The 72,089-nt window shown below is 40.0% G+C and overlaps 1 pseudogene; it reads left to right on the top strand.

Moving 5' to 3' along the window:
* The first annotated feature begins 23,369 nt into the window (after window positions 1–23,369).
* On the top strand, window positions 23,370–69,035 carry LOC121134186 (annotated as a pseudogene).
* The last annotated feature ends 3,054 nt before the right edge of the window (window positions 69,036–72,089 follow it).

The raw sequence follows: 72,089 nt of genomic DNA, 5'->3' as shown, positions 1-72,089 counted from the left end.
ATTGTGAAACTACGTGCTTAACTTCATTAAAACTAAAGACACAACACTATGTGAGAAACTAAGGACATAAATTCATGAATACTAACACTATAACACTGTTTGTGAAACTACATGCTTAACTTGATTAAAACCAACTATACAACACTGTGAAACTACGTGCTTAACTTCAGGAAAACTAACTTAACTTCATGAAAACTATCGATACAAAGCTGTGTGAAAATCGAAATGCCTAACTTCAGAAAAACTCATGATACAACATTGTGTGAGAATCTACGCGCTTAACTTCAGGAAACAAACCATAATACACTGTGTGAGAATCTACGTACTTAACTTCAGGCAAACAAACAATACAAAACTGTGTGAGAATCTTCATGCTTAACTCCATGAAAACTAATGATACAACACTATGTGAGAAACTACGTTCTTAATTTCATGAAAACTAACGATAAAACACTGTTTGAGATACTACCTGCTAAACTTCATGAAAACTAATGAAACAACACTGTGTGAGAATCCACATGTTTAGCTTCATGATAACTAATGATACAACACTCTGTGAGAAACTACCTGCTTAAGTTCATGAAAACTAACGATACAACACTGTTTCTGAAACTTCGTGCATAACTTCATGAAAACTAACGACACAACACTGTTTGTGAAACTACGTGCTTAACTTCATGAAAACTAAAGATACAACACTGTGTGAGAATCTAAATGCGTAGTATATGATAACTAATGATACAACACTCTGTGAGAAATACCTGCTTGATTTCATAAAAACTAACACTGCAACACTGATTGTGAAACTACGTGCTTAACTTCATTAAAACTAAATATACAACACTCTGTGAGAAACTAAGTAATTAAATTCATGAAAACTAACACTATAACATTGTTTGTGAAACTAAATACTTAACCTGACTAAAATCAATGATACAACACTGTGAAACTACGTGCGCAACTTCATGAAAACTCATGATACAAAACTGTGTGAGAATCCACGTGCTCAACTTCATGAAAACTAACGATACAACACTGTCTGAGAATCCCCATGCTTAGCTTCATGAAAACTAATGATACTACACTATGTGAGAATCTACCTTCTTAATTTCATGAAAACTAACGATACAACACTGTTTGTGATACTACATGCTTAACTTCATGAAAACTAACGATACAGCACTGTGAGAGAATCCACATGTTTAGTTTAATGACAACTAATGATACAACACTCTGTGAGAAACTACCTGCTTAAGTTCATGAAAACTAACGATACAACACTGTTTGTGAAACTACGAGCACAACTTCATGAAAACTAACGACACAACACTGTTTGTGAAACTACGTGCTTAAATTCATGCAAACTAAAGATACAACACTGTGTGAGAATCTACATGCTTAACTTCATGAAAAATAAGGATACAATAGTCTTTGAGAAACAACCTGCTTAACTTCATGAAAACTAACACTGCAACGCTGATTGTGAAACCACGTGCTTAACTTCATGAAAATTAACGATACAACATGTGAAACCAAGGGCATATCTTCATGAAAACTAACTATACAACACTCCGTGAGGATCTACGTGCTTAACTTCATCAAAACTAACTTTATAACACTGGTTTTGAAATTACGTGCTAACTTCATGAAAACAAACGATACACCACTGTGAAATCAAGTGCTTAACTTCATGAAAACTAATGATACAACACTGTGTGAGAATCTACGTGCTTAAAGTCATGAAAACTAATGAAACAACACTGTGTGAGAATCTACGTGCTTAACTTCATGAAAACTAAGGATCCAACAGTCTTTGACAGACTACCTGCTTAATGTCATGAAAACTAACAATGCAACACTGATTGTGAAACTACGTGCTTAATTTCATGAAAACTAACACTACATCACTGTTTGTGAATCTACGTGCTTAACTTCATGAAAACTAAAGATACAACACTGTGTGAGTATCAACATGCTTAGCTTCATGATAACTAGTGATACAAACCTCTGTGATAAACTACCTGCTTAACTTCATGAAAACTAACAATGCAACATTGATTGTGAAACTACGTGCTTAACTTCATTAAAACTAAAGATACAACACTGTGTGAGAAACTAAGGACTTAAATTCATGAATACTAACACTATAACACTGTTTGTGAAACTACATGCTTAACTTGATTAAAACCAACTATACAACACTGTGAAACTACGTTCTTAACTTCAGGAAAACTAACTTAACTTCATGAAAACTATCAATACAAAGCTGTGTGAAAATCTACATGCCTAACTTCAGAAAAACTCATGATACAACACTGTGTGAGAATCGACGCGCTTAACTTCAGGAAACAAACCATAATACACTGTGTGAGAATCTACGTACTTAACTTCAGGCAAACAAACAAGACAAAACTGTGTGAGAATCTACATGCTTAACTCCATGAAAACTAATGATACAACACTATGTGAGAAACTACGTTCTTAATTTCATGAAAACTAACGATAAAACACTGTTTGAGATACTACCTGCTAAACTTCATGAAAACTAATGAAACAACACTGTGTGAGAATCCACATGCTTAGCTTCATGATAATTAATGATACAACACTCTGTGCGAAACTACCTGCTTAAGTTCATGAAAACTAACGATACAACACTGTTTGTGAAACTTCGTGCATAACTTCATGAAAACTAAAGATACAACACTGTGTGAGAATCTACATGCTTAGTATATGATAACTAATGATACAACACTCTGTGAGAAACTACCTGCTTGATTTCATAAAAACTAACACTGCAACACTGATTGTGAAACTACGTGCTTAAATTCATTAAAACTAAAGATACAACACTCTGTGAGAAACTAAGTAATTAAAGTCATGAAAACTAACACTATAACACTGTTTGTGAAACTACATACTTAACCTGACTAAAATCAATGATACAACACTGTGAAACTACGTGCTCAACTTCATGAAATCTCATGATACAAAACTGTGTGAGAATCCACGTGCTCAACTTCATGAAAACTAACGATACAACACTGTCTGAGAATCCCCATGCTTAGCTTCATGAAAACTAGTGATACAACACTGTGTGAAAATCTACGTGGTTAACTTCATGAAAACTAACACTGCAGCACTGATTGTGAAACCACGTGCTTAACTTCATGAAAACTAACGATACAACACTGTGAAACCAAGTGCATATCTTCATGAAAACTATCTATACAACACTCTGTGAGAATCTATGTGCTTAACTTCATGAAAACTAACGTTATAACACTGTTTTTGAAATTACGTGCTAACTTCATAAAAACAAACGATACACCACTGTGAAATCAAGTGGTTAACTTCATGAAAACTAATGATACAACACTGTGTGTGAATCTACGTACTAAAAGACATGAAAACTAATGAAACAACACTGTGTGAGAATCTATGTGCTTAACTTCATGAAAACTAAGGATCCAACAGTCTTTGACAAACTACCTGCTTAATCTCATGAAAACTAACAATGCAACACTGATTGTGAAACTACGTGCTTAATTTCATGAAAACTAACACTACATCATTGTTTGTTAATCTACGTGCTTAACTTCATGAAAACTAAAGATACAACACTGTGTGAGAACCTACGTGCTTAACGTCATGAAAAATAAGGATACAGCAGTCTTTGACAAACTACCTGCTTAACTTCATGAAAACTAACAATGCAACACTGATTGCGAAACTACGTGCTTAATTTCATGAAAACTAACACTACATCACTGTTTGTGAATCTACGTGCTTAACTTCATGAAAACTAAAGATACAACACTGTGTGAGTATCAACATGCTTAGCTTCATGATAACTAGTGATACAAACCTCTGTGATAAACTACCTGCTTAACTTCATGAAAACTAGCAATGCAACAGTGATTGTGAAACTACGTGCTTAACTTCATTAAAACTAAAGATACAACACTGTGTGAGAAACTAAGGACTTAAATTCATGAATACTAACACTATAACACTGTTTGTGAAACTACATGCTTAACTTGATTAAAACCAACTATACAACACTGTGAAACTACGTGCTTAACTTCAGGAAAACTAACTTAACTTCATGAAAACTATAGACACAAAGCTGTGTGAAAATCTACATGCCTAACTTCAGAAAAACTCATGATACAACACTGTGTGAGAATCTACGCGCTTAACTTCAGGAAACAAACCATAATACATTGTGTGAGAATCTACGTACTTAACTTCAGGCAAACAAACAAGACAAAACTGTGTTAGAATCTACATGCTTAACTCCATGAAAACTAATGATACAACACTTTGTGATAAACTACGTTCTTAATTTCATGAAAACTAACGATAAAACACTGTTTGAGATACTACCTGCTAAACTTCATGAAAACTAATGAAACAACACTGTGTGAGAATCCACATGCTTAGCTTCATGATAACTAATGATACAACACTCTGTGAGAAACTACCTGCTTAAGTTCATGAAAACTAACGATACAACACTGTTTGTGAAACTTCGTGCATAACTTCATGAAAACTAACGACACAACACTGTTTGTGAAACTACGTGCTTAACTTCATGAAAACTAAAGATACAAAACTGTGTGAGAATCTACATGCTTAGTATATGATAACTAATGATACAACACTCTGTGAGAAACTACCTGCTCGATTTCATAAAAACTAACACTGCAACACTGATTGTGAAACTATGTGCTTAACTTCATTAAAACCAAAGATACAACACTCTGTGAGAAACTAAGTAATTAAATTCATGAAAAATAACACTATAACACGGTTTGTGCAACTACCTTCTTAACCTGATTAAAATCATCGATACAACACTGTGAAACTACGTGCTCAACTTCATGAAAACAAACGATACAACACTGTCTGAGAATCCCCATGCTTAGCTTCATGAAAACTAATGATACTACACTATGTGAGAATCTACGTTCTTAATTTCATGAAAACTAACGATGCAACACTGTTTGTGATACTACATGCTTAACATCATGCAAACTAACGATACAGCACTGTGAGAGAATCCACATGCTTAGTTTCATGATAACTAATGATACAATACTCTGTGAGAAACTACCTGCTTAAGTTCATGAAAACTTATGATACAACACTGTTTGTGAAACTACGTGCATAACTTCATGAAAACTAACGACACTACACTGTTTGTGAACCTACGTGCTTAACTTCATGCAAACTAAAGACACAACACTGTGTGAGAATCCACATGCTTAACCTCATGAAAAATAAGGATACAATAGTCTTGAGAAACTACCTGCTTAACTTCATGAAAACTAACACTGCAACACTGATTGTGAAACTACGTGCTTAACTTCATGAAAATTAAAGTTACAACACTGTTTGTGATAGTACGTGCTTAACTTCATGAAAATTAACGATACAACCCTGTGTGAGAATCAACATGTTTGCTTCATAATAACTAGTGATACAAACTTCTGTGAGAAACTACCTGCTTAACTTCATGAAAACTAATGATACAACACTCTGAAACCAAGTGCATATCTTCATGAAAACTAACTATACAACACTCTGTGAGAATCTACGTGCTTAACTTCATGAAAACTAATGTTATAACACTGTTTTTGAAATTACTTGCTAACTTCATGAAAACTAACGATACACCACTGTGAAATCAACTACTTAACTTCATGAAAACTAATGATACAACACTGTGTGAGAATCTACGTGCTTAAAGTCATGAAAACTAATGAAACAACACTGTGTGAGAATCTATGTGCTTAACTTCATGAAAACTAAGGATCCAACAGTCTTTGACAAACTACCTGCTTAATGTCATGAAAACTAACAATGCAACACTGATTGTGAAACTACGTGCTTAATTTCATGAAAACTAACACCACATCGCTGTTTGTGAAACTACGTGCTTAACTTCATGAAAACTCATGATACAACACTCTGTGAGAAACCATGTACTCAACTTCATGAAAACTAACGATACAACACTTAATGAAAATCTACGTGCTGAACTTCATGAAAACTAAGGATACAACAGTCTTTGAGAAACTACCTGCCTAACTTCTTGAAAATTAACAATACAACACTGATTGTGAAACTACGTGATTAACTTCATTAACACTAAAGATACAACAGTGTTTGTTAAAGTAGGAGTTTAGTTTCATGAAAACTAACGAAAAAACACTCTATGAGAATCTGCATGCTTAACTTCATGAAAACTGACGATACAACACTGATTGTGAAACTACTTGCTTAACTTCAAGAAAACTGATGATACAACACTCTATGAAAAACTAGGTGCTTAACTTCAAGAAAACTCATGATACAACAGTCTGTGAGAAACTACGTAGTTAAATTCATGAAATCTAACACTATAAAACTGTCTGTGAAACTACATGCTTAACTTGATTAAAACCAACGATACAACACTGTGAAACTACGTGCTTAAATTCAGGAAAACTAACGATACAAAACTGTTAGTGAAACTGCGTGCATAACTACATGAAAACAAACGACACAACTTTGTTTGTGAAACTACGTGCTTAACTTCATGAAAACTAAAGATACAACACTGTGTGAGAACCTACGTGCTTAACTTCATGAAAAATAAGGAAACAATAGTCTTTGAGAAACTACCTGCTTAACTTCATGAAAACTAACAATGCAACACTGATTGTGAAACTACGTGCTTAACTTCATGACAATTAAAGATACAACCCTGTTTGTGATACTGCGTGCTTAAATTCAGGAAAACTAATGATACAACACTGTGTGAGAATCAACATGCTAAGCTTCATAACTAGTGATACAACCCTCTGTGAGAAACTACCTGCTAAACTTCATGAAAACTAACGATATAACACTGTTTGTGAAACTACGTGCTTATATTCATGAAAACTAGAGACACAACACTGTGTGAAAATCTAAGTGCTTAACTTCATGAAAACTAACACTGCAACACTGACTGTGAAACTACGTCCTTAACTTCATGAAAATTAAAGATACTACACTGTTTGTGATACTAGGTGCTTAGCTTCAGGATCACTAACGATACAACACTGTGTGAGAAAAACATGCTTAGTTTCATGATAACTAGTGATACAGCCCTCTGTGAGAAACTACCTGCTTAACTTCATGAAAACTAACGACACAACACTGTTTGTGAAACTACGTGCTTAACTTCATGAAAACTTAAGATACAACACTGTGTGAGAACCTACGTGCTTAACTTCATGAAAAATAAGGATACAACAGTCTTTGAGAAACTACCTGCTTAACTTCATGAAAACTAACAATGCAACACTGATTGTGAAACTACGTGCTTAACTTCATGACAATTAAAGATACAACCCTGTTTGTGATACTGCGTGCTTAAATTCAGGAAAACTAACTATACAACACTGTGTGAGAATCAACATGCTAAGCTTCATACCTAGTGATACAACCCTCTTTGAGAAACTAAATGCTTAAACATCATGAAAACTAACGACACAACACAGTTTGTGAAACTGCGTGCTTATCTTCATGAAAACTAGAGACACAACAATGTGTGAAAATCTACGTGCTTAACTTCATGAAAACTAACACTGCAACACTGACGGTGAAACTACTTGCTTAACTTCATGAAAATTAAAGATACTACACTGTTTGTGATACTACGTGCTTAACTTCATGAAAACTAAAGACACAACTCTGTGTGAGAAACTACGTGCTTAACTTCATGAAAAATAAGGATACAGCAGTCTTTGAAAACTACCTGCTTAAGTTCATAAAAACTAACAATACAAAACTGTTTGTGATGCTTCGTGCTAAACATCAGGAAAACTAAAGATACAACACTGTGTGAGAATCCACATGCTTAACTTCATAATAACTAATGATGCACACTCTGGGAGAAACTACCTGCGTAACTTCATGAAAACTAATAATGCAACACTGATTGTGAAACTACGTGCTTAACTTCATTAAAACTAAAGATACAACACTCTGTGAGAAACTAAATAATTAAATTCATGAAAACTAACACTATAACACTGTTTGTGAAACTACATACTTAACCTGATTAAAATCAACGATAGAACACTGTGAAACTATGTGCTCAATTTCATGAAAACTAAAGATACAACACTGTGTGAGAATCTACATGCTTAGTATCATGATAACTAATGATACAACACTCTGTGAGAAACTACATGCTTGATTTCATAGTAACTAACACTGCAACACTGATTGTGAAACTACGTGCTTAACTTCATGAAAACTAAAGATACAACACTCTGTGAGAAACTACCTGCTTGATTTCATAAAAACTAACACTGCAACACTGATTGTGAAACTACGTGCTTAACTTCATTAAAACCAAAGATACAACACTCTGTGAGAAACTAAGTAATTAAGTTCATGAAAACTAACACTATAACACTGTTTGTGAAACTACATACTTAACCTGATTAAAATCAATGATACAACACTGTGAAACTACGTGCTCTACTTCATGAAAATTCATGATGCAAAACTGTGTGAGAATCCACGTGCTCAACTTCATGAAAACTAACGATACAACACTGTGTGAGAATCTACGTGCTTAAAGTCATGAAAACTAATGAAACAACACTGTGTGATAATCTACGTGCTTAACTTCATGAAAACTAACACTGCAACACTGATTGATAAACTACGTGCTCAACTTCATGAAAACACATGATACAAAACTGTGTGTAATCCACGTGCTCAACTTCATGAAAAGTAACGATACAACACTGTCTGAGAATCCCCATGCTTAGCTTCATGAAAACTAATGATACTACACTATGTGAGAATCTACGTTCTTAATTTCATGAAAACTAACGATACAACACTGTTAGCGATACTACATGCTTAACTTCATGAAAACTAACGATACAGCACTGTGAGAGAATCCACATGCTTAGTTTCATGATTACTAATGATACAACACTCTGTGAGAAACTACGTGCTTAAGTTCATGAAAACTAACGATACAACACTGTTTGTGAAACTACGTGCATAACTTCATGAAAACTAACGACACAACACTGTTTGTGAAACTACGTGCTTAACTTCATGAAAACTAAAGATACAACACTGTGTGATAATCTACATGCTTAGTATCATGATAACTAATGATACAACACTCCGTGAGAAACTACCTGCTTGATTTCATAAAAATTAACACTGCAACACTGATTGTAAAACTACATGCTTAACTTCATTAAAACTAAAGATACAACACTCTGTGAGAAACTAAGTAATTAAATACATGAAAACTAACACTATAACACTGTTTGTGTAATTACATATTTAACCTGATTAAAATCAACGATACAACACTGTGAAATTACGTGCTCAACTTCATGAAAACTCATGATAAAAAACTGTGTGAGAATCCACGTGCTCAACTTCATGAAAACTAACGATACAACACTGTCTGAGAATCCCCATGCTTAGCTTCATGAAAACTAATGATACTACACTATGTGAGAATCTACATTCTTAAATTCATGAAAACTACTGATACAACACTGTTTGTGATACTACATGCTTAACTTCATGAAAACTAACGATACAGCACTGTGAGAGAATCCACATGCTTAGTTTCATGATAACTAATGATACAACACTCTGTGGAAACTACCTGCTTAAATTCATGAAAACTAACGATACAACACTGTTTGTGAAACTATGTGCATAACTTCATGAAAACTAAAGACACAACACTGTTTGTGAAACTACGTGGGTAACTTCATTAAAACTAAAGATACAACACTGTGTGAGAATCTACATGCTTAACTTCATGAAAAATAAGGATACAATAGTCTTTGAGAAACTACCTGCTTAACTTCATGAAAACTAACACTGCAACACTGATTGTGAAACTACGTGCTTAACTTCATGAAAACTAATGATACAACACTGTGTGAGAATCTACGTGCTTAAAGTCATGAAAACTAATGAAACAACACTGTGTGAGAATCTATGTGCTTAACTTCATGAAAACTATGGATCCAACAGTCTTTGACAAACTACCTGCTTAATGTCATGAAAACTAACAATGCAACACTGTTTGTGAAACTACGTGCTTAACTTCATGAAAACTCATGATACAACACTCTGTGAGAAACCATGTACTTAACTTCATGAAAACTAATGATACAATACTTAATGAAAATCTACGTGCTGAACTTCATGAAAACTAAGGATACAACAGTCTTTGAGAAACTACCTGCCTAACTTCTTGAAAATTAACAATACAACACTGATTGTGAAACTACGTGATTAACTTCATTAACACTAAAGATACAACAGTGTTTGTTAAAGTACGAGTTTAGTTTTATGAAAACTAACGAAAAAACACTATGAGAATCTGCATGCTTAACTTCATGAAAACTGACGATACAACACTGATTGTGAAACTACTTGCTTAACTTCAGGAAAACAAATGATACAACACTCTATGAGATACTAGGTGCTTAACTTCAAGAAAACTCATGATACAACACTCTTGTGAGAAACTATGTACTTAAATTCATGAACTCTAACACTATAAAACTGTCTGTGAAACTACATGCTTAACTTGATTAAAACCAAGGATACAACACTGTGAAACTACATGCGTAACTTCAGGAAAACTAACTTAATTTCATGAAAACTAACGATACAACGCTGTGTGAGAATCTACGTACTTGACTTCATGAAAACTAACGATCCAACACTGTGTTAGAATAAACGAGCCTAACTTCAGGAAAACTCACGATACAACACTGTGTGAGAATCTACATTCTTAACTTCCGGAAAACAAACAATACAACACTGTATGAGAACCTAGGCCCTTAACTTCAGGCAAACAAACAATACAAAACTGTGTGAGAATCCACGTGCTTAACTCCATGAAAACTAATGATACAACACTATGTGTGAAACTATGTTCTTAATTTCATAAAAACTAACGATACAACACTGTTAATGATACTACATGCTAAACTTCATGAAATCTAACGAAACAACATTGTGTGAGAATCCACATGCTTAACTTCATGATAACTAATGATACAAAACTCTGTCAGAAACTACCTGCTTAACTTTATGAAAACTAACAATGCAACACTGATTGTGAAACTACGTGCTTAACTTCATGAAAACTCATGATACAAAACTGTGTGAAAATCCACGTGCTTAACTTCATGAAAACTAACGATACAACACTCTGTGAGAGACAAGAAGCTTAACTTCATGAAAACCAATGATACAACACTCTGTGAGAAGCTACGTGCTTTACTTCATGAAAACTAACACTACATCACTGTTTGTGAAACTACGTGCTTAACTTCATGAAAACTCATGATAGAACACTCTGTGAGAAATCATGTACTTAACTTCATGAAAACTAACGATACAACACTGAATGAAAATCTATGTGCTGAAATTCATGAAAACTAAGGACAGTCTTCCAGCAGCATCAGGTAAACAGGCCGGCTTCCCGGCCTGTGCTCCAGTGCCTGCAGATCGCCTGGGACCTACACAGAGCTCCCAATCCGGCGGGAGCCAAGCACCCCAGACTCCGGATCTTTGCTCACACCAACGAGACCAGGAAAGGAGAGGAGGCTGGGAGTCCAGGGAAGCGGCGGTTCTTCCAGCAGCATCAGGTAAACAGGCCGGCTTCCCGGCCTCTGCTCCAGTACCTGCAGGTTGCCTGGGACCTGCACAGAGCTCCCAATCCCGGCGGGAGCCAAGCACACCAGACTCCGGATCTTCACTCACACCAACGAGACCGGGAAAGGAGAGGAGGCTGGGAGTCCAGGGAAGCGGCGGTTCTTCCAGCAGCATCAGGTAAACAGGCCAGCTTCCCAGCCTGTGCTCCAGTGCCTGCAGATCGCCTGGGACCTGCACAGAGCTCCCAATCCCGGCGGGAGCCAAGCACCCCAGACTCCGGATCTTTGCTCACACCAACGAGACCAGGAAAGGAGAGGAGGCTGGGAGTCCAGGGAAGCGGTGGTTCTTCCAGCAGCATCAGGTAAACAGGCCGGCTTCCCGGCCTGTGCTCCAGTACCTGCAGGTCGCCTGGGACCTGCACAGAGCTCCCAATCCCAGCGGGAGCCAAGCACCCAGACCCCAGGTCTTCTCTCCCACCAACGAGACCAGGAAACCAGAGGACCCAGGGAGACTAGGGGAGTAGCTGTTCTGGATCAAGTACAACAGGACCCAGCATAGGGTCCAGGGGACCAGGTAAGAGGATAAGTGCCCCAGATTCCTGTTCTTCTTCTCCACCCACGGGACCAGCATTCGGACAAGGAAAGAAGAACCACCAGATTATTGGACTTGCTAGCACCCACCAAAAGGGAACTCTGGTCCCCAGACCTGTAAGGGGCTCTTTCTGCACCCACTAGAAGAAGAGATGGGAAAGAGACAATACAAAAACAGAGTCAGCAACAGAAAAACAAATATGACACCGCCAGATTCTAGAGACTCCACACCAGCAAGACCCCAACATTCCAATGCGGACGAAGCAGAAGAGAACGACCGTAAAAGCACTTTCATGAAAATGATAGAGGCCCTAAAAGAGGATATTGGAAAATCCCTCAAAGAAATGGAAGAAAAAACAAACCAAAAAATGCAAGAATTGGAAGAAAAAACAAACCAAAAAAGGCAGAAAATGGAAGAAGAAATGAAGCAAAAAATGCAAGAAATGGAAGAAAAAACAAAGCAAAAAATGCAAGAATTGGAAGAAGAATCATACCAAAAAAGGCAGGAAATGGAAGAAGAAACAAAGCAAAAAATGCAAGAAATGGTAGAAAAAAACAAAGCAAAAAATGAAAAAAATGGAAGAAGAAACAAACCAAAAAAGGCAGGAAATGGAAGAAGAAACAAAGCACAAAATGCGAGAAATGGAACAAAAAGCAAACCAAAAAATGGAAGAAATGGAAGAAAGAACAAACCAAAAAATTCATAAAAGGCAACAAACGGACGAACAGATAAACAGAAAATTGCAAGAAGCAATGCAAACACTGCAAGGGTTGAAAACTGAAATAGAGTCATTAAAAAACACAATCTGAAGAAAGGCAGAAAATAGAAAAGCTGGACAAACAGTCAGGCACTACCAATACAAGCATTACCAACAGAATAGAAGAGATGGAAGAGAGAATCTCAAGTGTTGAAGATAAGCTAGGAGAAATGGATTTATCAACCAAAGAAAACCTTAAATCCAACAAATCCTTAACACAAAACATCCAGGAAATATGGGACACCATGAAAAGACCAAACCTAAGAATAATAGGTATAGAAGAAGGAGAAGAAATCCACCTCAAAGGGGCAGAAGGCATATTCAACAAAATCATAGAAGAAAACTTTCCCAACCTTAAGAAAGACATGCCAATGAAGGTACAAGAAGCCTACAGAACACCAAATAGAGTGGACCACAAAAAATCCCCTCGCCACATAATAATCAAGACCCCAAACATACAGAATAAAGAAAGAATATTAAGAGCAGCTAAGGAAAAAGGTCAAGTAACATATAAAGGCAGACCTATCAGAATTACACCTGATTTCTCCATGGAAACGCTGAAAGCCAGAAGGTCCTGGATAGATATTCTACCTACACTAAGAGACCATGGATGCCAGCCCAGACTCCTATACCCGGCAAAGCTCTCAATCACTATAGACGGAGAAAACAAGATATTCCATGACAAAACTAGATTCAAGAAATATGTGTCCACTAACCCAGCCCTACAGAAAATTTTGGAAGGAAAACTCCAACCCAAGGAAGCTAACTACAACCAGAAAAACATAAGCATTAGAGAATCCCTCTCTACCAACAGCCAAAAGAACAAAGGGGTGAAATTCCACACATAATTCCATGAACAACAACCATCGCAAATAGAAGAAGAATGAGCAATCATTGGTCATTAATATCCCTCAATATTAATGGCCTTAACTCACCCATAAAAAGACTGGCAGATTGGATTCGAAGACAGAACCCTTCCTTCTGCTGCATACAAGAAACACACCTCACCCTTAAGACAGACATTACCTGAAAGTTAAAGGTTGGGAAAAAATTTTTCAATCAAATGGACCAAAGAAACAAGCAGGGGTAGCAATCCTAATATCTAACAAACTAGACTTTAAAATAAAATCAATCAAAAGAGATGAAGGAGGTCATTACATACTCATCACAGGTGAAACCCACCAAGATGAAGTGTCTATCCTGAACATCTATGCCCCAAATACAAAGGCATCCACATTCGTTAAAGAAACATTATTAGAACTTAAATCTCATCTAAAGCCCCACACAGTTATAGTGGGAGATTTCAACACACCACTCTCACCACTAGACAGGAATACCAGACAGAAACTCAACAAAGAAGCAAAAGGTCTAATAGAAGTAATGACCCAACTGGGATTAACAGATATCTATAGAACATTTCATCCACATAAAAAAGAATATACCTTCTTCTCACCACCACATGGAACCTTCTCAAAAATCGACCACATACTTGGCAACATATCAAACCTCAGCAGCTACAAAAAAATTGGAATAACTCCATGCATCTTATCAGACCACCATGCTTTAAAATTAGAATTCAACAACAACACAAATTGCAGAAAACCTACAAACTCATGGAAATTGAATAATGCTCAACTGCACCATCCCTGGGTCAAAGAGGAAATAAAAAAAGAAATTAAAGACTTCCTCGAATTCAATGAGAATGAAGACACAACATACCCAAACCTATGGGACACTTTGAAAGCAGTGCTACGGGGGAAGTTCATAGCGCTAAGTGCTCACATGAAGACACAGGAGAACAGTTATACCAGAGAATTAACATCACAGCTGAAAGCTCTAGAACACAAAGAAGCAAACTCCCCCAGGAAGAGTAGATGCCAGGAAATAATCAAATTGAGGGCTGAAATCAATATAGTAGAAACCAGGAACACAATACAAAGAATCAATGCAACGAAGAGTTGGTTCTTCGAGAAAATCAACAAGATAGACAAACCTTTGTCCAAACTTACCAAACAGCAGAGAGTGAACACGCAAATTAACGAAATTAGAAATCAAAAGGGGGACATAACAACAGACTCTGAGGAAATCCAGAGAATCATTAGGTCATACTTTGAAAACCTGTACTCCACAAAATTCGAAAATTTAAAGGAAATGGATGACTTCCTGGACAGCTAAAAATTGCCAAAATTAAATCAAGAACAGATAAGCAATTTAAATAGACCTATAACCACTATGGAAATAGAAGCAGTCATCAAAAGTCTCCCAACCAAAAAAAGCCCAGGTCCAGATGGCCTCACTGCAGAATTCTACCAGAAATTCAAGGAACAGCTTATACCAATTCTTCTCAAAGTGTTCCTCACAATAGAAGCAGAAGGGTCTTTGCCAAACTCTTTCTATGAGGCCTCAATAACCTTGATCCCCAAGCCACACAAAGATACAACTAAGAAAGAGAACTTCAGACCAATATCCCTCATGAACATTGATGCAAAAGTACTCAATAAAATACTGGGAAACCTCATCCAAGGACACATCAAAACAACCATTCACCACGATCAAGTAGGTTTCATCCCAGGGATGCAAGGATGTTTCAACATACGAAAATCCATCAACGTAATCCACCATATAAACAAGCTGAAAAACAAAAATCACATGGTCATCTCACTAGATGCTGAAAAAGCCTTTGACAAAATCCAACACCCCTTCATGATAAAGGTCTTGGAGAGATCTGGGATAATAGGGACACACTTAAACATAATAAAAGCTATATACAGTAAACCAACAGCCAACATCAAACTAAATGGACAGAAACTCAACGCAATTCCTCTAAAATCAGGAACAAAACAAGGCTGTCCACTCTCTCCATACCTTTTCAACATGGTACTTGAAGTTCTAGCTATTGCCATACGACAACAACGGGGGATCAAGGGGATACAAATTGGGAAGGAAGAGGTCAAACTCTCACTGTTTGCAGATGATATGATAGTTTACATCAATGACCCAAAGAACTCTACCACGGAACTCTTACAGCTGATTAACACCTTCAGCAAAGTGGCAGGCTACAAGATCAACTCAAGAAAATCAGTAGCCCTACTATATACAGATGATAAAAGGGCTGAAAGAGAAATCAGAGAAACATCACCCTTTACAATTGCCACGAACAACATAAAATACCTTGGGGTAACACTAACCAAACAAGTGAAAGACCTGTATCGTAAGAACTTTGAATCATTAGAGAAAGAAATTAAAGAAGCCCTCAGAAAATGGAAAGATCTCCCATGCTCTTGGATAGGTAGGATCAATGTAGTAAAAATGGCAATCCTGCCAAAAGCAAAAGCAGATTCAATGCCATCCCCATTAAAATCCCAGCACAATTCTTCAGAGACCTTGAAAGAACAATAATCAATTTTGTATGGAAAAACAAAAGACCCAGGATAGCCAAAACAACCCTGTTCAACAAGGCAACGTCCGGAGGCATCACCATCCCTGACCTCAAGCTCTATTATAGAGCTATAGTCCTGAAAACAGCTTGGTATTGGCACAAAAATAGACAGGTAGACCAATGGAATCGAATTGAAAACCCGGGTATTAACCCACACACGTACGAACATCTGATCTTTGACAAAGAAGCTAAAAATATACAATGGAATAAAGAAAGCATCTTCAACAAATGGTGCTGGCACAATTGGAGACTGGCATGTAGAAGAATGCAGATCGATCCGTGTTTATCGCCATGCACAAAACTTAAGTCCAAATGGATCAAAGACCTCAACATAAATCCAGCCACACTGAACCTCTTAGAAGAGAAAGTGGGTTGTACCCTTGAACGAATTGGTACAGGAGACAGCTTCCTGAACATAACACCAGTAGCACAGACAGTGAGATCAACAATTAATAAATGGGACCTACTGAAACTGAGAAGCTTCTGTAAAGCAAAGGACACAGTCAGCACGACAAAAAGGCAGCCCACAGAATGGGAAAAAATATTCACTAATCCCACATCTGACAGAGGGTTGATCTCCAAAATTTACAAAGAACTCAAGAAGCAAGTCTCCAAAACAGCAAAGGACCCAATTAAAAAGTGGGCTGCAGAACTAAATAGAGAGTTTTCAATAGAGGAGTCTAAAATGGCTGAGAGGCACTTGGGAAAGTCTTCAACATCCTTAGCCATCCGGGAAATGCAAATCAAAACAACTCTCAAAATACCATCTCACTCCTGTCAGAATGGCTAAGATCAAAAACACCAATGACAATTTATGCTGGAGAGGATGTGGTGAAAGGGGGACACTCCTCCATTGCTGGTGGGAGTTCCAACTGGTTCAGCCACTTTGGAAATCAGTATGGAGATTCCTCAGAAAAATGGGAATAAACCTACCACAAGAACCAGCAACTCCACTCTTAGGCAAATATCCAAAAGATGCCCATTCATACAACAAAGATGTCTGTTCCACTATGTTCATAGCAGCTTTATTTGTAATAGCCAGAACTTGGAAGCAACCTAGATGTCCCTCACCTGAAGAGTGGATAGAGAAAATGTGGTACATCTACACAATGGAGTACTATTCAGCAGAAAAAAATAATGGAATCATGAGATTCGCAGGCAAATGGATGACACTAGAAGAAACCATCCTGAGTGAGGTAACCCAGTCACAAAAAGAGAAACATGGCATGTACTCTCTCATATATGGATTTTAGACATAGATCTGGGGAGTGCCAGCCTACAATCCTATGGCCAGAGATTCTGGGAAACAGAAACTTCATTTAGTGGCTGATCGAAGAAGAGGCAGACTCCCTTGGTTAAGTACTGAGCTGAACTCAAGAAAGCCAGTAACAAAGAGGGAGGACTGATGATCAAAGGCATTAAGACTGGGCTGGTTTAACCCCCAGAAGCAGCTGACCAGACTAAGGTTAAGTCTTGAATCCCAGGCGTCAGCCTGGGAATCCAGCATGGGACTGATCAAGACCCCCTGAATCTGGGTGTCAGTGAGGAGGCCTAGGTAATCTATTGAGCCTTGGGCAGCAGATCAGTACCCATCCCAAGTATACACACGGAAGTTGGACCCCCATAGAACATTGTGAGGTGCACTCACACCCTGAACTCTTGGGGAAAGTTCTAGGCCCTGCCCTATATGAAATGACAGACTATGCACACCCCCATGGAGGGCCTCACCCTCCCTGGGGAAATGAGGGGATAACGGGGGGGAGGGCTTGGGAGGAAGGGAGGGAAAGGGAGCGGGACCTGGAACTGACTTGTGAAGCAACTTTGTTTCTTATCTAAATTTAAACTGGAAAACAAAATTTAAAAAAAATTGTTTCACACTGAAAAAAAATTTACGCATATAGGTTTACAGGCAGCTTTGTTGTCAGTTGTCAAGAGGTTATGAATGTAGTTGATTAAACAGTGTTGTCATGTTAGTTGTGAATGAGTTACGCATATAGATTCACAAGCAGTATTGTATCGTTAGCTTTCAAGAAGTTTCTCACCACGTGTTGTATCATTTGTTTTCAAGAAGTTAAGCATATAGATTCCCACACATAGATTCTCAAACAGTGTTGTATCATTAGTTTTCAAGAAGTTACACATGTCGTTTCTCACATAGTGTTGTATTGTAAGGTTTCAATAAGTTCCACGTTTAGATTCTCAAAAAAAAAGAAGCAAAAGGGAAGCCTTAAAATTGTTTGCTATTTATTGTTTACTATAAAAAGCATTATGTGAAGTCATTTGGTACATTATTTTATGTAACTCTTGTTAAATAAGGAAAGGGGCTCAGAAAATTTAAGTAGCTTGTCTAAAGTCACCCAGATGTTGTTTGAACCCAGGTCAGTCTGACTATAAATTCCATGGACTAAACCATATGCTCTCCTGCCAAAAAAAAAGAAGACCCAGCAACTCCACTCTTAGGCATATATCCAAAAGATGCCCATTCATACAAAAAAGATGTCTGTTCCACTATGTTGATGGCAGCTTTATTTGTAATAGCCAGAACTTGGAAGCAACCTAGATGTCCCTCCCCCGAAGAGTGGATAGAGAAAATGTGGTACATCTACACAATGGAGTACTATTCAGCAGAAAAAAATAATGGAATCATGAGATTCGCAGGCAAATGGATGACACTAGAAGAAACCATCCTGAGTGAGGTAACCCAGTCACAAAAAGAGAAACATGGCATGTACTCTCTCATATATGGATTTTAGACATAGATCTGGGGAGTGCCAGCCTACAATCCTATGGCCAGAGAGTCTGGGAAACAGAAACTTCATTTAGTGGCTGATCAAAGAAGAGGCAGACTCCCTTGGTTAAGTACTGAGCTGAACTCAAGAAAGCCAGTAACAGAGAGGGATGACTGGTGATCAAAGGGATTAAGACTGGGCTGGTTTAACCCCCAGAAACAGCTGACTAGACAAAGGTTAACTCTTGAAACCCAGGCATCAGCCTGGGAATCCAGCATGGGACTGATCAATACCCCCTGAATTTGGGTGTCAGTGAGGAGGCCTAGGGAATCTATTGAGCCTTGGGCAGCAGATCAGTACCCATCCCAAGTATACACATGGTCTTTGGACTCCCATAGAACAATGTGAGGAGCACTCTCACCCTGAACTCTTGGGGAAGGGTCTAGGCCCTGCCCTATATGAAATGATAGACTCTGGACACCCCCATGGAGGGCCTCACCCTCCCTGGGGGAATGAGAGGATAATGGGGGGTTGGGGGAGGGCACGGGAAGAGGGGAGGAAATGGGAGAGGGACCTGGAACTGACTTGTGAAGCAACCTCGTTTCTTATCTAAATTTAAACTGGAAAAAAAATAAAATTAAATTAAAAAAAAGAAATAAGGACAAAAAAATTTGTGTGTTTTCTCATATCTATTATTTTATAATCAGAAAAATCTTTCTAAAAAAAAGAAAATCAGTAGCCATGCAGACGATAAAAGGGTTGAGAAAGAAATCAGAAAAACATCACCCTTTACAATTGCTACAAACAACATAAAATACCTTGGGGTAACTCTAACCAAACAAGTGAAAGACCTGTATATCAAGAACTTTGAGTCTTTAAAGAAAGAAATCAAAGAGGATACCAGAAAATGGAAGTATCCCCCATGCTCTTGGATAGGTAGGATCAACATAGTAAAAATGACAATCCTGCCAAAAGCAATCTACAGACTCAATGCAATCCCCATAAAAATCCCAGCAAAATTCTTTAGAGACCTTGAAAGAACAATTCTCAACTTTTTATGGAAAAACAAAAAACCCAGGATAGCCAAGACAACCCTCCTCAACAAAGCCACCACTGGAGGCATCACCATCCCTGACTTCAAGCTCTATTATCGATCTATAGTCCTGAAAACAGCTTGGTATTGGCACAAAAATAGACAGGTAGACCAATGGAATCAAATTGAAAACCCTGAAATCAATCCACAAACCTATGAACACCTGATTTTCAACAAAGAATCTAAACTTATACAATGGAAAGAGGATACCCTCTTCAATAAATGGTGCTGGCATAACTGGATATTGACATGTAGAAGATCCATGTCTATCACAATGCACAAAACTTAAGTCTAAGCAGATCAAAGACCTCAACATAAATCTGTTAGAAGAGAAAGTGGAAGGTACCCTTGAACATACTAGTACAGGAGACTGTTTCCTAAACATAACACCAGTAGCACAAACACTGAGATTGGCAATTAATAAATGGGACCTCCTGAAACTGAGAAGCTTTTGTAAGGCAAAGAACACAGTCAGCAAGACCAAAAGGAGATTGGAAAAAATATTCACTCACCCCACATCTGACAGAGGGCTGATCTCTAAAATTTACAAAGAACTTAATTAAGCAAGTCTCCAAAACACCAAAGGATCTAATTAAAAAGTGGGGCGACTGAAACAAATACAGAATTCTCAATAGAGCAGTATAAAATGGCAGAGATACACTTGAGAAAGTGCTCAACATCATTAACCATTAGGGAAAAGCAAATCAAACCAATTCTGAGGTACCATCTTACTCCTGTCAGAATGGCTAAAATAAAAAACACCAATGACAGTTTGTGCTGGAGATGATGTGGAGAGAGGGGAACACTCCTCCACTGCTGGTGGGAGTGCCAACTCGCACAGCCACTATGGAAATCAGTATGGAGATTCCCCAGGAAAATGGGACTCAGACTACCACACGACCCAGGAATTCCACTCTTAGGCATATATCCAAAAGATACCCATTCACACAACAAGGATGCCTGTTCCACTATGTTAATAGCACCATTGTATGTAATAGCTAGATCCTCAGGGCAACCTAGATGCCCCACAACTGAAAAGTGGATAGAGAAAATGTGGTAAATTTACGCAATGGAGTACTTCTCAGTGGAAAAAACAATGGAATGTTGACATTTGCAGGCAAATGGATGGCACTAGAGGAATCCATCCTTTGTGAGGTAACCCAGACAAACATGGTATGTACTCACTCATATATGGATTTTGGATATGGATCAGGGGAGTGTCAGCCTACAATCCCAGTGCCAGTGAGTCTGGGAAACAGGGAGGTTCCCAAGAGAGATGCATGATACCCCAGAGAAGTGGAATGAGGAAAGACCTCCTGAGCAGATATGGAACATCGTGGGAGGGGAGAGAGAACCAGGAAAAAGAGAGGGGGAGAAGAGGAGGGGATAAGAAGGCATGGGGGAGCAGGAAGGTTGAGTTGAGGTAATAATAGAGGAGATCAGAATGAGAGATACCATAATAGATCGAGTCATTATAGGCTTTAGGAGAGAGCTGACTCTAGTGAGATCTCCAGAGATCTACAAGGATAATACCAACTGGCAAACTAATCATAGTAGAGAGATTACATTAACAGCCCCTCCTTGATGATAAGGTTGATGACTACCTTATATGCCATCCTATAACCTTCATCCAGTGACTGAGGGAAGCAGAGACAGACACCCACAGCTAAACACTGAACTGAACTCCTGCAACCTAGTGACAGAGATGGAGGAGTGATGAGCAAAGGGGTCAAGACCATAATGGTGAAACCCAGAAAGACAGATCACCGGATAAGTGGGAGCTCTTGAATCTCAGACTGACACCTGAGAGGCCAACAGGGGACTGATCCATACTCCATGAATGTAGTATCAGTGAGGAGGCCACAAAAATCACTGGGGACTTGGGTAGTAGATCAGTGTTTACCATGGTGTATGAATGATCTTTGGCAGCCCATTCCAAATAAAGGGATGCTCTCTCAGCCTGGACAAAAGGGGAAGGACCTAGGTCCTGCCCTGGGTGAAATGACAGGCCTTACCCTGTCTGGGGAATGATGTGGGGATTGGGTGGGGTGCTGGGGGACTGGTGGAGGGACAAGGGAGGAAGGGTGGGAGAGGGAGCTGGCATTGACATGTGAAGCATTCATATTTCTAATCAAAAATATATATATTGAGGAAAAAGTCACACCCCCTCTGAGACATAAGGCACAGACTTTGTAAGATCTTACCTGTTTTCAGGCCCTGAGAAAAGCATGTCTAGTATCCTCGCTATTTCCAGAGAACTGCTAATTGTGTCTGTATGGGTTTATAAGCTGGACACCTTGTGGGATCAGAAAGAACCTTTTGAAGAATAAAGAGACATGAGTAGAATGTATCTATGAGCTGATTCATTCACTCTCAGATCCCTTTAGCGAGCCCCCATGCTTGCTGTTTAGCATACTGCCTTGAAGCAAAGTTGAGGCTGGTACTTGGAGGGAAATTGAGGCTGGTCCTTGGAGGTCTGCATACTCCTCAAAAACATGTTTCAAGGGATCTGACTCTTTTTATCTCCATAGCACCAGGCAAGCAGCAGTGCACAAACACATATCCAAAACAAGCATTCATAAACATAAAATAATATATATATTTTAAAAATGATTAATGCATCTACTTCTACACTCCACTGGAGACATAGAGCAAAGATGCTCTGTCCCCTTGGTGTCCCACATCGGCTCAATCCCTCCACACATAATTGGCTTTCTGATTCCAAGCAACATCCAAAGTTACATCTGGCAGTTTCCAAATGGCAGCTCTCTAAGTCATCCACTATTTTTCTTGAGATTATATTTTGAGAAATGTAAGGTTACTAAATCAATCCATAAGAGACAAGACAGCCAAGTTTGAAGAGGGCAGGAGAAATCCTTGGCTTCACATCAATAATTGAGGAAACATTTCACAGAGAGTGAGGGAAGAAGGAGGAGATCACAGTTTAAAACAACTAAACTCAGAAACTATATAAGTACAAAGCAGCTGGGGAGTGGAGTGCAGCCACCACCAGGAAAGACTCAGTCCTGACAGAGAGACAATTCTATTCCATCCAAAATGAGGCTGCTGCTGCTTCTGGTTGTGCTGGGTTTGGAGCTAACCCTAGTCTGTGTTCATACAGAAGGAAAAACTAGTCTCATTGGAAAGAACTTTAATCCAGAAAAGGTAGTCTCATGGGGATTGGGGACGTCTGACCCAGAGGATGCTCCTGGGAACTCTGAAGCCAAGTGGGACCTTTGAGGGGAGGATTGTGGCTCCTCACTCTGTGAGACAAATAGAGGCTTCAGACTGTAAAGCAAAACCAGCCCTATGCTATCCATATCTAACAATGCCTGCAGTCCCTCACTCCCACTGAGAGACAGAGACAGGATCTTAAGTATTGTGCCAACAGATGTGAGTGAGATCTAATCCTGTATTTGCTAATGCCCAGGCCCATGTGTCAGAGTTCTAGTAGAAACATGTCCATGAAATGTCCCTGCCCTTCCTCTCTTAATAATTCACTTATCTATTACAGATTCAGGGAAAATGGTGTACCATTCTTGTGGCCTCTGACAAAAGAGAAAAGATAGAGGAACATGGAAGCATGAGAATTTTTGTGGAGTACATTCATCTCTTCAGGAACTCTTCCTTAGCTTTTAAATTCCATACCATGTAAGTGAGGTGTTCTTAGCTGAAAAAGAAGAAATGGAGGCCTGTCATGGTCTCAGGCCTTCACACACACACACACACACACACACACACACACACAGAGAGAGAGAGAGAGAGAGAGAGAGAGAGAGAGAGAGAGAGAGAGAGAGAGAGAATAACCAAGATTTCAAAGTCAGAGAATAGCATTGGTGACAGGAACAAATTTACTGGGGATTTAATAAGCAGTCAGAGACATTTCTGAAACCATAATGAATGAGATGCATAACACAGCTTAAAAGTAGATTATCATGAGTTAAATGTTTCTGACTAGTTGTAAGCCAAGAAAATCCACCCCTACAACTGCATTAAAGAGGATATTAATTCTCCTCTGTACATTAGGCAACATTTGCATAGCGCTAATTTGATGCAGATGGTGGACATCTGGGTGATAATCTGCACAAGTGAGTGACAATGGGAAGTAGTCACAGTTGTGACAGTGATTTGAAGTTATTGTCATTCTTTTTCTAAAAGATAAGCAAATATGTGATTACTAAAGTATCAAGTATAAGTGAAATAACACAAATGAATGACTTTGATCATTTTACAAAAACATTTGAAAGCTAAGTGGAATTAGAAATGGGAGAATTGGGGAGAACAGAGGCTAAGGGGGCCAGCCAGAGCAGTACCAGTAAGCACCACCTGATTCTATTTCACAGTGTCAATAAAGAGTGTACAGAGCTGTATTTAGTACGTGACAAAACAGAAGAGGCTGGTGTATATGATGTCAAATGTAAGTATACAAAAAGTCTACATAAGGAACTTATAAAAACACTAATATCTCTATTGTGGGTGTGTGTGTCTGTGTGAGCACATTTGCCTTATTGTTGGGAATTGAAATCAAGGTCTTATACATACTAGTCGAACTCTCTACAACTGAACAACACCTCAACCCTCTTCAGACTCTCAGTTGGTTGCTGATCATTGTTTATTTAGCTAATGCAACAGAGGTCATCTAATAACTAGCATCCCATTCTTGGGCAGGTGGAACAAGTAAGGTAAGATGGTTTCTTGTCTCCTGCCTTCTGTCTGATTCTGCCCCAGTGGATGCCACCAGTTCACATCACTCAGGATGCAGCAGCCGGTACATAATACAGTGAGCTTATGACAGGCAGATAGAGATCAATGGAAGCTGCTGATTGAAGTAGACAGGCTTTGGAGAGGAGAGTGGCTGCTGTGTCTAATTGTTCACTAGAGGTTACTTCAAGATGTCCAAAGAGGTATGGATAGAAAGCACCAGACATTTTCACCAATCTCTATTAGAATATGCATTTTGAGTTTTACCTGTGATATAGAATAGGTAAAAGGTTTCAATAATTTCCTGTGGACCAAAGAATATCTGAGTTGTGTTCCATTTCTTCCACAGATGATGGATATAAGTGATTTACAATACTTGATACAGACTATGATGATTATATTATAATTCATCTCAGAAATATCAAGAATGGGGAAACATTCCAAATGATGAAGCTCTACGGTAGAGTATTTTCCCACAGACACTGGTCATGGGATGGGAGAAGAAGAGAAGAAAGAAACCCTAGGTTTAACATGGTTTTTCCAGCCTGGCCCCAAACTCCCTCTTTTTTCCTTATCTACTGCAGACAAATGGTCACCTCTGTCATCCCTCAGGCACAGTGGTGGGGGTAGGAGGTCTCTGAAAGCACACACTATGCCAGTAAGATATCCTATGAATGCTAAATTCATGACAGGTTATGTCCATGCCTGATAATCATGTTTTCAATCATTTTCTCATCCTTCTGGAGGGGCCCTGTCCCATTCATTAATCAGCTCTGTGAATGTGGTCAATACACAAGATGCAATCACTACAGTCACCATTATTTTTCACAGGCAGGAAACCAAAGTTGAGTTCAAACATCAAGAAAAAGTTTGGGGTTCTATGCAAGAAGCAGGGAATTGTTATAGAAAATATATTAGACCTAACTGAGGCTGGTAAGTCAGGACTCACACATTTTTATTGCCTGTTTTATATCATGGAAAGAACATACCAAGAAGCAACCAGACATGTGTTGCCCCTAGAGAAGCATGTAGTATCTCTTGTGGAAATAAATTGGACCTGGTACCTGAATGTGTTCTTATTCATACCTTGCAGATCACTGTCTCCAGGCCGAAGTTGGAAGAATGACCTGAGCCTCCAGGTGGGTAATCTCCAGTGAGAATGAAGAGTGGCTGAGCACAAATGAGACCCTTTCAAAAGCATTGTATTGTGCCCTAAAATTATAATAAAAATAATTGATAAGGAAGCTTTGAGGAGAGATTGAAATTTGGTTTCCAAATTTCTGGGTTTATGATTTAGTCCTGCGATGAGCTTTTCAGTAAGTGACCCAAGTGTTTAAGTAAGGAAACAAGGATTTGGATGGACATAGATGCTGTACTTTTGTGTGAAAAATGCTCAGCAAAGCATCAATAGTCATTAAGAATGTGAGTGTAGATGTTCACCAGTGGCTGGGTCCACCTCACTCCCACTCCTGATAATAACATCTTCCTGTGAGGTCTGTATATCCTTACTCCTTCCATGGGAATAGAGCATCATAATCTGCATTTCTCCTCCAGCCTGAAGAGTACTATGATTTCCTTCATCTATCCTCTTTCCCATTCATTCCAAGGCTTCATTCTGATGATATGTGAACGCCTTTAAAGATGCTTTAATCATTAAGCCTCAATGTATTGTAATTTCTTCATAACTTTGTATAATGAGACCTTCTCTGTTTCACCAGCCAGCTCCCAAATAATGACACAGACTTTATATTAATTACGACACTTTGGCCTGTAGATTAGGCTTGATGCTACTTAGCTCTTATAAAATAAATTAACCCATTTACATTAATCTACATTCACATGGGGTTACCTCTCATCCATCTTGCACCTCCTGTTTCCTCTCCTGTTCCTCTGGCTGACAACCCTGCCCATTCCTCTTCCCTGAGTTCATTCTCTCTCTCTCTCTCTCTCTCTCTCTCTCTCTCTCTCTCTCTCTCTCTCTCTCTCCCTCCCTCTGTCTGTCTTTAAGTCCCACCTAATTGTCCTGCCTATTTATTGTCCATTCATCTCTTTCTAAAAACAATCACAGTGACACATCTTCCCACAATGTGCAAATATCACACAACAGAGTTTCTTATGCAAAAGACAGTAGGAGCAAGCCTAGGGTCTTTCATTACTGTTATTTTCAATATGGTATCAATAAGGAAATGTTATTTATTCTATGCCTTTTGTTCTGTATATTGGTCAGTAACATCAGTTTTGTGGTCAGGGAAGGTCTGCATCGTCACACTTTACTGTGTATGACAGAATGGCTCTATGTCCTGAAGCCAGCTCTAGCACTGCTTAATGAGTGTCTGCATACTTTCTTCCTGGCTTCCTCAGTGTTGAGTGGGTCTCCTAACATAGACTCTAACATCATGCCTTCCTGTCCACACTCTGTTCTATGACAAGTCCTGTGATCCGATTGCCATCTATGTCCCCCAGGAAAGCATAAACTCTACATCCCCAGCATCTTTCCTGATTATCTAGGATGACTCATCCAGAAACAAAGGATTTCTTTTAAATGTCTCTTTGTCATACCCATGACAACTCTGCATGAATGTATTCCTGTACCTGTTCAATAAATGATTACCCTTGCAGTTACATGCATGCCTCTCTGTCCAATAAATGTGAGAATGCCAGCGAGTGGATGAGCAGACTTGCTGGGTCCTGTATCCAAGATCCTTCCTCATGTACCAGAATTGAACCTGAGTTTCAGGTTTTACCACCTCTGCAATAATATCAAGCCTCAATGAGTGCTGCCTAGTCATAGGTTCTCCTGTTTCAGTGACCTTATATTGACCATAGGAAAACAGACATGCTGCACACTTCCCCAATCCACAGAGCCTCTTTTTCAACAGGGCATGGAGCACAAAGGCCTCTGAGGCTATGCCTATACACCATGGATTCAGATGTACACCTTGGAAAAAAGAATGTTTTGGTCACTAGAGGCACAAACGATTAAGAGAAATGGCTGCCTACCTTGCCACAGCATGCTATGACCCCTAGATCAATAGATTCTATTGGCTTCAAGCTCATGGCTTCTGACTTGAGTTATTGGTGTGCTTTGCTAAAATAAAGCAAAACACTATTTAAAAAGACAACCAATTATGCTGCAACCCCCTCATTCCTCCCACCCCACATCCTGATGGCTAGGTTTCCTTGGCCAGCCTGAAATTTCTAGGTCCAAGTCATTCTCTGGTCAGTCTTGTGTTTGCAACTACATCCATGTACTTGCATGCTCAGATTTTCATTTTTAATCTTGACATTTAAGAAACAAAAAGAATCTGTACACAACATGAGCTATGTTTAAAAATACTCAGAAAATTAAATAGCAGTTGAAATCCTCCACTCCGCTAAAGAAATGGCTTGACAATGCCACCATGAGGGATGAGACTACTATCCAGAGAAAGTCAAAGAAAGAGTTTTGGCTGCTCATAGGTCAAGAAGACAGCTTGAGTTCTCCCTGAAACTGAACCTTCAAAACCAAACACTTTGTGGATATGAGTCACAATATAGTAAAAAATTCAAAGTCAAGGAGGAAATTACAAATCTCAACACAGTGCAATTCTTTCTAAGCGAAGATACAGGGAAATTGTTGGCATAGGGGCCTTACTGAAACCAACAAGCATAGAGGACTGGAAGTACTTGCCAAAAAGTGATCTCAGATATGGAGGTACCTCTCAGAGGAACCAAGGCTGAGACAGAGTGATTTTCAGGAGTACTACCCAACCTTACCTAAATACAACAATAGGACAACTTCTTGTGACTTCAGAAGCAGGCACCATCCATGTGAAAGATCAAAGCAGCAGTTGGCATCTTGTGGTTTGCCTGGCGTTTAGATCTAAGAGTCCCCATTTCAACAAGCTGGCCTGATGCACATGGCTGGCCCACAATGCCTTACTGGATATTCATAACCTCATACAAAAGCAACATTAGGCAAGATCATTTGGAGATGGTAAAAGCAAGATCATGTGCCATCTATAAACATGTCTGTCCTAGAGCTAAAGTGAGTGATGACTGCTTCTCTTCTAATTACAGAGTTTGCTTGATGTTTGCTTGATGTTAGGGTTGTCCCAGGATACCTTTATGGAAACTCTCACATTCTAGTTCTCATCTTCCTGAATGTATGAATTTTCATGAGTATGCCCTCTTCAGCCTGCTTGAAATATGGGGCTACCTACTAAGCCTCTCCATTCAGTGTTGTGAATTGAAAAGATGCGTCTCTTACTAAAGCATCTTCTGATTGTTTTAATAAAGAGCTCAATGGTCAATAGATGAGCAGGTGATATTGGCAGGACTTCTGGGGAGAGACAGGAACTTGGAAAGAGTCTGAGGCATGAGTGATTTTCCAGTCAGACACAGAGAGATTCGGTGTACAGAGGGGAAATAGCTAAAGGTCCATGTTGCAGAATCTAGATTCATATAAATGAGTTAATTTAAGTTTTAAGAGCTAATTGGGAAGGATCTAAGCTAAGACCAAGTTTTTGTAACTAATAATAAGCTTCTGTGTCATCTTTTCGGGGGGCTGGCAGTCCAAATAAATTCTAAAAAGTATGAAATGCCTTATTTGGTACACAGGAGGTCATGGATATTCACACAGCCTGAGAAAGCTGAACAAAAAAATGTCTTAACATAGAGGCAGACATGTTTCTTAGTAACCACCATCTCTCAACTAAGTACAGTGCTTATGGTATATAGAGGTGTGGCTCCTTTAAGAAGCCCACACTTAAGAGACTGTGTACTTGAGCAGTCAGAATACAAACAGCTGCCATACAGTGAACACAACAAATTCTCAGAGTTGGGAAGCCAGTGACAAGTGCTATATGCTAGGTTGAGCCATGCCACAAATAGTGTATCTGCTTAAGATTTGCCACACAGAGACATAGAAGTTTGCAGATGAGTAGAAATTCAGGTCTAGACCAAGAAATGCTGTGAACAGGTATAATATGGTTGAACATATGCATAGATGGCAAATAAAGAAAAGAAAATGAGTATAGGCAGTCATAAAAATAGATTAAAATCATAACATAAAATCTTTAAAAAAGAAATAAATTAACATTTGAAAATAAGCCACATGAGGATGGGAAATATCATGAAATAGAATGTCTGAATTCTATATATACTGCCTTATTAACTTTAAATCTTTTAAATGCTAATGATAAAAAAGCAGCAGATGCTGAGAGACATTGGATTATGGAAACTACTAAATTAAACCAACTTATATATTTTAAGGATGTCTTAACTTTAGAATGAAAGTCAGAAAATGTGTTCAATTGAGGGGAAAGTTATGCCTTTGTTTCCACAGGAAATGAAAAGGTAGGGATTCCTTCAAAATTAATACAGATGAGATCTGACCAGGGAAAATTGGCTACAGACATAACAAAAGAAACAAAGAAAAGCTATAAGGCAGGTGACATATATGCTGATCCCTCTACTATGGAAACAGCTCTAAGACTAGATGAGACATGATAAATCTTGTTGGTTATAGAATCCTCATGAGTTATAATTACATGTCATCCTTTCATATAGCATGGATGGAGATTTATATTATAGTTTGGTTATGCAGTCTAAATAGATTATAGAATTGACAGATGCCTTTTACCTGTCCAAACATAGAGCAGTATATCTTTAGCTGATATACACATATCTCACATTCTACACTTCTATTAACACAGACATGTATGTTACTGTTAAAAGTATGTGTGTTTTCAGAATAAAAGGATAAAACATCAATGAAGACAAGTAGCCCAAGTTATCCAGCCTCTCAGAATGCCTCTGTTGCAGTTTCTTCAAAAATCTGCATCTAGAACAATTTCAGAGTGGCTAGCTGAGATGGCCCAGCCTTACAGACTACTCGAGCCCTGCATTTTCCCATCATTCAGAGACTCTCCTAGGATTTGACCATTATTCAGGTTGTTTAAGGGTTCCCTAAAGATGCTGTCACTCCCAGACCACAGGAAGTAATTTTAAGAACACAACACCCATATTCCCAAGAGGTGGAGTGGGTGGTTTTTGGTCATTCAATGAATTGTGTATGCTTATCATTAGGTGGATAATGGGTTGGCTTCAAGCCGTGATTGGTCACTTCAGGGAGGAAAATAAGCAAAGGAAGGTAGATTTAGTGATCTTTCTCTAAAAATCATTAATTTTCGTGAATATAAGCACGTGGTGTATCGGTAGTTTTAAAGAGAAACTACGTGCTTATATTCACGAAAATTAATGATACAACACTGTTTGAGAAACTACGTGCTTAACTTCACGAACACTAATGATACACCACTGTGTGAGATCCTGTGAGCTTAACGTCTTGAAAACTAATGATACAACACCGTGTGAGAAACACCTTGCGTAACATCTTCAAAAATAACGATACAACACTGTGTGAGAAAACACGCGCTTATCTTCTTGAAAACTAACGAAATAACACTGTGTGTCAAACTACCTACATAACTACTTTAAAACTACCGATACAACACTGTGTGAGTAACTATATGCTTATATTCATGAAAAATAATGATACAACACTTTGTGAGAAACTATGTGCTTAACTTCACGAAACCTAATGACACAACACCTTGTGAGAAACAGCGTGCGTGCTATCTTCAAAAGTAACGATACAACACTGTGTGAGAAAATAAGTGTGTCTACTTTTCAAAATTAACGATACAACACTGTGTGAGAAAACACGTGCTTTTCTTCTTGAAAACTAACGATATAACATTGTCTGTCAAACTACCTACAAAGCTTCTTTAAAACTACCGATACACCACTGTGTGAGAAACTACGTGCTTATATTCACGAAAATTAATGATACAACACTGTTTGAGAAACTACGTGCTTAACTTCACGAAAACTAATGATACACCACTGTGTGATCCTATGTGCTTAACGTCTTGAAAACTAACGATACAACACTGTGTGAGAAAACACGTGCTTATCTTCGTTAAAACTGACGATACAACATTGAGTGAGATCGTACATGCTTAACGACTTGAAAACTAACGATACAACACTGTATGAGAAACCATATGCTTCAATTCTTTAAAACTAACCATGCAACACTGTGTGAGAAAAACTTCACAAAAACTAATGATACAACACTGTGTGAGAAACCACATGCTTTTCTAATTGAACACTAATGATATAACACTGTGTGTGAAACTACCTCATACAGTGTTGTATCGTTGTGATACAACACTGTATGAGAAACCACATGCTTAACTTCTTTAAAACTCACCATGCAACACTGTGTGAGAATCTATATGCTTAACCTCACGAAAATTAATGATAAAACACTGAGTGAGAACCCACCTGCTTAACTTCTTTAATACCAACGATACAACACTGTGTGAGATCCTACGTGCTTAACTTCTTGAAAGACAATGATACAACACTGAGTGAGACCACGTGCTTAAGTTCTTTAAAAGTAACCATGTAACATTGTGTGAGAAACTACGTGCATAACTTCTTTAAATCTAAGAATACAACACTGTGTGAGGAACTATGTTCTTAACTTCACGAAATCTAATGATACAGCACTGTTTGAGAAACTACGTGCTTAACTTCATGAAAACTAATGATACAACACCGTGTGAGAAACAGCGTGGGTAACATCTTCAAAACTAACGATACAACACTGTGTGAGAAAACACGTGATTATCTTCTTGAAAACTAATGAAATAACACTGTGTGTCAAACTACCTACATAACTACTTTAAAACTACCGATACAACACTGTGTGAGTAACTACATGCTTAACTTCATTCAAACTAACGATACAACACTCTGTGAGAAAATACCAACTTAACTTCATGAAAACTAATGACACAACACTCTGTGAGAATTTAGGTGCTTAACTTCATGAAAACTAATGATACAACACTCTGTGGGAAACTACGTGCCTAACTTCATGAAAAATAACACTACAACACTGTGTGTGAAACTACTTGCTTAACTTCATTAAAACTAACGATACAACACTGTGAACCTACGTGCTTAACTTCATGAAAACTAATGATACAACAACGTTTGTGAAACTACGTGCTTAACTTCATGAAAACTAATGACACAACACTCTTTGAGAAATTTCGTGCTTAACTTCATGAAAAATAACACTACAACACTGTTTGTGATAATACGTGCTTAACTTCATGAAAACTAATGATACAACACTGTTTGAGAATCTATGTGCTTAACTTCATGAAAACTAATGATACAACACTGTGTGAGAAACTACGTGCCTGACTTCTTGAATAATAATGATACAACACTTTTTGAGAAACTATGTGCTTAACTTCACGAAACCTAATGAGACGACACTGTTTTAGAAACTACGTGCCTAACTTCATAAAAATTAACGATACAACACTGTGTGAGAAACAGCTTGTGTAACATCTTCAAAACTAACGATACAACACTGTGTGAGAAAACACGTGCTTATCTTCTTGAAAACTAACAAATAATACTGTGTGTCAAGCTACCTACAGAACTTCTTTAAAACTACCGATGCAACACTGTGTGAAAAACATTCTTATATTCACGAAAAATAATGATACAACACTTTGTGAGAAACTACGGTCTTAACTTCCTCAAAAATAACAATACTAGACTCTGTGAGAAAACACGTGCTTATCATCTTTAAACTGACGATACAACACTGAATGAGATCCTACGTGCTTAACGACTTGAAAACTAATGAAACAACCCTGTATGAGAAACCACATGCTTTACTTCTTTAAAACTAATCATGCAACACTGTGTGAGAAACTACGTGCTTAACTTCACAAAAACTAATGATACAACACTGTGTGAGAAACCACATGCTTATCTAATTGAACACTAACGATATAACACTGTGTGTGAAACACTGTGTATCACAATGATACAACACTGTATGAGAAACAACATGCTAAACTTCTTTAAAACTCACCATGCAACACTGTGTGAGAATCTATATGCTTAACCTCACGAAAATTAATGATACAACACTGAGTGAGAACCTACCTGCTTAACTTCTTTAACACCAACCATACAACATTGTGTGAGTTCCTACGTACTTAACTTCTTGAAAGACAATGATACAACACTGAGTGAGACCACGTGCTTAAGTTCTTTAAAACTAACCATGCAACATTGTGTGAGAAACTACGTGCATAACTTCTTTAAATCTAAGAATACAACACTGTCTGAGGAACTATGTGCTTAACTTCAGGAAACCTAATGATACCACACTGTTTGAGAAACTACGTGCTTAACTTCATGAAAACTAACGATACACCACTGTGTGAGAAAGCACATGCTTTTCTTCTTGAAAACTAACGCTATAACACTGTGTGTGAAACGACCTCATACAGGGTTGTATCGTTGAATTTCTACACTGTACGAGATCACGATACAACTCTGTATGGGAAACCACATGCTTAACTTCTTTAAAACTCACCATACAACACTGTGTGAGAAACTATGTGCTTAACTTCACGAAACCTAATGGTGCAACACTGTTTGAGAAACTACGTGCCTAACTTCATGAAAACTAACTGTACAATCCTAACCCCTAATCTTAACCCTAACCCTAAAGCTAACACTAAACCTAAACCTAACCCTACCAACAAGCCTAACCCTAACCCTAATAATTAACCTAACTCTAACCCTAACCCTAACACTAAACCTTGCGCTAACCCTAAAGCTAAACCTAACCTATAACCTAACTGTAACCCTAACATTAACCCTAAACTTAACACCTAACACTAACCCAAAACCTAACCCTAAACCTAACCCTAACGCTCACCCTAAACCTAACCCTAAACTTAACCCTAATTCTAACCCTAAACCTAACCCTAACTCGGCCCTAACCGTTACCCTTACACTAACCCTAACAGTAACCCTAAACCTAACCCTAACACTAACACTAACCCTAATCCTACCCTAACCACTAACCCTAACCCTAATGATTAACCTAAACCGAACAATGACCCTAACTCTAACCATAACACTAAGGCTAACCCTTACGATAAGCCCTAAATCTAACCATAAAGAATAACCTAAACCTAACAATAACCCTAAACTTAACCCTAAAGTTAACACTAAAGCTAACCCTAACCCTAAATATTAACGCTTAAATCTTACCCTAATCCTAACCCTAGCGCTAACCCTAACCCTTTCCCTAAACCTAACACTAATCCTAAACCTAACCCTAAGGCTAACACTAACCCTAATCCTACCCTAACCCTAACCTTAATCACTGACTCTAACCCTAATGATTAACCTAAACCTAACAATGACCCTAACCCTAACCCTAACCCTAAGCCTAACCCTAACCCTAACCCTAACGATTAACCTAACACTAACCCTAAACCTAACCCGAAAGCGAAAAATAGCCGTAATCCTACCCTAACACTAAGCCTAAGCCCTGACACTAACCCTAACGATTAATCTAAACCTGACAATGACCCTAACCCTAACCCTAAAACTAACCCTAAACCTAACGATTAACCTAACCCTAACACTAAACCTAACCCTACCCTAACACTCATGCTAAAACTAATCCTAACACTAACCCTAACCCTAAAGAATAACCTAAACCTAACAATAACCCTAAACCTAACCCTAAACCTAACCCTAAATCTAACCCTAAAGATTAACCCTAACCCTTATCGTAAACCTAACCCAAACCCTAACCATAACCCTAACTCTACCCTAATCCTAATCTTAACCCTAACCCTAATGCTAACCCTAAACCTAACACTAACCCCTAATCCTAAACCTAACGACTAACCTAAACCTAACAATTGCCCTATCCCTAACCCTAAACCTAACAATAAACCTAACCCTAACCCTAATCCTAAACCTAACCCAAATCCTAACCCTAAAGCTAACCCTAAAGCTAACCCTAATCCTAACCCTAACCCTACCCTAACCCTAATCCTAACCTTCAGCCTAACCCTAACGCTAACCCTAACCCTAACACTAACCCCTAACCCTAAACCTAAGGATTAACCTAAACCTAACAATAGCCCTAAACCTAACCCTAAACCTAACAATAACCCTAGCCCTAACCCTAATCCTAAACCTAACCCTAACTCTAAACCTATCGATTAACCTATATCTAACAATAACCCTAAACATAACCCTAACCCTAAAACTAACCCTAAACCTAATACTAACCCTAACCCCTTACCGTAAACCTAACGATTAACCTAAACCTAACAATAACCCTAACCCTAACCCTAAACTTAATGCTAACCATAAGGCTAACCCTAACCCGAACCCTAATGCTAAAACCTAAAAATAACGCTAACCCTAATCCTAACCCATTCCTAAACCTAACCCGACCCCTAACCGTAAAGGTAACCCTAACCCTAACCCTAACCATAACACTAAAGATTAACCTAAACCTAACAATGACCCTAACCCTAACCCTAAGCATAAGCCAAACACTAACCCTATCCCTAACGCTAATCCTAACCCTAAACATAACCCTAACTTAACCCTAACGCTAAACTTATCCCACACAATTGATTTACCCTAACCCTAAGCATAACCCTAACCCTAACCCTAACCCTAACTCAAAACCTAACCCTAACCCTAACCCTAATCCTAACTCAAACCCTAAAGTTTAAAGTAACCAAAACTCTAACCCTAACCCTAACCCTAACGATTAACCTAAGCCTAACTCTTACCCTAACCCTAACCCTAACGATTAACCTAACCCTAACCCTAACTCAAACCCTAACCCTAACGCTAACCCTAACCCAAAGGCAAACCCTAACCCTAACACAAATCCGTAAGCCTAAACCTAACTATTAACATAAACCTAACAATAATTCTAACCCTAACCCTAAACCTAACCACTAACCTACCCCTACCCCTAACCTGATACCCTAACCCTAACAATTAACCCCACCCTAATAATAACCCTAACCCTGACCCTCATGCTAATCCTAACTCTAAACCTAACCCTAACCCTAATGCTAAAACCTAACAATAACCCTAACACTAACCCTAACGCTAACGATTAACCGAATCCTAAACCTAACCCTAACCCTAACACTAGCACTAAACCTAACGATTAACATAAACCTAACAATGACCCTAACCCTAACACTAACACTAACCCTAACCATAACCATAACCATAACGCTAATCCTAACCATAACCCTAATCCTAAACCTAACCCTAAGGATTAAACTTACCCTATCCCTAAACCAAACCCGAAACCTAACACTAATGCTATCCCCAACCCTAAACCTAACCCTAACGCAAACCTTAACACTAACCCCTAACCCTAACCCTAAAGAATAACCAAAACTTAACAATAAACCTAAACTTAAGCCTAACCCTAAACCTAACCTAAACCTAACCGTAAATAATAACCCTAAATCTTACCCTAACCCTGTCCCTTGCGCTAACCCTAAACCTAACCCTTACTCAGCCCTAACCCTAACACTTACCCTAATCCTAAAACTAACTCTAAACCTAACCATAACCCTAACCCTAAACCTAACGATTTACCTAAACCTAACGATTTACCTAAACCTAACAATGACCCTAACCCTAACCCTAACGCTAACCCTAACCCAACCCTAAACCTAAGGCAACCCTAACCCTAACCCTAACAATAACCTAACGATTAACCTAACCCTAACCCTAAACCTAACCCTAAACCTAACACAAATGCTAACACTAATTGTAACACTAACCCTAAATCTAAAGAATAACATAAACCTAAAAATAAACTTAAACCTAACCCGAACCCTAACCCTAACCCTAAAGATTAACCCTAATCCTTACCCTAAACCTAACCCTAATGCTAACCCAAACCCTAAACATACTCTAACACTAACCCTACTCCTAACCCTAAACCTAACCGAAAAGCTAACCCTAACCCTAACCCTAACCCTACCCTAATGATTAAACTAAACCTAACACTAAACTTAACCCTAAGGCTAACCCAAACCCTAACGTTAACCCAAACCCTATCCCTAACCCTAACCTTAAACCCTAACCCTAACGATTAACCTAAACCTAAAAATAACCCTAACACTAACCCTAACCATAACCCTAACCCTAAAGATTAACCTAACCCTAACTCTAAATCTAACCCTAACCCTAAACATAACGATTACCCTAACCCTAACCCTATCCCTAACCCTAACGATAATCCTAACACTAACACTAACCCTAACCCTATCGATTAACCTAAACGTAAAAATAACCCTAAACCTAACCCTAAACCTAAAACTAACCCGTTACCTGAAAACTAACGATTAACCTAAAGCTAACAAAAACCCTAACGCTAACCCTAAACTTAATGCTAAACCTAAGGCTAACCCTAACCCTAACCATAACCATAACACAAACACTAACCCTAACCCTAAAGAATAACCTCAACCTAACAATGACACTAAACCTCACCCTAACCCTATCCCTAACCATAACCCTAATGCTAACCCTAACCCTAATCCTATCCCTAACCCTAACCATTAACCTAACCCTAACCCTAAACCTAACCATAAACCTCACACTAATGATATCCCTAACCCTAACCCTAAGGCTAACCCTAACCTTAACACCTAACCCTAACCCTAAAGAATAAACTAAACCTAACAATAACTCTAAACTTAACCCTAAACCAACCCTAAACCTAACCCTAACCCTAAATATTAACCCTAAATCTTACCCTAACCCTAACCCTAGCGCTAACCATAAACCTAATCCTTACTCTAACCCTAACACTATCCCTAAACCTAACCCTAACGCTACACTAACCCTAATGCTACAGTAACCCTAAACCTACACTAAGCCTAAACCTAACCCCTAACACTACCCTAACTCTAACCCTAAAGATTAACCCTAACCCTTACCCTAAACCTAATCCTAACGCTTACTCTAACCCTAACTATAATGCAAACCCCAACTTTAACACTAACCCCCACCCCTAAACCTTACTATTAACCTAAATGCAACAGTAACCCTAACCATAACCCTAAAGCTAACCCAAACCCTAACCTTAACCCTAACCCTAAAACCTAACCCTAACCCTGACGATTAACCTAAACCTACAATAACCCTAACACTAACCCTAACTCTAATCCTAACACTAACCCTTACACTAACCTAAAAGCTAAACCTAACCCTAACCCTAGCCCTAAACCTACACTATCGATTAACCTAAACCTAACACTAAGCTTATCCCTAAGCCTAACCCTAACACTAATGCTAACCCAAACCCTCACCCTAAACATAACACCTAACTTAACCCTAATGATTAACCTAAACCTAATAATAACCATAAACCTAACACTAAACCTAACCCAAACCCTATCCCTAACGATTAACCTAAAGCAAACCCTAACCATAACCCTAACCCTAACACTAACCCTAACCCTAACCGAAACCCTAACCTATAACCCTAACCCTAAACCTAACCTTAACCATAACCCTAACCCCTTACCCTAAGCCTAACGACTAACCTAAACTTAACATTAACCCTAACCCTAACACTAACCCTAATGCTAACCCTAAAGCTAACCCTAACACTAACCCTAACGCTAACACTAACAATATCCCTAACCCTAACCATAACCCTTACAATTAACCTAACCCTAACCCGAATCCTAACCCATAACCTTACACTACACCTGACGATTAACCTAAGCCTAACAATGACACTAATCCTAACACTAACCATAACCCTAATGCTAACCCTAACGCTAACCCTAATCCTAACCCTAACCAAAGGATTAACTTAATCCTAACCAGAAACCTAACACTAATACTATCACTAACCCTAACCCTAATGCTAACACTAACCTTAACCCTAAAGAGTAACCTAAACCTAACCATAACCATAATTTAACCCTAACCCTAAACCTAACCCTAACCCTAAAGATTAACCCTAAATCTTACCCTAACCCTAACCCAAGTGCTAACCATAAAGTTAAGCATAACCTAACCCTAACCCTAACACTTACCCTAACCCTTACACTAACCATAAACCTAACCCTAACCCTAACCCTAAACCTAACCCTAAACCTTATGATTAAACTAAACCTAACAATAACCATACCCTAACCCTAACCATAACACTAACCCAAAACATACCGCTAACCCTAACCATAACCATAACCTAACCCCTATCACTAACCCTAACGATTAAACCTAACTTAACAATAAACCTAACCCTAACCCTAACGATTAACCTAATCCTAAGCCTAACCCTAACCTTGACACTAACCCTAACCCTATCCCTAAACCTAATACTAACCCTAACCTTAAAACTAATGCCTAACCTTAACCCTAAGGATTAACCTAAAACCTAACAATAACCCTAAACCTAACCCTAACCCTAACCCTACTGCTAACCCTATCCATAAACCTAACTGTAACGCTAACTCTAAACTTAATGCTAACTTTAACCCTAACGCTAACCCTAACCCTAAACCTAACCTTACCCCTAAAGCTAACACTAACACTAACACTAAACTAACGCCTAACCCTAACCCTAGCGAATAACCTAAACCTAACAATAATCGAAACCCAAACCTAAACCTAACCTTAACCCTAACCCTAACACTAACGTTAACCCTAACCCTAACCCAAACCCTTAGCCTAACCCTTACCCTATTCCTAACACTAACCCTAACCGTAACACTAACACTACCACTAAACCTAACCCTACCCTAACCCTAACCCAAACCCTAACCCTAACCATAACCCTAACGATTAACCTTGCCTTAAATTTAACCCTAAACCTAACCCTAATCCTAACCCTAATCCTAACACTAACCCTAACCCTAACACTAATGCCTAACCCTAACACTAACCCTAACAATTAACCTAAACCTAACAATAACACTAACCCTAACGCTAACCCTGACACTAATCCCAACGATAAACCTAAACCTAACCCTAACACTAACAGTAATGCTAACCCTAAACCTACGCCTAACCATAACCCTAAACCTAAACCTAACACTAAATCTAACCCAAACACTACCCCTAACACCTAATCCTAACCCTAAAGATAAACCTAAACCTAACAATAACCTTAACCTTAAACCTAACCCTAACCCTATCCTTATGCTAACCCTAACCCGAAAACTAACACAAATGCTAACGCTAACCCTATCCCTAACTCTACGCCTAAACCTATCCCTAACGCTAACCCTAAATCTAATGCTAACCCTAACCCTAATCCTAACGCTAACCCTAAACCTATCCCTAACCCTAATCTAAACCAAACCGTCAATCTAACCCTAACCATAACCCTAAGCTAACCCTAACCCTAAACCTAACGATTAACCTAAATGTAACTATAACCCTAACCCTAACCCTATTGCTAATCATAACCCTATCCCTACCCCTAACCCTAAACCTAATGCTAACCCTAAACCTAAACGTAACCCAACCCTAACCTATTGCTAACCCTAACCATAACCCTAACCATAATCATAACCATAACCCTAACCGTAATACTAATCCTAACCCTAACCCTAACCCTAACGCTAAACCTAACCCTAATGCTAACGATTATCCTAACCCTAACCCTAAACCTAATCCTAACCTTAGCTAACCCTAACCAGACACTAACTCTAAACCTAACCGTAACCCTAACACTAACCCTAAACCTAATGCTCACCCTAACCCTAACCCTAACCCCAACGCTAACCCTAACACTAAACCTAATCCAAAAACTAACCCTAACCCTAACCCCTAAAATAAACCTAACTCTAACCCTAACCCCTAATCTTAAACCTAACGATTAACCTAAACCTAACAATAAACCTAACCCTAACCCTAATCGTATTGCTACCCCAATCCTAAACCTACCCTAAACCTAAACCTAATCCTAACCCTAACCCTAAACCTAACACTAACTCTAACCCTAACCCTAATGCTAATGTTAAGCCTAACCCTAACCCTAACCCTAATGCTAACCCTAACCCTAAACCTAAACCTAAACCTAACCCTAACCGTAACCCTAACCCTAACGACTAACCCTAACCCTAAGGATTAACCTAAACGTAACAATAACCCTAAACCTAAACCCTAACAATAACCCTAGCCCTAAACCCTAAACCTAACCTTAAACCTAACCCCAACGATAACCCTAAACCTAACCCTAACCATAAACCTAATCCTCACCCTAACGCTAACCCTAACCCTAACCCTAACCTTAATCCTAATCCTAACCCTAACCCTAAACCTAAACCTAAACCTAACCCTAACCATAACCCTAACGACTAACCCTAACACTAAGGATTAACCTAAACATAACAATAACCCTAAACCGACTGATCAATACCCCCTGAATTGGGGTGTCAATGAGGAGGCCTAGGGAACCTATTGAGCCTTGGGCAGCAGAACAGTACCCATCCCAAGTATACACACGGACTTTGGACTCCCATAGAACAATGTGAGGTGCACTCTCACCCTGAACTCTTGGGGAAGGGTCTAGGCCCTGCGCTATATGAAATGACAGACTATGGACACCCCCATGGAGGGCCTCACCCTCCCTGGGGGAATGAGGGGATAACGGGGGGGGTTGAGGGGATGGCACGGGAGGAGGGGAGGGAATGGCAGCGGGACCTGGAACTGACTTGAGAAGCAACCTCGTTTCTTATCTAAATTTAAACAAAGTTATTTGAATGCATGTTAAACATTAATGTAATTTTTGAAAGGTTATATATGATTTTTTTTAATTTTATTTTCCAGTTTAAATTTAGATAAGAATCAAGGTTGCTTCACAAGTCAGTTCCAGGTCCCTCTCCCATTCCCTCCCTTCCTCCCGTGCCCTCCCCTTCCCCCCCCGTTATCCTCTCATTTCTCCAGGGAGGGTGAGGCCATCCATGGGGGTGTCCATAGTGTGTCATTTCATATAGGGCAGGGCCTAGACCCTTTCCCAAGAGTTCTGGGTGAGAGTGCACCTCACATTGTTCTATTGGAGTCCAAAGTCCGTGTGTATACTTGGGATGGGTACTGATCTGCTGCCCAAGGCTCAATAGGTTCCCTAGGCCTCTTCACTGACACCCAGATTCAGGGGGTCTTGATCAGTCCCATGCTGGCTTCCCAGGCTAATGCCTGGGATTCAAGAGTTAACCTTTGTCTGGTCAGCTGTTTCTGGGGGTTAAACCAGCCCTGTCTTAATGCCTTTGATCATCAGTCCTCCCTCTCTGTTACTGGGTTTCTTGAGTTCAGCTCAGTACTTAACCAAGGGAGTCTGCCTCTTCTTCGATCAGCCACTAAATAAAGTTTCTGTTTCCCAGACTCTCTGGCCATAGGATTGTAGGCTGGCACTCCCCAGATCTATGTCTAAAATCCATATATGAGAGAGTACATGCCATGTTTCTCTTTTGTGACTGGGTTACCTCACTCAGGATGGTTTCTTCTAGTGTCATCCATTTGCCTGCGAATCTCATGATTCCATTATATTTTTCTGCTGAATAGTACTCCATTGTGTAGATGTACCACAATTTCTCTATCCACTCTTCAGGTGAGGGACATCTAGGTTGCTTCCACGTTCTGGCAATTACAAATAAAGCTGCTATGAACATAGTGGAACAGACCTCTTTGTTGTATGAATGGGCATCTTTTGGATATATGCCTAAGAGTAGAGTTGCTGGGTCTTGTGGTAGGTTTATTCCCATTTTTCTGAGGAATCTCCACACTGATTTCCAAAGTGGCTGAACCAGTTGGCACTCCCACCAGCAATGGAGGAGTGTCCCCCTTTCACCACATCCTCTCCAGCATAAATTGTCATTGGTGTTTTTGATTTTAGCCATTCTGACAGGGGTGAGATGGTATCTGAGAGTTGTTTTGATTTGCATTTCCCGGATGGCTAAGGATGTTGAGCACTTTCTCAAGTGCCTCTCACCCATTTTAGACTACTCTATTGAAAACTCTCTATTTAGTTCTGCAGCCCACTTTTTTATAGGGTCCTTTGGTGTTTTGGAGACTTGCTTCTTGAGTTCTTTTGTAAATTTTGGAGATCAACCCTCTGTCAGATGTGGGATTAGTGAATATTTTTTCCCATTCTGTGGGCTGCCTTTTTGTCTTGCTGACTGTGTCCTTTGCCTTACAGAAGCTTCTCAGTATCAGTAGGTCCCATTTATTAATTGTTGATCTTACTGCCTGTGCTACTGGTGTTATGTTCAGGAAGCTGCTCCTGTACCAATTCGTTCAAGGGTACCACCTACTTTCTCTTCTAAGAGGTTCAGTGTGGCTGGATTTATGTTGAGGTCTTTGATCCATTTGGACTTAAGTTTTGTGCATGGCGATAGACACGGATCGATCTGCATTCTTCTACATGCCAGTCTCCAATTATGCCAGCACCATTTGTTGAAGATGCTTTCTTTATTCCATTGTATATTTTTAGCTTCTTTGTCAAAGATCAGATGTTCGTACGTGTGTGGGTTAATACCCGGGTTTTCAATTCGATTCCATTGGTCTACCTGTCTATTTTTGTGCCAATACCAAGCTGTTTTCAGGACTATAGCTCTATAATAGAGCTTGAGGTCAGGGATGGTGATGCCTCCGGACGTTGCCTTCTTGAACAGGGTTGTTTTGGCTATCCTGGGTCTTTTGTTTTTCCATACAAAATTGATTATTGTTCTTTCAAGGTCTGTGAAGAATTGTGCTGGGATTTAATGGGGATGGCATTGAATCTGCTTTTGCTTTTGGCAGGATTGCCATTTTTACTACATTGATCCTACCTATCCAAGAGCATGGGAGATCTTTCCATTTTCTGAGGGCTTCTTTAATTTCTTTCTCTAATGATTCAAAGTTCTTACGATACAGGTCTTTCACTTGTTTGGTTAGCGTTACCCCAAGGTATTTTATGTTGTTTGTGGCAATTGTAAAGGGTGATGTTTCTCTGATTTCTCTTTCAGCCCTTTTATCATCTGTATATAGTAGGGCTACTGATTTTCTTGAGTTGATCTTGTAGCCTGCCACTTTGCTGAAGGTGTTAATCAGCTGTAAGAGTTCCCTGGTAGAGTTCTTTGGGTCATTGATGTAAACTATCATATCGTCTGCAAACAGTGAAAGTTTGACCTCTTCCTTCCCAATTTGTATCCCCTTGATCCCCCGTTGTTGTCGTATGGCAATAGCTAGGACTTCAAGTACCATGTTGAAAAGGTATGGAGAGAGTGGACAGCCTTGTTTTGTGCCTGATTTTAGAGGAATTGCGTTGAGTTTCTGTCCATTTAGTTTGATGTTGGCTGTTGGTTTACTGTATATAGCTTTTATTATGTTTAAGTTTGTCCCTGTTATCCCAGATCTCTCCAAGACCTTTATCATGAAGGGGTGCTGGATTTTGTCAAAGGCTTTTACAGCATCTACTGAGATGATCATGTGATTTTTGTTTTTCAGCTTGTTTATATGGTGGATTACGTTGATGGATTTTCGTATGTTGAACCATCCCTGCATTCCTGGGATGAAACCTACTTGATCGTGGTGAATGATTGTTTTGATGTGTTCTTGGATCCGATTTGCCAGTATTTTATTGAGTATTTTTGCATCAATGTTCATGAGGGATATTGGTCTGAAGTTCTCTTTCTTAGTTGTATCTTTCTGTGGCTTGGGGATCAAGGTTATTGAAGCCTCATAGAAAGAGTTTGGCAAAGACCCTTCTGCTTCTATTGTGTGGAACAATTTGAGAAGAATTGGTATAAGCTGTTATTTGAATTTCTGGTAGAATTCTGCACTGAGGCCATCTGGACCTGGGGTTTTTTTGGTTGGGAGACTTTTGATGACAGCTTCTATTTCCATAGGGGTTATAGGTCTATTTAAATTGCTTATCTGTTCTTGATTTAGTTTTGGCAATTGATAGCTGTCCAGGAAGTCATCCATTTCCTTTAAAATTTCGAATTTTGTGGAGTACAGGTTTTCAAAGTATGACCTAATGATTCTCTGGATTTCCTCAGAGTCTGTTGTTATGTCCCCCTTTTCATTTCTAATTTTGTTAATTTGCGTGTTCACTCTCTGCTCTTTGGTAAGTTTGGACAAAGGTTTGTCTATCTTGTTGATTTTCTCAAAGAACCAACTCTTCGTTGCATTGATTCTTTGTATTGTGTTCCTGGTTGCTACTTTATTGATTTCAGCCCTCAATTTGATTATTTCCTGGCGTCTACTCCTCCTGGGGGAGTTTGCTTCTTTGTGTTCTAGAGCTTTCAGCTGTGATGTTAATTCTCTGGTATAACTGTTCTCCTCTTTCTTCATGTGAGCATTTAGCGCTATGAACTTCCCCCCGTAGCACTGCTTTCAAAGTGTCCCATAGGTTTGGGTATGTTGTGTCTTCATTCTCATTGAATTCGAGGAAGTCTTTAATTTCTTTTTTTATTTCCTCTTTGACCCAGGGATGGTGCAGTTGAGCATTATTCAATTTCCATGAGTTTGTAGGTTTTCTGCAATTTGTGTTGTTGTTGAATTCTAATTTTAAAGCATAGTGGTCTGATAAGATGCATGGAGTTATTCCAATTTTTTTGTAGCTGCTGAGGTTTGATATGTTGCCAAGTATGTGGTCGATTTTTGAGAAGGTTCCATGTGGTGGTGAGAAGAAGGTATATTCTTTTTTATGTGGATGAAATGTTCTATAGATATCTGTTAATCCCAGTTGGGTCATTACTTCTATTAGACCTTTTGCTTCTTTGTTGAGTTTCTGTTTGGTATTCCTGTCTAGTGGTGAGAGTGGTGTGTTGAAATCTCCCACTATAACTGTGTGGGGCTTTAGATGAGATTTAAGTTCTAATAATGTTTTTTTTAACGAATGTGGATACCTTTGTATTTGGGGCATAGATGTTCAGGATAGACACTTCATCTTGGTGGGTTTCACCTGTGATGAGTATGTAATGACCTCCTTCATCTCTTTTGATTGATTTTATTTTAAAGTCTAGTTTGTTAGATATTAGGATTGCTACCCCTGCTTGTATTTTTTTACCAAAATAAATCTGTAGATTAAAAAAATAACCCTAAACCTAAACCCTAACCCTAACACTAGCCCTAAACCCTAAACCTAACCCTAAACCTAACCCCAAAGATAACCCTAAACCTAACCCTAACCATAAACCTAATCCAAAACCTAACACTAACCCTAAACCTAACCCTAACCTTAATCCTAACCCTAACCCTAACGCTAACCCTAACCCTAACCTTAACCCTAACCCTAAGCCTAAGCGTAACCCTAACTCTAACACTAAACCTAACCCTAACCATAACCCTAAAAGTAACTCTAACCCTATACCTAACCCTAACCCCAACAATAACAGTAAACGTAATGAATATCCTAACCTAAACCTAACCCTAACCCTGACCTAAACCTATCTCTAATCCTAAACCTAACCCTATTGCTAACCCTAACCCTAACCCTTACGCTAACATTAACCCCTTATCCTAAACCTATTGCTAACCCTAATCCTAACCCTAAACCTAACCCTAACCCTAGCCCTAAACCTAACTCTAACCCTAACCCTAAACCTAGCCCTAACACTTGCCCTAAACATAAACCTAACGCTAAACCTAACCCTAACCCTAACCCTAACCCTACCCCTAACCCCTTATTCTAACCCGATCCCTAACACTAACACTAACGCTAACCCTATCAAAAATCCTAATCCTAACCCTACCCCTAACCATAACCCTAACCAGACCCTAACCCAAAACCTAACGATTAACCTAACCTAACAATAACCCTAACATTAAAGCTAACCTTAATCCTAACTCTAACTATAACACTAACCAGACCATAACGCTAACACCTAACCCTAAACATAACGATTAACCTATACGTAACAATAACCCTAACCCTAACCCTAATCCTAACACTAAAGCTAATCAATAAACATAAACCCAACCCTCACCCTAACCCTAATGCAAACCCTAACTCTAACCCTAACCGTAATCGTAACAATAACCCTAACCGAACCCTACCCCAACCCTAACCCTAACGCTAACCCTAAACCTAACCATAACCCTAAACCTAACTTTAACCCTAACCCTAATGCTCACCCTAACCCTAACCCTAACCCTATCGCTAACCTTAACACTAACCCTAACCCTAACCATAAACCTAACCCTAACCCTAACACTAACCCGAACACTAAAACTAACGCTAATAACCCTTAACCCTAACACTAACACCCTCCCTAACCCTAAACCTAACCCTAACCCAATCTCAAAACCTAAAACTAATCCTAACCCTAACCCATAACCCTAACCCTAAGGATTAACCTAAACCTAACAATAAACCTAACCCTAAACCTAAACCTAATCCTAACCCAATTGCTAACCCTAACCCTAACCCTAACCATAACGCTAACCCTAAAGCTAACCATAACCCTAACGATTAACCTAACCCTAAACCTAATCCTAAACCTAATCATAACGCTAACCCTAACCCTAACCAGAATCCTAAGGATTAACCTAAACCTATCCCTAACCTTAATGCAAACACTAGCCCTAACGATTAACCTAACCCTAACTCTAACCCTAATGCAAACACTGTCCCTAAACATAACACCAAACCTAACCCTAACCCTAACCCTATCCCTAACACTAACCCTAAACCTATCCTTACCATATCCCTAAAGCTAACACTAACCCAAACCATAAAACTAACGCCAACCCTAATCCTAACCATAACCCTAACCCTAATTTAACACTAGAACTAATGCTAACCCTAACACTAACCCTAACCCTTACCCTAACCCTAACACTAACGCTAACCCTTTCAATAATCCTAATCCTAAACTTAACCCTAAACCTAACCGTACCCCTAAACCTACCCTAACCTTAACCACTAACCCTAAACCTAATGGTTAACCTAAACCTAACAATAACCCTAACCCTAACCCTAATCATAGCCCTAACCCTTAGCCTTAAACTAATCCTAACCCTAACCCTAACCCTAACCCTAACTCTATCGCTAACACTAACCATAACTGTAACCCTAAACCTAACCTTAACTCTAGCCCTAACCCTAACTTTAACCCTCACCATAAGCCTAACCCTAACCTTAATGCTAACCCTAATCCTAACCCTAACGATTAACGTAAACCTAACATTAACCCTAACCCTAACCCAACACTAACCATAACCCTAACACTAACACTAACCCTAAACCTAACCCTAACCCTATTGCTAACCATAAGCCTCACTCTAACCCTAACACTAACCCTACACCTAACCCCTTACCCTAACCCTATCCCTAACCCTAACACTAACGACAACCCTATAAATAATCCTAACCCTAACCCTAACCCTAACCCTAACTCTAACCCTAACGATTTACCTAAACCTAACAATAACCCTAACCCTAAACCTAATCCTAACAGTAAAGCTAATCCCTAACCATAACCCTAATAATTATCCTAACCCTAACCCTCACCGTAACCCTAACTCTAACCCTAACTCTAATCGTAACAATAACCCTAACCGAACCATAACGCTAAACCTAACCCTACCCCAACCCTAACCCTAATGCTAACCCTTAACCTAACCATAACCTTAACCCTAACCCTAACCTTAACCCTAATGCTCACCCTAACCCTAACCCAAACCATAATCCTAACCCTATCCCTAACCCTAACACTAACCCTAACCATAACCCTAAAACTAACCCCAACCCTAATCCTAACCGTAACCTGTAGGAGGAAGTCTGTATGCCGCCATTAACCATGTCACTTACTAGAGGCACATACAGATGAGGTAATAAAAGGGTGGTTTACCACATCGCTAACCACACCCACTTTAGGCATGACTAAAGACGTATACGGCCGGAAGTAAAGACCTATATGTGTGTAGGCGGTTAACTACGTCACTAGCCAGGCCCACTTTTGGGCACACAGGAAGTCTCGGTCTCTTTTCCCGGAGTTCGGCTTCCGGTTCGGCAGCGGGGAAACTACTTGTCTCTCCTGGGTTACTTCTTTGGTATCTTGTGAGTAATTTCTACACTAAATACTTAGTTTTACTTTCAGTAATTATGTAGAGTTTCGTTACAGAGTCCTTTGGAGCTACAGTTTGGTGTCGGAAGTGGGATTGGACTCCGGATGCAGGCGCCCAGAAAAGCAGCTTCTCTTGGCCCGACCAGGCACGCGTGTACTCTCCTTTCGCTAAGTTCCTCACCACTTCGCTCGGCAAGGCACGATTCCTGCCGCCAGGAACCAGCACCTTCTACCTGCCGGTAAGGTTAGGCGGTATTCCAAGATTTCTCTCGCGGCCACGTGCTGTTTTACTGGCGGCCTGCTGACTTCGGCCACGTGCTCTTTCGCTGGCAGCCTGTTGATTTTGGCCTGAATTACTCCACTGGTAACAAACGTAACTGCTTTATACAATGTTAACAGCTAACATTATGATGCAGTATGTTAAGAATTTTCTTGTTTTTTGTATGGATGGGATTTTAGAAAGGGTTGAGGACCTACCGGAAAGGTATTTCCTACCCACGATGGTGATTATTAGTTTCATAATCAATATAATTTTGCTAAAGAAATGGCTCAAAAATAGGACTAAACTTATACGTGTCATACAGTCGTCGCAGGATAATTTTGAAATCTTAATACAAGGGATTCAGGAAATGCAAAATTCCTTGCAGGAGAGTAAGAAAGGGTTGGTAGGAAATATTCAGGATATTAAAAATGATAATGTAGGTCTGACGAACAGGTTTAAAGAGACGGAACACAAATTGAATTACTTTCAGGAAAAATGTGTTCCACAGATAGAATTGAAAAATTGGAACATAATGTTGAAACATTTAACAAAAAACACTGTTCCATGTTTGATGATTTCACTAGCAAATTACAAAGACTGGAACATAAAATTGAAATGCTAACAGAAAAGAATTGTTCCGTGTCTGAGAGCAATGATAAACTAACTGATAGAATATCATTTGTGGAAGGCAGTATACATGCTATTGAGGTACTTTCTAAGGATGAGAATATTAAAAATTTGGAATCACGTGTAAATGATGAATGTAAAAAAATGAAAGATTCCATGACGTCCTTAGAAAATTATTTGTCCCAAGAACTTCAAGAGCTCAGAGAAACAATGATGAATAGACTGCAGGATTTAGAAGACGCTCAATCTGATACTTCAGAATCAGAAATACAGGCAACAGGTCAGGACAGGAGTTTCCCAAAACTTCTCAAATGCCGGAAAGATCTCCCTAAGGTTGCTGTGTGTTCCTCTATGGTTTTTCCAGTGTCTGTAACAGAAAAACCAACAACGAAAAAACAATCAAATGGTCCCATTGCTTATCACTGGGAACCTATACAGATGAAGGATCTAAAGAATATTAAGGATGCCATTGTTTTGTATGGTCTTAATTCTCCCTTTGTCAGAGAGCTCCTAACCTCATGGGCTACTGTAAATAAAGTAATCCCAAAAGACTGGGCCCAATTAGCCTCTGCAGTGCTCGACCATTCTTGTCAAATTCAATGGAGAGCTATGGAGGCAAGAAGCAAAAGCTATAGAGACTCAGGAATTAAAGAACGGTTATGAGGTACCCCAAGACAAGATTCTTGGGGAGGGTCCTTATGCTGGCACGCAGGGTCAATCTGCATATGACGAGTACATGTTGTCTTTGTGCCGTACAGCTGCTTTAAATTACTTGGATAAGGTTTGTGAAACAGGAGAGATAATGCAACCCTATACCAAGGTATTACAGGGCCCAAGGGAAAGGTTCACTGAATTTTTAGAGAGATTATCCAGAGCAGTAGAAGTACAGGTGGCGAATCCAGAATCCAGGCGTGTCCTTATAGAATTTTTGGCATATGAGAACGCGAATCCTCAATGCAGGCAGGTAATTTGGCCATTAAAAATAAGATCAGCGCCATTGGAGGAATGGGTCCTACATACAGCAAACCTGGAATGTAAAAGTCGGGATACAGGAGCTTGGGTAGGTGAAGCTATTTCTACAGGCTTGAGGAGGCACCAGGATGACAAATACCCTACCTGTGATGATATAGAGGCCTGGGTAGGGAAGGCAATCTCCAAGAATTTTAATAGGCATAAAGATGCAACATGCTTTCACTGTGATAGAATAGGACATCTTAGTAGGAACTGTAGACAACACATTCCTAGAAATAATGCTTTTACCAGGAATGCATCAAACAGAAGGCCTCAGCCTCCTGGTCTCTGCAGGAGGTATGGGAAGGGGTGGGATTGAACTGCTGAATGATGGTCCACAATAGATAGACAAGGTAGATCTTTAAAGCCGGAAAACGGGGTTCATCCAGTCATTCCCAGTGACAGTGGAGGAAAGCCTCTCCCAGGACAAGTAGAAGATCCACTGCCCATTGTAAATAATACGGCACTGGATAATACATTAGCTCCAGAGGATGAATCAATTACATCATGAAGAGATACAAAACATATATTTTGGCAAACTTCTATACAATGTCATAGACCCAAGCTACCAGTTAAGGTAAATAATAGGGTGATTAACGGCATTTTGGACACCGGAAGTGACGTCACTATCATTAATCAGCAGTCCTGGGCACCCAATTGGGCTTTAAAAGAGGTTAATGTTCAATTCTTAGGAAATGGAACCCTATCTGAAGTTAAACAGAGTGTCAGATGGATTGACTTTATTGGGCCAGAAGGACAGAGAGGAAGGTTAAAGCCACATGTTGCAGATATTGCTATAAATCTCTGGGGTCGTGATCTACTCCAGCAATGGAATACGCAGATTAACATTCCTCCTGTATCAGCTAGGAATTATAGACAAGCTCTTAGTGGTAGAAAGAATATAGTAAGGCAGTACAGAAAACAGATGCCAAATGTACACGCTGTACAGAAGCAAGATGCTAGTGCCAAACCTACAGAGCAACCAAAAGCTCTACCCTTAAAATGGCTGACAGATGAACCTGTCTGGGTGGGTCAATGGCCTATGACATCTGAGAAGTTAGAGACTTTGGAGAAGTTAGTTCAGGAACAGCTAGATGTTGGACATATTGAGGAATCAACTAGTGCATGGAATTCACCTGTTTTTGTTGTCAAGAAGAAGTCTGGTAAGTGGAGAATGGTTACTGATCTTAGAACCATCAACAAGGTAATTCAGCCTATGGGGTCTCTACAACCTGGGATGCTGCTACCTTCTCTAGTTCCTAAGAATTGGCCAATTATAATTATAGACTTAAAAGATTGCTTCTTCACCATAACATTACAAGAAAACGACAGAGAAAAGTGCGCCTTCACGGTACCTATTTATAATAATTCCGGTCAGGTACAGAGATTCCAGTGGAAGGTACTACCTCAAGGTATGTTAAAAAGTCCAACTTTGTGTCAATATTTTGTGAATAAACCTCTAGAAATAATTCGTAAAAAATTTCCATATTCGTTAATATATCATTATAAGGATGACATATTACTATCTGATTCAAATAAGGATACTTTGGAAAAGATGTTTGAAGCAGTAAAGGAAATTTTGCCTCGCTGGGGATTACAAATTTCCCCAGAAAAAATACAAAGAGGAGATTCTATTAACTATTTAGGTTATGAAATAGATGCTCAGAAAATTAGACCGCAGAAAGTACAGATCAGAAGAGATCGTTACAGGACACTTAATGATCTTCAAAAACTATTAGGAGAAATCTCTCAATTGCAGACAATTATCAGTGTAGAAGGGCATGATTTAAAACACCTGAAAATGGCTTTAAAAGGAGATAAAAACCTAAACAGCCCATGAGTACTATCAGCTGAGCCTGAAAAAGAATTAGAATGGTTAGAAAAGAGAATATTAGAAGCACATGTGGATCGAGTGGATCCAAATCTGGACTGTATTCTGGTTATTTTACCATCTAGAGAATACCCCTCAGGAATATTAATGCAGAGGGAAGACATCATTCTAGAATGGGTATTTCTGCCACATAAACAGAATAAAAAATTGAAAACATATATAGAAAAGATCTCCTATTTGAAAATAAAAGGTAAATTAAGGCTTCGTCAACTGACTGGGAAAGACCCAGCTGAAATTATTGTACCTTTAACGAATGAGGAAATTTCCTCCTTATGTAAGGATAATGAGTATTGGCAAATAGCTTGCAGTGACTTTTTGGGAAGTATTAGTAATAACTATCCCAAAACAAAGAGAATCAAATTCATAAAGAAAACAATTTGGATTCTTCCACGTATCGTGAGGCAAACACCTATTTCTGGAGTTCTTACCTTCTACACAGATGCAAACAAATCAGGTAAGGCAGGGTATAAATCAGGAAATATAAGTAAAGTAGTTCAAAGCCCTTACAACTCCGTACAAAAGGCAGAGTTATATGCCATTCTCATGGTACTTAAAGACTTTACAGAGCCTCTCAATATAGTCACGGATTCTCAGTATGCAGAAAGAGTTATCTTGCACATTGACACTGCAGAATTTGTTCCTGATAATACAGAATTAACCTCAATGTTTTTACAATTGCAGGAAGTCATCAGAAACAGGATTCATCCTACATATATAACACACATCAGATCCCATACAGGTCTGCCAGGTCCTCTGGCACAAGGCAATGATGAAATTGATCGTTTATTAGTAGGTAATGTGTTGGAAGCTTCAGAATTTCATAAGAAACACCATGTTAACAGCAAAGGTTTAAAGAAGGATTTTTCTATCACCTGGCAACAAGCCAAAGAAATAGTAAGAAATTGTCCCAGTTGCTCATTCTACAATCAAACTCCAATACCAGCAGGTTGTAATCCTAAAGGTATTCACAGAAATGAACTTTTGCAAATGGATGTATTTCACTTCCCAGAATTTGGCAGTTTGAAATATGTACATCATACCATAGACACGTTCTCAGGCTTCGAATGGGCTACTGCCCTCAGCTCTGAAAAAGCTGATTCTGTTATTAAACACCTCTTAGAGGTGATGGGTGTTATGGGTATACCTAAAACAATAAAAACTGACAATGCTCCAGCATATGTCTCCAGTAAATTGGAACAATTTTTCAAATATTATAATATAAAACATGTAACTGGTATACCTTACTATCCCACAGGACAAGCAGTAATTGAACGATCTAACTGAACCTTAAAAGAGATGCTTCATAAACAGCCAGGGAAAACAAAGACACCTAAACATAGGTTACACAATGCTTTACTAACATTGAATTTTCTTAATGCTGATGAAAAAGGACAAACTGCAGCAGAAAGACACTGGACTACAGAGAAGACTTCTGAACTGAACCAACCGGTGTATTTTAAGGATGTTATGACCTCAATCTGGAAACCTGGATATGTGTTTTGTTGGGGAAGGGGTTATGCTTTTGTTTCCACAGCAGAAGAAAAGGTTTGGGTTCCATCAAAATTAATTAAAATTCGATCAGAACAGAAACCATCTCAGGAGGAGGAAGATAACAGCCCATCTACAAATTCATATTCCACCATGGGTAAAGTGACCTCCTAAAAGGAAAGAGAAGTGTTTTGTTTTTTGTCTTCACAGGTAAACTCAGCAAAGAATACTGGACATATGGATTCCTGTAGAGGAATGAATAGCTACCCTGAGGACCATCAAACAAGCAGTAACTCACTGTGTGGTATCAAAGTCTAAATCTCTCTATATTGTTTTTTCATAGTACCCTTTTATCTTTATTTCTTCACATACCTCAGTCCCCATTCATTAACTGAAGCTGGCTTTGGCGTTGGATTGGCTCTCCTACTCTAAACTCAAGCATATTATTTAAATACAATTCAGAATTTCTGTATTATATCAAAGAGCCATTGATATAAGACAGAAGAAAATAAAATTAGGGACTGTTATCTGTGGATTTCTTTTTCTGAAAAGTCTAATTTCCTTCAGGTTTACCATCTTCCCTATTGTCACCTCTTCCAGGATGCATTCATATAAAAGTTAAAATATTTCTTTGTTAACATTAATGTTTGAGTTTTCCAGAGAACAAGGGATTTCCTGACAGCAATCTTCAACTGCTTCAGAAAGAGAATGAGGATCCATTTCCTTGACTTTACGTGATTCGACTGGAGGCATCTGAACTTCCGCACATCATTGACTCCACCTGACAAGCACTATCCTTAAACTGGCTTGAAGCTACATCACTCTACACAACTCCGGAACAAGAAACTGAAACAGCACATCTTCTACAATCTGGCCAGAGCTTCAGATGAGAGCTTCAATCAACACTAGAACCCCAATCAGGAACTTCAATCAAGCATCTCCTGCCATACAGAGACTGTCTGATCTCCGGAGATTTTGTTATAATAACATTTTTCTTCTCATAGGTCCCCATGAGATTATCATCGTCCCATCTCAGCAGGAAGTAGTTTTGAGAATTCCATGCCCCATCTCCCTACTATTGATATTATAACATAGTTTACACCTGTTAGTGTTAGTTTTCAATTAATTTAGAGTTGGGATTGGAAGGAGGTGTTCAGATTTGGGTATTTTTTTCAGATAAGTTTAGGTGTAGATAGAATAGATGTTTGATACATTTTGTCATGGACACAAGTTAGTTGTCCTTTTTTAGACTAAAAGGGGAATTGTAAGAGGAAGTCTGTATGCTGCCATTAACCATGTGACTTAATAGAGGCGCATACAGATGATGTAATAAAAGGCCGGTTTACGACACCCATGACTAAAGACTTATACGGCCGGACGTAAAGACCTATATATACACGTAGGCAGTGAACTACGTCACTAGCCAGGCCCACTTTTGGGCATGGCTAGGGGGCGTTACGGGGGAGGGAATAAAAGACAACACACAGGAAGGCTCCGTCTCTTTTCCCAGAGTTCTGCTTCTGGTTCGGCAGCAAAAAATTACTTGGCTCATCTGGGTTATTTGTTTGGTATCTTGTGAGTAATTTCTACAATAAATACTTAGTTTTACTGTCAGTAATCGTGTCGAGTATCGTTACAGCGTCCTTTGGAGCTACAGTTGGGGTAGGGTTAATAGTTAGCATTAGGGTTAGGGTTAGGGTTAGCGTTGGGTATAGGGTTAGGGTTAGGGTTAGTGTAGGGTTTAGGCTTAGGGTTAGTGTTAGGGTTAGGGTTAGGGTTAGCATTAGGGTTAGGGTTAGGGTTATGGTTAGGTTTAGGTTAATCGTTAGGGTTAGGGCTAGGAGTTAGGGTTAGGGTTAGGGTTACGGTTAGGGTTATTAGGATTAGGTTAATCATTAGCTTTAGGGTTAGTGGTTAGGGTTAGCAATAGGGATAGGGTTAGGGTTAGGATTAGTATTGGGGTAAGGGTGAGGGTTAAGGGTTAGGGTTAGGGTTAGAGTTAGGGTTAGGGTTAGCTTTAGGATTAGGGTTAGGGTTAGGTTGAGGTTTAGTGATAGGGTTAGGGTTACGGTTAGGGTTAGGGTTAGGGTCAGGGTCAGGGACAGGGTTAGGGTTAGGGTTAGGGTTAGGGTTAGGTTTAGGGTTATTGTTAGGTTTAGGTTAATCATTAGTGTTAGGGTTAGGGGTTAGGACTAGGGTTAGGGTTATGGTAAGGGTTATTGTTAGGTTTAGGTTAGTATTTAGGGTTAGAGGTTAGTGTTAGGGTTAGGGTGAGGGTTGGCCTTAGGGTTAGAGTTAGGTTTAGGTTTAGGTTTAGGTTTAGGCTTAGGGTGAGGTTTAGGGTTAGGGTTAGTATTAATGTTAGGGTTAGGATTAGGGTTAGGATTTAGGATTAGTGTTAGGTTTGGATAATGGTTAGCCTTAGGGTTAGGTTCAGAGTTAGTCTAAAGGTTAGAGCTAGGGTTATGGTTACCGTTAGGGCTAGGGTTAGCATTAAGGTTAGAGTTAGGGTTAGGGTTAGTGTTAGGGTTAGGGTTAGTGTTAGTTTAGGGTTTGTCTAAGGGTTAGGGCTAGAGTTATGATTACCGTTAGGGTTAGGGTGAGGGTTAGGGTTAGGGTTAGGGTTAGCATTAGGGTTAGGGTTAGGGTTAGCACTAGGGTTAGGGTTAGAGTTAGGGTTAAGGTTATCGTTAGGGTTAGTGTTAGGGTTAGGGTTAGGGTTAGGGTTAGGGTGGAGTTAGGGTTAGGGTTTGGTTTAGGTTTAGGTTGAGGGTTATGGTTAGATTTAGGGTTAGGTTGAGCATAAGGGATAGGCTTTGGGTTAGGGTTAGAGTTAGGGATAGGGTAAGGGTTAATAAGTGTTAGGGTTATAGTTAGGGTTAGAGTTCGGGTTAGGGTCAGAGGAAGGGTAAGGGTTAGGGTTAGGGTTAGGTCTTAAGGCTAGGGTTAGTGTTAGGATAATCCTTAGCGTTAGGGTTAGGTTTAGGTTTAGCGTTGGGTTTAGGGATAGGGTTAGGGATACGTTTAGTGTTAGGGTTAGGGTTAGGATTAGCCTTAGGGTTAGGGTTAGGGTTAGTGTCAGGGTAGGATTAGGGTTAGGGTTATTGTTAGATTTAGGTTAATTGTTAGGGTTAGGGGTTAGGGTTAGGTTTAGGGTTAGGGTTACAGTTAGGTTTATTGTTAGGTTTAGCTTAATCGTTAGGGTTAGTGTCAGAGTTAGGGTGAGGGTTTGGGTTAGGGCTAGGTTTATAGTTAGGCTTAAGGTTAGGTTTAGGGTTAGGGTTAGCATTAGGGTTAGGCTTAGGGGTAGGGTTGGGTTAGATTTATGGGTAGGGTTAGGGTGAGCATTAGGGTTAGGGTTAGGGCTAGGGTAAGCGATAGGGTTGGGTTAAGGTTAGGGTTAGGAATTGGGTTAGGGAAAGTATTAGCGTTAGGATTAGCGGTAGGTTTAGGCTTAGGTTTAGGTTTAGGGTTAGTGTTGGGTTAGGGTTAGGGTTATGGTTTAGGGTTAGGGTTAGTGTTAGGGTTAGGTTCTGGGTTATTTTTAGGGTTACGGTTAGGGTTAGGGTTAGGGTTAGGATTATGGTTAGGGTTATGGTTAGGGTTACTAGGATTATATTAATCATTAGCGTTAGGGTTAGTGGTTAGGGTTAGGGTTAGCAATAGAGTTAGGGTTAGGTTTAGGTTTAGCATTGGGGTTAGGGTGAGGGTTTAGTGTTAGGGTTAGAGTTAGAGTTAGCGTTAGTGTTAGTGTTAGGGTTGGGGTTAGCTTTAGGATTAGGGTTAGGGTTAGGTTGAGGTTTAGTGACAGGGTTAAGGTTACAGTTAGGGTTAGGGTTAGGGTTAGCGTCAGGGTCAGGGACAGGGTTAGGGTTAGGGTTAGGTTTAGGGTTATTGTTAGGTTTAGGGGTTAGGGTTAAGGTTAGGGTTATGTTTAGGGTTAGGGTAAGGGTTATTGTTAGGTTTAGGTTAGTAGTTAGGGTTAGAGGTTATTGTTAGTGTTAGGGTGAGGGTTGGCCATAGGGTTAGGGGTAGGGTTAGGTTTATGGATAGGTTTAGGTTTAGGGTTAGGGTGAGGTTTATATTTAGGGTTAGTATTAATGTTAGGGTTAGGGTTCGGGTTAGGATTTAGGAATATTGTTAGGTTAGGATAATGGTTAGCCTTAGGGTTAGGGTTATGGTTAGCATTAAGGTTAGAGTTAGGGTTAGGGTTAGTGTTATGGTTAGGGTTAGGGTTAGGTTTAGGGTTTGTCTAAGGGTTAGGGCTAGGGTTATGGTTACCGTTAGGGTTAGGGTGAGGGTTAGGGTTAGGGTTAGCGCTAGGGTTAGGGTTAGGGTTAGGGTTAGGGTTAGGGTTAGGGTTAGGGTTAGGGTTATCGTTAGGGTTACTTTTAGGGTTAGGGTTAGGTTTAGTTTAAGGGTTAGGGCTAGGGTTAGGGTTAGGGTGGACTTAGGATTAGGGTTTGGTTTAGGTTTAGGTTTAGGGTTATAGTTAGGGTTAGGGTTAGGTTGAGCATAAGGGTTAGGCTTTGAGTTAGGGTTAGGGTTAGAGTTAGGGTTAGGGTAAGGGTTAATAAGTGTTAGGGTTATACTTAGGGTTAGAGTTCGGGTTAGGGTCAGAGGAAGGGTAAGGGTTAGGGTTAGAGTTAGGGTTTAAGGTTAGGGTTAGTGTTAGGATAATCCTTAGCGTTAGGGTTAGGGTTAGGTTTAGCGTGGGGTTTAGGGATAGGGTTAGGGTTAGTGTTAGGTTTAGGGTTAGGGTTAGGGTTAGGATTAGCCTTAGGGTTAGGGTTAGTGTCAGGGCAGGAATAGGGTTAGGGTTATTGTTACATTTAGGTTAATCGTTAGGGTTAGGGTTAGGGGTTAGGGTTAGGTTTAGGGTTAGGGTTACAGTTAGGGTTATTGTTAGGTTTAGCTTAAGCGTTAGGGTTAGTATTATTGATAGGTTTAGGTTAATCATTATGATTAGGTTTAGGGGTTAGTGTTAGGATTAGGGTTAGTGTTAGTGATCGGGTTAGGATTAGGTTTAGGTTTAGCCTTAGGGTTAGGGTTAGGCGTTAGGGTTATGGTTAGGGTTACGGTTAGGGTTAGGATTAGGGTTAGGGTGAGGTTTAGGTTTAGTGATAGGGTTAGTGTTAGGGTTAGGGTTTGGGTTAGGGTTGGGATGATCGTTACTTTAGGGTTAGGGGTGTGGTAAGGGTTAGGGTTAGCGTTAGGATAATCGTTAAGTTTCAGGGTTAGGGTTAGGGTTAGGTTTAGGTTTAGGGTTAGGATAATCATTAGGCTTAGGTTTAGGGTTTGGGTTAGTGTTACCTTTATGTTTAGGGTTATATTTAGGATTAGGGTTATGGTTAGGGTTAGGTTTTAGCTTATTATTAGGGTTAGGGTTAGGGTTATGGTTAGGCTTAGGGTTAGCGTTAGGGTTAGGGTTAGTTTTAGGTTTAGGGTTAGGGTTAGGGTTAGGGTTAGAATTAGGGTTAGAGTTAGGGTGATGGTTAGGGTTAGGTTTAAGTTTAGGGTTAGGGTTAGGTTTAGGGATAGGTTTAGGGTTATGGTTTGGGTGAGGTTCAGGTTTTAGGTTTCAGTGTTAAGGTTACGTTTAGGGTTAGGGTTAGGGTTAGGGTTACGGTTAGGGTTATTGTAGGGTTAGCGTTAGGGTTAGGGTTAGGGTTAGCGTTAGGGTTAGGTTTAGGTTTAGGGCTAGGATTAGGGTTAGGGTTTGGGTTAGGGTTAGGGTTAGGGTTAGCGTTAGAATTTGGATTAGTGTTAGGTTTAGGGTTAGGTTTAGGTTTAGGTTTAGGGTTAGGGTTAGGGTTAGTGTTAGGGGTTAGGGGTTAGGAGTAGAGTTAGGGTTATGGTTTAGCGTTTAGGTTTTAGGCTTTAGGGTTAGGGTTAGGGTTAGGTTTAGGGTTACGTGCAGGGGTAGGGTTAGGGTTAGGGTGAGCGATAGGTTTAGGGTTAGGGTTAAGATTGGGTTTAGAGTCATGGTTAAGTTTAGGTAAATCATTAGGGTTAGGTTTAGGGGTTAGAGTTAGCGTTAGCGATAGGGTTAGGTTTAGGATTAGGGTTAGCTGTAGTGTTAACTTTAGCGTTAGGGTTAGGGTTAGTGTTAGGTTTAGGGTTGGGGTTAGGTTGAGGGTTAGGGTTAGTGTTAATATTAGTGTTAGTGTTAGGGTAAGGGTTAGCTTTAGTGTTAGTGTTAGGTTTAGGGTTAGGGTAAGCATTAGGGTTAGGGTTAAGATTAAGGTTAGGGTTAGGGTTAGCCATAGTGTTAGGGTTAGGATTAGGGTTAGGTTTAGCGTTAGAGTTTCGGATAGACTTAGGATTAGGGTTTAGGGTTAGAGTTAAGATTAGGATAATCTTTAGCCTTAGGGTTAGGGTTAGGTTTAGCCTTAGGTTTAAGGTTATGGGTAGAGTTAGTGTTAGGTTTAGGTTTAGAGTTAGTTTTAGGTTTAGGGTTAGGGTAAGGGATAGGGCTAGGTTTAGGTGATGGTTAGGGGAAGGGTTAGGGTTAGGGTTCAGTTTTCAGCTTTTGGGGTTCATGGTTAGGTTTAGGGTTAGGGTTAGGGTTCAAGGTTAGTTTTAGGGTTAGGGTTAGGGTTAGGGTTGGGGTTAGGGTTAGGGATAGGGTTAGGTTTTGTGTTACGGTTAGTTTTAGTGTTAGGGTTAGGATTATGGTTAGGGTCAGGGTCAGGATTAGGGTTAGGGTTAGGGTTAGCCTTAGGGTTAGGGTTAGTGTTAGGATTAGGGTTAGTATAATCATTAGCCTTAGGGTTATGGTTAGGGTTAGCTTTAGTGTTAGGTTTGGGTGAGGGTTAGCATTATGGTTATGGTTAGTGTTTGTGTTAGGGTTAGGGTTACCAATAGGTATGGGTTAGTTTTAGGGATAGTGTTAGGTTTAGTGTTAAGGTTAGGGTTAGTGTTAGGGTTAGGGTTAGGGTTCAGGGTTCAGGTTTCAGCGTTCAGGGTTCAGTGTTAGGGTTAGGTTTAGGGTTAGGATTAGGGTTCAAGTTTAGGTTTAGGGTTAGGGTTAGGGTTATGGTTAGGGTTAGGGTTTGTTTAGGTTTTGTTTTACGGTTAGGGTTAGGGTTATGGTTAGGGTTAGGTTTAGGGTCGGGGTCAGGTTTAGGGGTAGGGTTTGTGTTAGACTTAGGGTTAGGGTTAGTGTTAGGGTTAGGGTTAGGGTTAGGGTAATCATTAGCTTTAGGCTTAGGGTTAGGGTTAGATTTACTGTTACGGTTCGGGTTAGGGTTAGGGTTAGTTTCAGGGTTCAGGGTTCAGGGTACAGGGTTAGGGTTAGGGCTAGGGTTAGGTTTAGGGTTATGGTCAGGGTTAGGTTTAGGGTTAGGGTTAGGGTTAGCATTATGGTTAGGGTTAGGGTTAGGGTTAAGGTTAGGATAATCATTACCGTTAGGGTTAGGATTAGGGTGAGGGTTAGTGTTTCGGTTAGGGTTAGGGTTAGGGTTCGGCTTTGGGTTCAGGGTTCAGGGTTAGCATTAGGGTTAGGGTTAGGGTTAGGGTTGGGGATAGATTTAATTTTATGGTTATGGTTATGGTTATGGTTATGGTTATTATTAGGGTTAGGGTTAGCTTTAGTGTGAGGGTTTAGGTTAGGGTTAGCATTAGGGTTATGGTTAGTGTTAGAGTTAGGGTACAGGTTAGCCATATGGTTAGGGTTAGGTTTAGTGATAGGGAAGGTTTGGTGTTATGGTTAGGGTTAGTGTTAGGGTTAGGGTTAGGGTTAGGGTTAGGGCTAGGGCTATGGTTAGGGTTAGGGTTAGGATTAGGGTTAGGGTTAGGGTGAGGGTTAAGGTTAGGGTTAGGGTTAGGGTTAGGTTTAGGCTTAGGGTTAGGGTTAGTGTAGGGTTAGAGTTAGGTTTAGGGTTAGGATTAGGTTAGGGTTAGGGTTAGGGTTAGGGTTAGGTTTAGGGTTAGGGTTAGGGTAAGCATTATGTTTAGGGTTAGGGTTAGGGTTAGGATAATCATTAGCGTTAGGGTTAGGGTTAGGGTTAGCTTTAGTGTTAGGGTTTGGGTTGGGGTTTGCATTAGTGTTATGGTTAGTGTTAGTGTTAGTGTTAGGGTTAGGATGAGGGTTAGGTTTAGGATTAGGTTTAGGGATTAGATTAGGTTTAGTGTTACGGTTAGGGTTAGGGTTAGGTTTAGGGTTAGGTTTATGGTAAGGGTTAACGTTAGGGTTAGGGTTAGGGTTATGGTTAGGCTTAGGGTTAGCGTTATGGTTAGGGTTACCTTTAGGTTTAGGGTTTGGGTTAGGATTAGGTTTAGAATTAGGGTTAGGGTTAGGGTGATTGTTAGGGTCAGAGTCTGGTTAGGGTTAGGGTTAGGGTTAGGGATAGGGTTAGGCTTAGGTTTAGGGTGAGGTTCAGGTTTCAAGTTTCAGTGTTAAAGTTAGGGTTAGGGTTAGTGTTAGGGTTAGGGTTAGTGTAGGGTTAGGGTTAGGGTTAGGGTTAGGGTTAGGTTTAGAGTTAGGGTAGTGTTAGGGTTAGGTTTAGGTGTAGTGTTAGGTTTAGAATTATGGTTAGGGTTAGCTTTAGGGTTAGGGTTAGGGTTAGGGTTAGGATTAGGGTTTGGGTTAGGGTCAGGGTTAGGGATAGGGTTAGGGTTAGGGTAGGGTTAGGGTTAGGGTTAGGGTTAGGGTTAGGGTTAGTGTTAGGGTTTGGGTTAGGGTTAGATTTAGGGTTAGGGTTAGAGTTAGGGTTAGGTTTTGGGTTAGGTTATCGTTAGGGGATTGGTTAGGGTTAGGGTTAGGGTTAGGTTTTGTGTTAAGGTTAGGGTTAGGGTTATGGTTATGGTTGGTGTTAGGGTCGTGGTCATGTTTAAGGTTAGGGTTAGGGTTAGCTTTGGGTTACCGTTAGTGTTAGTGTTAGGGTTAGGGTTAGGGTTTGATTTAGGGTTAGGGTTCGGGATAGGGTTAGGGTTAGGGTTAGGTTTAGGGTTAGGGTTAGGTTTAGGGATTCTGTTATGTTTAGTGTTATGGTTAGGGTTAGGGTTAGTGTTAGGTTTAGGATTAGGGTTAACGTTAGGATTAGCGTTAGGGTTATGATTAGGGTTAGGGTTAGCATTAGGGTTAGAGTTAGGTTTAGGTTTAGGATTAGGGTTAGGGTTAGCTTTAGGGATATGGTTAGGTTTAGTGTTACAGTTAGGGTTAGGGTTAGGTGTAGGTTTAGTTTTAGTGTTATGGTTAGGGTAAGGGTTAGCGTTAGGTTTAGGGTTAGGGTTAGGGTTAGGTTTAGGGTTAGGGTTAGGTTTAGCGTTAGGGTTAGGGTAAGTGTTAGGGTTAGGGTTAGGATAATAATTAGGGTTAGGGTTAGGATGAGCGTTACCTTTAGTGTTATGATTTACGTTAGGGTTAGCATTAGGGTTATGGTTAGTGTTAGTGTTAGGGTTAGGGTGAGCGATAGGTTTAGGGTTAGATTTAGGGATAGGGTTAGGTTTAGTGTTATGGTTAGGATTAGGGTTAAGGTTAGGGATAGGGTTAGGGTTAGGGTTAGGGTTAGGGTGAAGTTCAGATTTCAGTTTTCAGTTTTAAGGTTAGGGTTAAGGTTAGGGTTAAAGTTAGGGTTTGGCTTAGGGTCGGGGTCAGGTTTAGGGTTAGGGTTAGGGTTAGTCTTAGGGGTAGGGTTACTGTTAGGGTTACGGTTAGGATAATCATTAGCTTTAGGGTTAGGGTTAGGGTTAGCTTTACTGTTAGGGATTGGGTTAGGGTTAGCATTATTGTTATGGATAGTGTTTGTGTTAGGGTTAGGGTTAGTGCTAGGGCTATGCTTAGGTTTAGGTTTAGGGTTAGGGTTAGGGTTAGGGTTAGGTTTAGGGTTAGGGTTAGGTTTAGGGTTAGGGTGAGGGTGAGGTTCAGGTTGAGGCATTCAGGGGTAGGGTTAGGGTTAGCGTTAGTATAATAATTAGCGTTAGGGTTAGGGTGAGCGTTACTTTTAGTGTTATGATTTGGGTTAGGGTTAGCATTAGGGTTTTGGTTAGGGTTAGTTTTAGGGTTAGGGTGAGCGATAGGTTTAGGGTTAGGTTTAGGGATAGGGTTAGGTTTAGTGTTACGGTTAGGATTAGGGTTAGGGTTATGGATAGGGTTAGGGTTAATGTTAGGGTTAGGGTGAGGTTCAGATTTCAGTTTTCAGGGTTAAGGTTAGGGTTAGTGTTAGGGTTAGGGTTAGGGTCGTGGTCAGGTTTAGGGATAGGTTTAGGGTTATTCTTAGGGTTAGGGTTAGTGTTAGTGTTAGGGTTAGGATAATCATTAGCTTTAGGGTTAGGATTAGGGTAAGCTTTACTGTTAGGGATTGGTTTAGGGTTAGCATTAAGGTTATGGATAGTGTTTGTGTTAGGGTTATGGTTGGCGATAGGTATGGGTTATGTTTAGGGATAGTGTTAGGTGTAGTGTTACGGATAGGGTTAGGGTTAGATTTAGGGTTATGGTTCAGGGTTCAGGGTATAGGGTTAGGGTTAGGGTTAGTGTTAGGGTTAAGGTTCAGATAACCATTACCGTTAGTGTTAGGGTTAGTGTTCAGTGTTCAGGGTACAGGGTTAGGGTTAGGGTTTCCATAAGGGTTAGTGTTAGGGTTCGTGTTTCGGTTCAGGGTTCAGGGTTGGGGTTAGCATTAGGGTAAGGGTTAGGGTTACGGATAGGTTTATTTTTATGGTTATTGTTATGGTTAGGGTTAGGGTTAGGGTAAGGGTTAAGGATAGATTTATTGTTATGGTTATGGTTATGGTTATGGTTAGGGTTAGGGTTAGCATTAGTGTGAGGGTCTAGGTTAGGGTTAGCATTAGGGTTATGGTTACTGTTAGTGTTAGGGTTCCGGTTAGCCATATGTTTAGGGTTAGGTTTAGTGATAGGTTAGGTTTAGTGTTACAGTTAGGGTTAGTGTTAGGGTTAGGGTTAGGGTTAGGGTTAGGGCTAGGGCTATGGTTAGGGTTAGGTTCAGGGTTAGGGTCAGGGTTAGGGTTAGAGTGAGGGTTAGGTTATCGTTAGGGGATGGGTTAGGGTTAGTGTTAGGGTTAGGTTTTGTGTTACGGTTAGGGTTAGGATTATGATTATGGTTAGGGTCGTGTCGGGGTCAGGTTTAGGGTTAGGGTTAGTGTTAGCCTTTGGGTTACGTTTAGTGTTAGTGTTAGGGTTAGGGTTAGGGTTAGCTTTACTGTTATGGATTGGGTTAGGGTTAGCATTATGGTTATGGATAGTGTTTGTGTTAGGGTTAGAGTTAGCGATAGTTATGGGTTAGGTTTAGGGATAGTGTTAGGTGTAGTGTTAAGGATAGGGTTAGTGTTAGGGTTAGGGTTTGGTTTAGGGTTAGGGTTAGAGTTAGGGATAGGGTTAGGGTTAAGATTAGGTTTAGGTTTAGGGTTAGGTTTAGCGATTCGGTTATGTTTAGTGTTATGGTTAGGGTTAGGGTTAGGGTTAGGTATAGGATTAGGGTTAACGTTAGGGTTAGGGTTAGGGTTAGGGTTATGATTAGGGTTAGGGTTAGCGTTAGGGTTAGAGTTAGTTTTAGGTTTAGGGTAAGGTTTAGGGTTAGGTTTAGGGATAGGGTTAGGTTTAGTGTTACAGTTAGGGTTAGGGTTAGGTTTACAGTTAGGGTTAGGTTTAGGGTTAGGGTTAGGTTTAGCGTTAGGGTTAGGGTTAGTGTTAGTGTTAGGGTTAGGATAATAATTAGCGTTAGGATTAGGGTGAGCGTTACTTTTAGTGTTATGATTTAGGTTAGGGTTAGGGTTAGGGTTAGAGTTAGGGTAGGGTTAGGGTTAGGTTTAGGTGTAGGGTTAGGTTTAGAGTTAGGGTTAGGGTTAGCTTTAGGGTTAGGGTTAGGGTTTTGGTTAGGGTCAGGGTTAGGGATAGGGTTAGGGTTAGGGTAGGGTTAGGGTTAGGGTTAGGGTTAGTGTTAGGGTTAGGGTTAGGTTGGATTTAGGTTTAGGGTTAGAGTTAGGGTTACGGTTTGGGTTAGGTTATCGTTAGGGGATTGGTTAGGGTTAGGGTTAGGGTTAGGTTTTGTGTTACGGTTAGGGTTATGGTTAGGGTTAGGGTTAGGGCCGGGGTCAGGTTTAGGGTTAGGTTTAGGGTTAGCCTTTGGGTTAAGGTTAGTGTTAGTGTTAGTGTTAGTGTTAGGGTTAGCTTTACTGTTAGGGATTGGGTTAGGGTTAGCATTACGGTTATGGGTAGTGTTTGTGTTAGGGTTAGGGTTATCGATAGGTATGTGTTAGGTTTAGGGATAGTGTTAGGTGTAGTGTTAATAATAGTGTTAGGGTTAGGGTTAGGTTTAGGGTTAGGTTTAGGGATTCGGTTATGTTTAGTGTTATGGTTAGGGGTAGGGTTAGGGTTAGGGTTAGGTTTAGGATTAGGGTTAACGTTAGGGTTAGGGTTAGGGTTAGGGTTATTATTAGGGTTAGGTTTAGCGTTAGGGTTAGAGTTAGGTTTAGGTTTAGAGATAGGGTTAGGGTTAGCGTTAGTTTTAGGGATAGGGTTAGGGTTAGTGTTACAGTTAGGGTTAGGGTTAGGGTTACAGTTAGGGTTAGGGTTAGTTGTAGGTTTAGTTTTAGTGTTATGGTTAGGGTTAGGGTTAGCGTTAGGTAGGGTTAGGTTTAGGGTTAGGTTTAGGGTTAGGATTAGGTTCAGCGTTAGCGTTAGGGTTAGTGTTAGTGTTAGGGTTAGGATAATAATTAGCGTTAGGACTAGGGTGAGCGTTACCTTTAATGTTATGATTTAGGTTAGGGTTAGCATTAGGTTTATGGTTAGTGTTAGTGTTAGGGTTAGGGTGAGCGATAGGTTTAGGGTTAGATTTAGGGATAGGGTTCGGTTTAGTGTTACGTTTAGGATTAGGGTTAGGGTTAGGGATAGGGTTAGTGTTTGTGTTAGGTTGAGTGTTAGGCTTAGGCTTAGCGTCGGGGTCAGGTTTAGGGTTAGGGTTAGGGTTAGTCTTAGGGTTAGGGTTAGTGTTAGGGTTATGGTTAGGATAATCATTAGCTTTAGGGTTAGGGTTAGGGTTAGCTTTACTGTTAGGGATTGGGTTAGGGTTAGCATTATGCTTATGTGTATGAGTGAACCCCACAAAGCTACCCGCCCAACAGGGCGGCGTCAAGGTAGAGATAAAATGTAGTGAAAGGAAAAGGGGGCTCCCTCTTTTCTCCTGGAAGCCAGCCAAGCTTCTAACTCCTGGTATGTGCGACTCTCTCTCTCTCCCTGATAAATAAATATATTGCTTTTCCCTATATAGCTTCGATTATCGTTATACCTGGTGTCACGGAAGTGGTTTGGAATTACAGCCCACGCCTTGGAAAACACCTGAAATCCATTCTCAAGGTGAGTGCTAAGCTCCCACCGCGAGGCCACGGAGGCTACTTTGCCCCATCTCGGCTGAGTTCGGAGCTCAGCTACTCTCCCCACGTGTGCTGTTAGGGCCCATGACCGGGGACCCCGCCCCAGTCGGCACTGAGCGTACTCTCAGCGAGGAGCTGTTTTCCGTTCCTCATAAGCCCTGATACCCCGCTGGCCGCTGCAGCCTTGGCTGCCAAGCTGTTCAGACCCTCTGCTGCCCAGCGCTCTCACGCTTGCTGCTCACAGCTGCCGCGTGCTGTTCGCCCGTTCGCGGACACCGCAGCAGTCTATAGCGGACACTGCAGCAGTCTATCGCTGCGTGTACCCTAAGCGGACACAGTCAGCCGCTGCGTGTGACCACTGGGCGTCGTACCCTAAGCGGACACAGTCAGCCCCTGCGTGTGACCACTGGGTGTCCCCGCAGCGCGCCCAGCAGCGGCAGCTGCGGCAGTAGCAGCGCACACCGTGGGCTCAGCGCCATTGTTCCTCGGGGCCCCCTGAGCGCCCCCGGCCACCGCTCAGCGCTCAGAGCTGTCCCCCGCGATCGTTCTGCGCTTCTGCCGCCCGCCAAGCACGCAGAACCGGGGACTCAGACCCCTTTGCCGCCCACCCGGCAACGTCACACGTGCTGCTCACAGCCCACTGCTGCAACTCGCAGTTGCTGACCGCCGCGCGTTCCAGCTGCCGGCATCCCGGCCATCGGTTGCCCGCTCCCTCCCCTCCGCTGTTGCCCACCAGGCAGAACCGGGGACTCTCGTGCCTGAATAATTCTACATTGCACTGCCTCAGCAGCTATCAGAGCCATTACAAGCTCCACTGCTGTGCGGCGAATCTGCCTTCCAAAATCTGCCCATTAAGTTTTCACAGGTTCCTTGTGAGCATCCGATTTTCCGCGGAGAGGTAGCGTTTAGCAGTACACCTCCACCATCTGCTGGCCAAGCACGGTAACTACAGGTATTTTAATTTGAGATAATAAAGGAGGTGAATTTTTCCAATTTAGGAATCACCGATTGATGGTAAGAACATCTAATTATAACATGGCAGGTAATTTAACACTGCAGGATTTTGGAGATTTCATTACCAATGTGATGGATTATGTGGTAAAAGACAATTATGATATTTTTCTTACGTATATGTGTGCCATGCTTGTGATTAGTGTATTAATACATATAATCACTTGGAAGAAACATGAGCTTATGTTTCAAAAATTAGAGTTAAAAATTCAGGAACAAGTGGATTTGGCTACATTTAATTCAATGTCCGCTAAGACTGACTCTAACCAGGTGGAACTTTCCAATTTATCAGAGTCAATTAAAAAATTAGAGTCAGAAATTCAGGAACAAGTGGATTTGGTTACGTTTAATTCAATGTCTACTTCATTTATGGTTAAGACTGAGTCTAATCAGGTGGAACTTTCCAAATTATCAGAGTCAATTCAAAAGTTAGAGTTAAAAATTCAGGAACAAGGGGATTTGGTTAAATTTGACCAGGACAACCTTCGAGACACATTCAATTCGATGTCCACTACATTTATGGCTAAGATGGAATCTAACCAGGAGGAATTTTCAAAATTAGCAGGGTCGATTCAATCTATGTCTGATAATAATGGCAATCTAGCAGATCGAATGTGTTTTCTGGAATGATAAATAGATGCCTTTGGAGTTTTTAGGGAGGATGGTATGAAAAGCTTGGAATCTCGTTTAACTGAACAATCCAAAGAGTTAAAACAATCTTTAATGCAGAAAATCCAAGACCTTAATGAACAATCTGAGGACTTGGGACAAATTTTAATGGAGGAAATAGAAGACCTCAATGAACAGTCCAAGGAATTGGAACAATTTTTAATGCAGGAAATACGAGACTTAAAGGATGACATGGTTGCAAAATTTCAATCTTTAGAAGATACATCCTCTGAAATATCAGAAGTTGAGTCGATGGATGCTAGGCCACTAGGAAATAAACGAAATACGACTACTAGACATCCTAAGGTGGCCTTTCCAGTAACTGTAGTAGAAAGGTCATCATCACGGAGGCACCAATCTGGTTCCACTACACAGAAATGGGAACCTATTCCCATTAAAGATATGAAATCCATTAAAAATGCGATAATGACTTTTGGGGTCCACAGACCTTATGTGAAACAGTTACTAAGTACATGGGCTATGACCAATAAGATAACTCCCTCAGATTGGAATGATTTAATATCTGCAGTGTTGGACCAGTCTACTCAAATACAGTGGAAAGCTTTGTGGAGACAGGAAGCCAAGGACCTTGAACTTCAAGGTTTGAGGGATGGATTTGATGCTTCTGAAAGTAAGATTATGGGGGAGAAACAATTTTCTGACCCGCAGGTCCAAGCTGGTTATGATGAGCATACATTTGATTTATGCAAAACAGCAGCACTAAATGCTTTGGATAAGGTTCGTGAACCAGGGGAAAGAGTTGAAGCATATTCAAAAGTGATACAGGGTCCGAGAGAAAGATTCTCTAAATTCTTACAAAGATTATCCAGAGCAGTAGATTTACAAATAACTGATCCTAATATGAGGCGACTACTTACAGAATCGTTGGCTTATGAGAATGCAAACCCACATTACAAACAGATACTGTGGCCATTAAAGGTAAGATCAGCACCGTTGGAGGAATGGGTCTTATATACAACTAATGTTGAGTATGACAATCCAGAGGCAGGAATTTGGATGGGAGAAGCCATTTCTAAAGGATTTAGGAGGAATCAGGATGAAATATGGCCTACCCAAGAGGAGATACCAAATTGGGTTGGGGAAGCAATCTCTAGATGTTTCAAAAGACATCAAAACTTTAGATGTTTTAACTGTGGTAAAATGGGACATCTGAGTAGAAACTGTAGACAAGGCATTCCTAGGAAAAATGCTTCTACCAGGAATGTGTCAAACAGAAGGCATCAACCTCCTGGTCTCTGCAGGAGGTGTGGAAAAGGCCGGCATTGGACAAATGAATGCAGATCCACAACAGATAGACAAGGTAGATCTTTAAAGCCAAAAAACGGATCTCAGGGGCTCAACCGAGCCCCAAAAAGAGAGATTATCTGGTCATTCCCAGTGACAGTGGAGGACAGCCTCTCCCAGGACAATTAGAAGATCCGCTGCCCATTGTAAATAATACGGCACGGGACAATACATTAGCTCCAGAGGATGAATCAATTACATCAGGAGGAGATACAAAACATATATTTTGGCAAACTTCTATACAATATCATAGACCCAAGCTGCCAGTTAAGGTAAATAATAGGGTAATTTACGGTCTACTGGACACAGGAAGTGACGTCACTATCATTAATCAGCAGTCCTGGCCACATAACTGGGATTTAAAAGAGGCTAATGTTCAATTCTTAGTGATTGGAACCCTATCTGAAGTTAAACAGAGCGTTAGATGGATTGACTTTATTGGGCCAGAAGGACAGAGAGGAAGGTTAAAGCCATACGTTGCAGATATTGCTATAAACCTCTGGGGTCGTGATCTACTCCAG

Source organism: Mesocricetus auratus, unplaced genomic scaffold (genome assembly GCF_017639785.1).
Source record: "Mesocricetus auratus isolate SY011 unplaced genomic scaffold, BCM_Maur_2.0 Super-Scaffold_4256, whole genome shotgun sequence".
Taxonomy (NCBI): domain Eukaryota; kingdom Metazoa; phylum Chordata; class Mammalia; order Rodentia; family Cricetidae; genus Mesocricetus; species Mesocricetus auratus.
The sequence above is the reverse complement of the archived record's forward strand: the minus strand, read 5'-3'. Positions and strand labels throughout refer to the sequence as shown.